The sequence below is a fragment of the Triticum aestivum genome, chromosome 4B (genome assembly GCF_018294505.1).
Source record: "Triticum aestivum cultivar Chinese Spring chromosome 4B, IWGSC CS RefSeq v2.1, whole genome shotgun sequence".
In the NCBI taxonomy this organism is placed as follows: Eukaryota; Viridiplantae; Streptophyta; class Magnoliopsida; order Poales; family Poaceae; genus Triticum; species Triticum aestivum.
In genome coordinates this window covers 50,979,753-51,051,841 of record NC_057804.1, presented here as the reverse complement: position 1 = coordinate 51,051,841, position 72,089 = coordinate 50,979,753, and positions in this window count along the sequence as shown.

The following is a 72,089-nucleotide window of genomic DNA, read 5'->3' as shown; positions in this document are numbered from 1 at the left end:
TAAGCAGGATCATGAAACCTCAGCTCCGATCAATGTGGGAGGAAAATATTGAGGATTTAGTTCGGGAAAAGCTTCCAAACTCTATGGTCTAGATGAACCCAAATTTTCACTCCCGTTGCGACCGTTTATAATCTGAAAGTGGCCCATCGTCGGCTTCTACCCCCTTGTAGATGCTACGCAGGGTGTTTCCGGAATAATAAAACAACCCTTAGACGACATCTCGGTGCACGAAGGCGGTTGTATTGGCGGAAACGAGGCAATCAGATATGCGGGCTTTATAACTTTCACTTAGTCATAGGAGCTTAAAGTTGGGAGGCCAGCAAGTAGCCCCCCGCTTAGTGTTCGGCGACAACCGAGGTCAAGCCGTAAACACTTCGGCCAATGTGATGAACGGCCCGTCATTTAATATAGTCATCGGATCGCTGACCGGTTTATGCTTTATTGTGACAGTCAGTTTTCGGCTTTCTCCACCGAGGTGCTTAACCATGCGAGATGGAAGCACAATCGCAGTGGTTCTCCTTTTGCACACCTAACCGAACAGAGCGGAATGTAGGAGGCAAGCACAGGAGCCGGGCAACCCAACTATCGGCCGAAGACACAATTTGAAACCGATGCATATATAGCAATATCCGAGATTTTTTGTCGAATCTCTAAAGGTGTCCGGCGTTGCACTGCGAGACTTATGCGGAAAACACACAAATAGTTGAAAAGTGCCATAGGATTGGAAAACCAAAAAACGTCAGTAAAAGCTCGATGTCCGGACTAGATCAAGTGTTCGGTGCCAATCCGAAAGTTGAAAAAAAAATTGTGCTTCTGTTGTGCTTTAAGATGACACATCCTATCTCAAGACTTCAAGCGGGTCAGCCTACGGCTTCAACCTCCTATCCCGAAGGTGGATGAGAGGGAAATCGGGCTATTGACCACACACTTGCGTCGAAAAAAGGAGTGATAGAAAAAGACTTCGCAACAACTAGGAAGAAGAACACTTATTATGAAACAGCTCACATAAATTTAAGAGCCCCCAAGTGACTTGGGTAAAAAGAATTTTATGTATAATGATTGTATGTACCAAAGTACTCATATCATATATGTGTTCACCCGAACTTTAGACGCATCTTAACCGACCGCCAGCTTCTCCCTCTTCGGTCGAGGACCGAAAAGTGTTGTATACTCCACTTGTCGAGAATATCGACGGTGTTTCTGATAACCAGGCAATAAGGTCATAAGGTTGTAACAGACAAAGCGCGCTCAGGGAACTTATGCTATATTACTGATAAAGTGTAAGAAGCATATTCGAAGAAAATAGTACCCAACCGATACCTTTCTTCGGTGCTCATTGTTAATATGAGACTTGTGCAATAGATTTTTTGTACTCATGAGTTCCGTTGTGTGCCGACCATAATTGAATAACAATAAGCGCGCTAGCTTTCGGCTTCACCCAGTCTGAGGTCCGGCTCGGATGAACCGATCGTGATAATCGCAGAGGTGCTCCCTTTACTCCCTAGCCGAACAATCGGGAATGTAGGGGTAAGCACAGGAGCTAGGCAACCCAGCTTGCAAGTCGCTTAAGTCAACATGGTGCATATTGTGGCATAATACACGAACAAGGAATGAAGCCGTACAAGTATAATCATATGCAAGATAAAAAGCTCCATCAAGGGAGCCCCCAAATAAACAGGGTATTGGAATATGTGTGTCACAAACAAAGTTTGGACAGGGGAGTTTTTCACAAACAACTTTTTGCCAAAAAAGTATAATGCTTGTTCAAAACGAACAAAATTTAAGACTGAAAGTTTTTGAGCATGAAAGCAACTTAGATGGTTGATATGTTCGGCATTGATGACGCGGTCCGAGCTTGATGTGGGACAGGGTTCCAGCCCCCAGGCTGGTCCCAAGGTGGCCGAGCAGAGAGTCCGGCGGTCCGAGAAGATTAAGCCCCCAGTCCAGCCGTGGCAATGGAGCAGGTCGGCGCGCCAAGGCGACAACACGGCTCAGTCTGAGTCGATTGGCTGCACAGGTAAAATAGTGCAAACCAAAAGAAATGACAAATAAAGATAATAATGTATATAAAAAAATTCTTCTACTTATTTAATATAAGTGAAGTAAATAATGAAAGAGATATGGCCTGAGCGTCGAGGTCAATGTCGATGCAGGGCGTGATGTGGTAAAGGCGTGGCGCAGTGAAGGCGTGACAAAGCCCAAATTCGCGGGTCGGTCCGAGTTCCGGATACGGCGTTCGCCGAACTATGCACGGAAACTGACCGAACCACCAGGCGACCGTCGTTAATGCGGCCACCATTTGGTAGACCTGTGTATAGATGATGGAACAAAGCAGAGTAATAATTCCTTGGGAAAAATAAACCGAAACAAGCAAAAACTGCTGGGATTAATAGCACCTGGTTTATTTGTTGTAGCGGTTCGAAGAAAAGTTACTCGCAAAATTGGGACTCGATCCGCACACCCATTGCATGATGGGTGATGAAGCGAAGGCATGACGATGCTGGCAAAGGCTGGCTTGCCGAGGCAAAGCCCGTGGTCCAGCTAATGTGATGAAGCTGGTCGGCCGGTGACGCTGGAGTCTCCGAGGTAAGTTGATGAAGGGATGATGAAGCCCCCAGTCCAGGCGAGGAGACGAAGCAGATCGGTGAGGCGATGTGTCAGCCGAGGTGTTGAAGTAGTTCAGCATGCTGAAAATCGGCTCGATGAAGCAACAGTTTGGCCATGCCGATGCAGGTCATAGCTTGTGACGTGATTAATGCTGGCTTGATGAAGTGACTGTGCGGTTATGCCGGTGTGCCCGCTCCGTGTAATCCGTGGGGCAGCGATGTTGGTGACGATTTATCCTTTGCGATGCCGAACTATTGTTCGGCTAGCCGAGATGATTATCCGAAGAAATTGAGCTCGGCTCAACAAAGCGATGACGTGTCTAACGTAGGTCGGCCGCAGTGGAGCGATGTTGTCGGGCTGGTTTGATACCCCCGCGACGGTGAAGATCGTATTGTAAAAATACTTTTAATATTAATGGGATGTGTTTGAGAATAAAACACAATACCCCATACAAAAACTTCCTTCAAAAAGAATGTCCGAAATCCCGTTCATAAGGAAGATGAACTCGGGTCGGATTCGTTCTCGCGCAGAAAACAGATCCGAAAAGTGATGCACTAATCGGAAGTTTCCCGGAGTTTGGACGGTCCGATCGAGCTGAATTTTTGGGAGGTGGTACATATGGGAATTCCGCAGCCGATAAATGGTTGGATCTTCCAAAGGACGTCCAAGCTAGATGCTGGACACCCCGCTCCAAACTTGTCCGGATTGTCGTCCAGATTCAACAGGGCTCTAGTATATCAGAGATTGCCGGAGATTCCTCCATCGGAACTCGACGGAATTTTTGCAGGGTTGTTGTAGACTTAATTCCGCATAATTCCACCTAAGCAATCGTTTAGGCGACACTCGAAAAGGCGGTGGTGGCGGATACGAGTTTGCTGTCCAGAAAAATAGCACGGTAGCCCGAGGGCAATGTTGACGTTGAGCCCCCGAGCTCCATGGATGACTCCTCCATGATCTTGATAGAGATCGGAGTTGATGTTGGTGAAGGCCCTTGTCCGAACATGACGATCGGAGGTAGGGAGTAGTTCTCGGTCAAGCCAAGGTGGCCAGTCGAGCTGGTGACGAATAAACCGACGTTGTAGTTGACCTGCAGTCGAGCCATTAATCCTTTCGCCGATCACACAGCGGAACTCTCAATGAAAGCACCAATGTCGGTGTCAAAACTGGCGGATCTTGGGTAGGGGGTCCCAAGCAGTACGTGTTAGGATCAATGGTAACATGAACACGGGATTTTACCCAGCTTCGGGCTCTCTTGATGAGATAATACCCTGCATGCTGCTTGATTGACTATAATGAATATAGGGGTTACAAGAGTTGATCTACCTCGAGATCATATGTTGTGGTCTAAACCCTAGAGGTATGATGAGTAATATATAATCATCTATCGACTAGCCTAGCCTCGGTTTATATAATGTACCATAGGCCTAGGATAACAAGAGTCCTAGCTAAATACGCCGGTTGGGGAGGAGTCCTTGTCTTGATCACCAAGTCTTATGGAATCTTCCTTGTATGCGGCAACTATCCAAACTGGCCCATGAGTATACAGCCATGGGGGTCCTCGTCCCAATATAACTGATCGGGGGATGACGTGGCGAGTACCCCCTAGTCCAGGACACCGTCAGACTCCAACTAGAATTAGGAATCCTAGTTGGACTCCCCCTATAGGTGCGCCCCTCCTAGGTCGGCCTCCTCCTCCTCCCTCCTTTATATACGTGGCCAGGGGGCACCCCATAGACACAAGTTGACAATTGTTTTAGCCGTGTGCAGTGCCCCTTCCACAGTTACACACGTCAGTCATATCGTCGTAGTGCTTAGGCGAAGCCCTGTGCCGGTAACTTCATCATCACCGTTGCCACGCCATCGTGCTGATGGAACTACCGCTCGGTCTCAACTGGATCAAGAGTATGAGGGACGTCATCGAGCTGAATGTGTGTCGACCGCGGAGGTGCTGTACGTTCGGTGCTTGGATCGATAGGATCGCGAAGAAGTTCGACTACATCAACCGTGTTATTGAAACCCTTCTGCTTTTGGTCTATGAGGGTACGTGGACACACTCTCCCCTCTCGTTGCTATGCATCACCTAGATAGATATTTCGTGATCGTAGGATTTTTTTTTTGAAATTACCGTGTTCCCCATCAACAGGTTCCTTCCCTTAAGCGTGCGACCCCTTAGGTTCAAGTTGGCTTGGTCGTAGGTCGGATCACCTCCGACCTGCTCGGCTGGTAGCGGCTTCTAGCAAGGCATGCCGACCACCAAGCATACTTTGAAGCCGGTTTGGAGAACCTGTACATCACACTTCTATTCCCTTTGTCACACGATATATGTTGTCGGGCTCAAGGCGAGTCTGTCATCCTTGTGCTAGCCCGACCTCTTTCTCGTTCCAGTGATGCCGACCACAAACCAGATTATCTTATAATCCTCATCGCATGGCCATGCTTATCCTGGGCGGATCACATGAGGGGCCTAGAGTATATCTCTCCTGATCGGAGGGGCAAATCCCATCTTGCTCGACCATGTCTCGCAGCATGGGCCTAGACAAGCCCAAAACCTACCTTTGTAACTTCCCAGTCATGGAGTAGTGTTTGGTTGGCCCAAAGCAAGTCTGTCACCATCCCGAGTACATGCGCCAGCTCAGGTGTTAGGACATAGAACGTATGCTGTACTAGAGACTCATAGATGACATATCGCCGCGTCTCATAGTTGGGTCTGTCCGATTCGAACCTTATCTCAACTCGGATCTGACTATGTCTAATTCGACCAGATCCTTCCGAGTCCATATTATCCGGTTAGCATCCAATGCTCCATGGCTAGTGAGACCAAGCCATCGACCGTGTCATATGCTAGTCTAGTCGGTTGCGCGTCCACACAACCCTTTCGACTAGGGACCTTTTAGGATAGTCATCATACAATGCATAGTCCCACAAACAATTTACGTATTTGCTGATACACATCATTGATAATGTCCAAGGACTATCTTTATTTATAAACACATAGGAAATATCATCATACATGATTGCCTCTAGGGCATATCTCCAACAGTTAGACCATGCGCTATTCGCTTACTCGGTCATGGGCCTAACTCCAGGACCATCTACTCAAAGGCCTATATAAGGAGGCGTTGGCCTGTGGAGTGAACCCTAACTCACTCACTCCCTCCTGCACAACCCTAGATGTAATCTACTGTTTCTCTCTCTGTGCTACTTCCAGCGATCTGATCTCGACGACTGTGTGCACGGTTGGTCGGGAGAGCAGGTGCCTCTGGAACCCTGTCGTTCGAGATCCTACCCTGGAGATCGGCAATAAGATTTTTGGGGAGCATATCGACACGAGTGCTCCTGATCCATCCTCGTCTCCGTCCTCCTCTGCTTCCAGTACTACCCCTGCATCAACACCATGGCCGTCACTGCCACCAAGAAGAAGTCCACGGACAATGCCGAGGCTGCTGATGCTGTCGCCACGTTGGCCTGGCCAACCGGAGGTTTTCATCTATTCATCCCTCATTTACTCATTCATGTGTTAACCATATATGTTGTGTTCATAGATGCTTCGATTCTATGTATTGTACATGCTCACATGCTTAGGTGTGTGTATGAGTTGCATACCGTATTTGTGATACTTATTGTTTACTCATGGATTAGTCTAGTAAAAATGCGCTAAAATTTTCAACAACCGAAAAAGCTTATTTTAGGCACTTTTTGATTCAACACTTTGTCTCCACACTAAAATCAGAAAAGTTTTCCGGAAAGCATTTTTAAGTGTTGGCAGACGAGGATCACCTTGTGGGTCACAACTATGAACATATTCCGGGTCAGTGTTGTGGATCCCATAGGAAGGATTGCTCCTGAATAGGAGAAGGCGTTTAGGGAGACCACCACTATCTTTGTGGGAGCAGTTCTTACTGTGATTGGAGACAAGTTGGTTGACGCATATCTCCATATGTGTGTTGCCAAAAACTTGTGGGATGCGCTTGAAGCTAAGTTCAGCGCAACCAATGCTGGAAGCAAACTGTATGCTATCACGCAGCTCCATGATTATAGGATGGTCAATAACCGTCCTATTCTGGACTAGGATCATGAGATACAATGCATCGCTAAGGAGCTGGAGCTCCTGAAGTGTGAATTACCAGACAAATTTGTCACAGGTTACATTATTGCAAAACTCCCTCCTGGATGGAGGAACTTTTCTACTTCTCTCAAACACTTGAGACGTGAATTATCAGTTGGGGATGTCATCGGTCATCTAAGTGTTGAGCAGAACTCGAAAGCAAAGGACTTGCATGTGAAAGGATCGGAGGGCTCTTCAAGTACCAATGTGGTGCAGAAGAATTTCCACATGTTCAAGGGAGAGAACATTGTCCAGCAGAATACTACATTGAAGAAGAAAGACAAAAAGAGAGATGGTTGCTTTACTTATGGTTCAAAGCAACATTGGGCAAACAAGTGCCCAAACAAGTACAAAAGGCCACGACAGGACTCCAAGTCTATCAATGTGACTATGAGCCACAATGATGGGGGATCTCGGTATGGTGGATTGACACATATGCAAATATTCATGTGTCTGCTGATATGTCTTTGTTCTCTAATTACCAGGTCACACGAGATTTCTCCGTCCTGATGGGGAATGGCTCGCATGCTTATTGTTCATGGTGGTTGCACGATAAATATTAAGTTTACTTTGGGAAAGATGTTGCAACCAAAGAACATGCAACATGTCCCCGCCATCAAGAACAATCTCGTTAGTGGCTCCCTTCTTGTAAATCAGGGTTTAACTTAGTATTCAAGTCCAATAAAGTAGTCGTATCTCAATATGGACTATTTGTTGGAAAAGGGTATGATTGCGCTGGCTTGTTCCGCCTTTCCCTAGTAGATTTCTGTAAGAAAGTCGTGAACCAAATGAAGGAAATATGCCCTAGAGGCAATAATAAAGTTGTTATTTTATATTTCCATATTCATGATAAAGGTTTATTATTCATGCTAGAATTGTATTGATCGGAAACTTAAGTACATGTGTGAATACATAAACAAATATCGTGTCCCTAGTAAGCCTCTACTAGACTAGCTCGTTGATGATAGATGGTTAAGGTTTCCTAACCATAGACATGTGTTTTCAATTGATAACGGGATCACATCATTAGGATAATGATGTGATGGACAAAACCCATCCACTAGCTTAGCATAATGATCGTGCAGTTTATTGCTATTGCTTTCTTCATGTCAAATACATATTCCTTCGACTATGAGATTATGCAACTCCCGAATACCGAAGAAATGCCCACTACTAGGGAAAACCTTATACACAGAATCTTAGCAGCAGCGCGGCACAAAAAGAAGCACTACTGCTAATTAGCAGTAGCGCAGGTTTTTAACCCTCCTACTACTAAGTTGATAGTAGTAGCGCGGGTTTTTAACCCTCGCTACTACTAAGCGGTCTCTACCGTGCCCACCGACACATGCCATAGTAGTAGCGAGGGGTATAAACCCGCGCTACTACAAAGTTGATAGTAGTAGCGCGGTTTTATACCCCTCGCTACTACTAAGTACGAGGTAGGTGAAGTCGCCATATCCTCGGCCGAATCCCCATCTCCTCCCCCAAATCCCTCCTCTCTTCCACCACTCTCCCCTCTCACTTTCCATACGCTCTCACATGGACCTCTTGCCCATGCACCATCCTCCTCCATGGTGCCGAAAGAGGCTGCCGCCTCACGCCACCGGCGTCTAGGAGCTCTCCGGTCTTCCACCGACGTCTAGGAGGACGCCGCCCCGCGCCACCACACTGAAGCACCTCGCCACCGGTGACTAGCTCCGTTGCTCCCTACATCACCTTCCTCTCTCCCTCGGTTTTCCTTTTCTCTCTCTCCCTCTGGTTTGACTCACCCTCCCATGTCCATGCCCGTGCAGGTCGTCGCCATGGATGACCCAGAGTTATCTGGCATGGTCGGGAAGAGGAGGCCCACGTTGCGGCCTGGCTCTGCCATAGAAACGGGCCCTCTCCAACAGCCACTGCTGGATCTGGTCTTCCGCTGTCCGTTCATGCCTCCGGCGACGCCAATCATCGCTAGATCTTACCATTGCTGCCATTGACAGCACGCACGGGATCAAGATTTTTTTTGTTTTTAAAAGTAATAGCAGTAGCGCGGGGTATAAGACCCGCTACAGCTAATTTGCAGTAGCGCTATTTGCAACGCACGCTACAGCTAACCATGTATAGCAGTAGCGTGTGTCAACACGCGCTACTGCTACAAGTTAGCTATGGCATCGTATCAGTGGCGCGGCCACCTGCGCTACTAATACACCCAAAACCCGCGCTGCTGCTAGGCTTTTCCCTAGTAGTGGCCTTGTGTGCTATCAAACGTCACAACGTAACTGGGTGATCATAAACATGCTCTACAGGTATCCTCGAAGGTGTTTGTTGAGTTGGCATAGATCAAGATTAGGATTTGTCACTCCGAGTATCGAAGAGGTATTTCTGGGCCCTCTCGGTAATACACATCATAAGAAGCCTTGCAAGCAAATAACTAATGAGTTTGTTACGAGATGATGTATTACGGAATGAGTAAAGAGACTTGCCGATAAGGAGATTGAACTAGGTATAGAGATACCGATGATTGAATCTCGGGCAAGTAACATTCCCATGGACAAAGGGAATTATGTATGTTGTCATAATGGTTCGACTGATAAATATCTACGTAGAATATGTGGGAACCAATATGGGCATCTAGGTTCTGCTATTGTTTATTGATTAGAGAGTTGTCTCGGTCATGTCTACATAGTTCTCGAACCCGTAGAGTCTGCACGCTTAACATTTGTTGATGATATAGTGTTATATGAGTTATATGATTCGGTGACCGGATGTTGTTAGGAGTCCTGGATGAGATCAAGGACATGACGAGGAGTCTCAAAATGGTCAAGAGGTAAAGACTGATATATATGACGATGGTATTCGGACACCAGAATAGTGTCGGAGTGCACTGGGTACTCATGGGTCGCCGGAAGGGGTTTCGAGCACCCCCGGCAAGTGTATGGGCCTTATGGGCCAAAGGGGGGACAGACCAGCCCACAAGGGGGCCGGTGCGTGCCTTCCCTTGGCTGGCTGGCCCTAGGGGAAGGAAAGGGGAGGGGTGGCCCCTCCTGCCCTTCCCTCCTCAGGAGAGAAAGGAAAGGGGGGCACCTCCTCCTTCATTCCTCCCGCACTCCAAATAAGGAAGGGGGCGCCACTTTGGGGAACACCCCAAATAGGTTTTGGCCTACTTGGGGGCGCCTCCTGGCTGCTCCCTCCACCCCCACCTATATATATGTGGGAGGGGGTGCCTAGCACAAAAAACATTGTCTTAGCCATGTGTGGCGCCCCCCTCCATTGTTTACACCCCGGTCGTATTTTCGTAGTGCTTAGGTGAAGCCCTGCGGAGATAACTTCACCATCACCATCACCTCATACGTCCCCAATGTATCTACTTTTCCTAACCCTTTTCCCTTGTTTTGGACTCTAATTTGCATGATTTGAATGGAACTAACCCGGACTGACGTTTTTTTCAGCAGAATTGCCATGGAGTTATTTTTGTGCAGAAATAAAAGTTCTTGGAATGACCTAAAACTTCACAAAGTCACTTTTTGGAATTAATAAAAAACAGTATCAAAAAAATAAACAGAAGGGAGCCCACACCCTGGCCATAAGGGTGGGGGCAAGCCCCCCTAGGGCACGCCCCTGCCTCGTGGGCCCCTTGGAGCTCCACCAACCTCAACTCCAACTCTATATATTCATGTTCCGGGAGAGAAAAATCAGAGAGAAGGATTCGTCATGTTTTATGATACAGAGCCACCGCCAAACCCTGTTCTTCCTCGTGAGGGCTAATCTGGAGTTCCTTCGGGGCTCCGGAGAGGGGAATCCGTCGCCATCTTCATCATCAACCATCCTCAATCACCAATTTCATGATGCTCACCGCCATGCATGAGTAATCCGATCGTAGGTTTGCAGGACGGTTATGGGTTGGATGAGATTTACCATGTAACCGAGTTAGTTTTGTTAGGGTTGATCCCTAGTATCCATTATGTTCTATGATTGATGTTGTTATGACTTTGCCATGCTTAACGCTTGTCACTATGGCCCGAGTGCCATGCTTTCAGATCTGGACCTATTATGTTTTCATGAATATATGAGTGTTCTTGATCCTATCTTGCAAGTTATAGTCACCTACTACGTGTTATGATCCGGCAACCCCGAAGTGACAATAATCAGGACCACTCCCGGTGATGACTGTAGTTTGAGTAGTTCATGTATTCACTAAGTGCTAATGCTTTGGTCTGGTACTCTATTAAAAGGATGCCTTAATATCCCTTAGTTTCCAATAGGACCCTGCTGCCACGGGAGGGTAGGACAAAAGTTTTCATGCAAGTTCTTTTCCATAAGAACGCATGACTATATTCGGAATACATGCCTACATTATATTGATGAACTGGAGCTAGTTATGTGTCACCCTATGTTATAACTGTTGCACGATGAATGCCATCCAACATAATTATCCATCACTGATCCATTTCCCATGAGCTAGTTTCATATTGATCCTTGTTTAGTTACTTCTCCGTTGCCACTGTTATGATTGCTACAAAATTGCTACTGTTACTTTTGCCACCGTTACCATTACTTCCATACTACTTTGCTACTAAATACTTTGCTGCAGATATTAAGTCTTTCAGGTGTGGTTGAATTGACAACTCAGCTTCTAATACTTGATAATATTCTTTAGCTCCCCTTGTGTCGAATCAATAAATTTGGGTTGAATACTCTACCCTCGAAAACTGTTGCGATCCCCTATACTTGTGGGTTATCAAGACCTTTTTTTGGCGTCGTTGCCGGGGATTATAGCTCTTTTCTCTGAGTGACCTTGGATTTATATCTGTTGATCACTATTAGGAATTTGAAAGATTAGAGAACCAAGATTTTTCCCTCAACTACGAGGGGAGGCAAGGAACTACCATCTAGCTCCGCACTTGATTCACCTTCTGTTTTGAGTAAACTTGCGACACCTACACATGCTATTGATTCTGATATGTCGCATGTTATTGATGATGCCACTTCAACTATGCATGATGCTTATGAGGATACTACTTCTCTGCTTGATAATAATGTGCCATTAGGTGAATTTCTTGATGAACAACTTGCTAGGATTAGAGAGAATGAAATTACTAAAACTGGTGATATTAATGGAAGTGATGATGAAGATTCTCCCCCTAGATATGTATTGCCTGTTTTACCTGAGGGTTATGTTATGGATGAAGAAACTTCTGGAGACTTCTATGCTTGCAATGATAGATATGATCTTAACACTATTAAAAAAAAATCTTCCGATTCAGCGATTAATCTTCCGATTTATCGCTACTCAAGGGGGTGACCGATAAGATTATGCCTTATCATCACCGTTTATCTTTTGGGCCAATTTATTACTTTGACAAGCGATTTATCGGGAATCTAACGATAGATCAGACCTATTCGTAGCACTATGTTTGCAAAAACTATGTTTATTTGTGTATTGTGGACCTTGTTACACAATATGAACTGTTGTTCTATTTTGTTTGTCATTATACGAGGATTCATATTCTAGGAATCAAGGTAACACTTGTGTCCAATATTGTTTTGGTGTTGAATATAGCGTATTTTAGTGTTGGGGACATGGGATTTGCAAAAAATATCCGATTAATAGCCAACTGATAAAATCGATTAATCATCCGATTTCTGATTAGTCTCTAATCCCCAGCCAACTGAAACGATAATGGTAAGCGATATCCTCAACATTGGATCTTAAGAATCTGTTAGCTAAGCTGAAACAAAAGTCTTTGAATGCTAGAATGAAGTATGACCCTGCTTTTGCTACTTCAACTATTTGTGTTACTGATAAGGATTATGAATTCTCTATCGATCCCGAGTTAATTACTTTGGTTGAATTTGATCCTTTCTATGGCTATGAATCAGAAACTGTTGTGGCACATCTTGCTAAATTGAATGATATAGCCACCCTAGTTACTCAAGAGGAAAAAAATTGCTATTACTATATTCTTAAATTGTTTCCTTTCTCGTTAAAGGGTCATGCTAAAATATGGTTTAATTCTCTTGCTCCTGGTTGTGTGCGTAGTCTCCAGGATATGATTTACTACTTCTCTGCAAAATATTTTCCCGCTCATAAGAAACAAGTTGCCTTACGGGAAATATTTAATTTTGTGCAAATTGAAGAAGAGAGTCTCCCACAAGCTTGGGGGAGGCTTCTCCATTTACTTAATGCTTTGCCTGATCATCCTCTCAAGAAAAATGAAATACTTGATATCTTTTATAATGGACTAACCGGTGCTTCCAGAGACCACCTGGATAGTTGTGCTGGTTGTGTTTTCAAGGAAGGAACTATTGAGCAAGCTGAATTGCTATTGAATAATATATTGAGTAATGATAATGATTGGACACTTCCTGAGCCAACTCCTAAGCCAACTCCGAATAAAAGGGGTATTCTATTTCGCAGTCCTGAAGATATGCAAGAAGCAAAGAAATCTATGAAAGAAAAAGGTATTAAAGCTGAAGATGTTAAGAATTTACCACCTATTGAAGAAATACATGGCCTTGATAACCAGACACAGGTAGTAAAGGTAAATTCTCTCTAAAGATTTGATAAGGGTGAAATTCTGTCTACTAAGTATGCTAGTCAATGCTTGGCCGAGTTTGATAATTTTATTGTTAAACAAGAAGACTTCAATGCTTATGTTGGTAGACAATTGAAACGTAATGCTTATATGGTTGAAACTTGAGTGATTATATGTTTAGAGTTAAAAGTGATCTTAAGCGTATTAGTAAACATGCTTCCATGGTTACCACTCAAGTAGAACAAGTACTTAAGGCACAAGATGATTTGATCAATGAGTTAAATAATAAGAACAATGATAATGCTGTTAGAGTTATGACTAGAGGTGGAAAAATGACCCAGGAACATTTGTATCCTAAGGGCCATCCTAAGAGAGTTGAGCAAGATTCTCAGAGAATTAATATTGATACAACTAGTCCTTCTAATAAAAAGAAAAATAATAAAGATAGGACTTTGCATGCTTCTAGTGAACTTGTTATTGACACACCTCAGAATCTCAATGATATTTCTATTTTTGATGTTGAAACACAATCTGGTGATGAACATGAACCTAGTGATATTGTTAATAATGATGTTCATGTTGATGCTCAACCTAGTAATGATAATGATGTAGAGACTGAACCTGCTATTGATCTTGATAACCCACAATGAAAGAATCAACATTATGATAATAGAGACTTCGTTGCTAAGAAGTATGGTAAAGAAAAATAACAATGGGTTCAGAAACCCATGCCTTTTTCTCCTAAGCCATCCAAGAAAAAGGATGATGAGGATTTTGAGAGCTTTGCTGAAATGATTAGACCTATCTTTTTGCGTATGTGTTTGACTGATATGCTTAAAATGCCTCCTTATGCTAAGTATATGAAAGATATTGTTACAAATAAAAGAAAGATACCGGAAGCTGAAATTTCCACCATGCTTGATAATTATACGTTTAAGGGTGGAATACCAAAGAAACTAGGAGATCTAGGAGTACCAACTATACCATGCTCCATTAAAACAAACTATGTTAAAACTGCCTTATGTGATCTTGGAGCCGGTGTTAGTGTTATGCCTTTCTCCTTGTACCATAGACTGGATTTGAATAAGTTGACACCTACTGAAATCTCTTTGCAAATGGCTAATAAATCAACTGCTATACCCATCGGTATTTGTGAGGATGTGCCTGTTGTGGTTGCAAACGTTACTATTTTAACGAACTTTGTTATTCTTGATATTCCCGAGGACGACAATATGTTGATCATCCTTGGCAGACCCTCTCTGAATACTACAGGGTCTATTATTGATTGCAAAAAAGGCAATGCCACTTTTCATGTTAATGGTAATGAGCATAGGTACACTTTCCGAAGGAACAACCTCAAGTTCATAGTATCAACTCTATTGGAAAATTTCCAACTATTACTATTTGAGGTTTTGAATCCCCTCTTCCTACTGTCAAAAAGAAATATGACATTCTTATTGTTGGGGACATGCATATCCCCGTTGAGGTAACATAGTGTTATTCAAAAATCCTCCGGTTTCATGTTATTCGGAATAAGTATGTTAACAAGACTTGATCAACCTTGTTAGGGGATTCCTTTTGATGAGCATGAGATGGATGAAGTTAGAAAGCACAACCTTCTGTATCCCCCTTTTACTTTCTATTACTTAGAATAAATAAAGCAAAATTAGTATTTTCTGTCTATTTCTGAATTATCCATGCAATAGAAAATACCCCGAAAATAAAAGTTGTCCAAATGCCCTAAAAATTGAGTATGAATTTTTGTAGAATATTTGAGATATTCTGGCACTTAGAACACACCTGGGGACCCACCAGTTAGCCACGAGGGTGGAGGGCGCGCCCCCTACCTCGTGGGCCCCACATGACCCCCTCCACTTATTCCAGCATCCACACACTTCGTCTTCCTCTAGAAAAAATCATCCCATATCTCAAACTCGTGTTCTTGCTCGTTTTTCTGCCATTTTTGATCTCCTTGCTCAAAGTCCATTCACAAAACTGCTTTGGGGGATTGTTCTTCGGTATGTGACTCCTCTAATGGTCCAATTAGTTTTTGTTCCAGTGGTTTATTTATTGCAAATTTTTGCTGCTGAGGTGACCCTGTTCCTGAGCTTGCATGTCAAATTTATATGGTCCAAAGTAGTTTTAATGCATGATATAGCCTCTAGGCACTTGTGGGAGTATTTGCTATCAATCTTGTTGAGTTTGGTTCACGTTTATCTTGGGTCACTAAAAATTTCAAAAAAAAATCAAAGGAAGAAAATGTTGAAGAGATTGTTGAGAGGCTCCTCGAGCTGAAGTTCGAAGGAAAAGCAGAACGAAGAGAATAAAAAGCCCAAGTACAACCTTCCCCGCACCACGGAGGTTTGGCCATGTGAATGGCCTTGGGATGCATTCTTGAGGGCCGCAGGAATTTATGAAGACTTTTATTACTTGGCTGAGAATGCAGGCATCACTGAATTCATCCATGATAAGTGCGATCAATACCTCCTACTCACTAATACTTTCATGCAAAATTTTAATTTCCATGCTAGGAGATCACCACCTTTGGTAGATTTTTATTTATATGATGAGTTCAAGGAGGTGTCACTTTATGATTTTTGTATGGTTTGCAAGTTTTCCTTTGAGGGCAGCGTCGAGGAACCACATCCTAGTGATGTGGCAGAATTTATTGATAAAATTTCTGCAGGGGGAAATAGAAATGTGTCAGATGCAAGAACTACTAGTATACATTTTCATGTTCTACGTTACTATGCAATATTTGCTATAGATTTTTAATTGGTCGCAGGAACAGTGGGGGCCTCAGTGCTCCTGATCTTGCCATTTTGCGCCATCCCTTTACTTCGTGATAGAACTTTCAGTTTAGGCGCTACGGTTGCTAAATGGTTGAGTCTAAACCATACAAAGGGCCCCATTTTTGGAGGTATCTTTGCTTCTCGTCTTGCTAAATATTTTGGGATACCTATTAGACATTATGAGAAAGAAGAAAAGGTGTTGCCCACTATTTTCTTGGACTATAAAAGTATGGTAGCACATGATTTTATTGGTGATGATAAGGACAAGAGACTTATTTATAACTTGGTACTTAGTAAAAGTACTTGTCAGATTATTACCTTGCCCGCACCTTCTTTGTTTAACATACATTCAGGCACATACCTCATCCTGCCCGATGACATTTATGCATACTGGGAGCGAACACGGTCCCCAGAGCCTAAGCCTGAGCCATCTCCTGATCCATATCAGAAGTCTATTTATCAATGGGATTCGTGGGAGCTTGCTAACCAGTGGCACCCCGAGGATCCTCCTCAGTACACCAGAGAGGACTACTTTGATCCATGGGCATAGACCAACTTAGGCCAAAAGCCTAAGCTTGGGGGAGTACGTATTTCTCACCGATATTACATTCATGTTCACATAGTCATTCTAGTTTTCGGTGTTCATACTTTTTCATTGTACTATCCATGCTAGTTTATTTTATTTTCCTGCTTTCTTCTTGTGTGTTTTTGAAAAACTTTGAGAACAAACAAAAAAATAGTTGTAGCTTTTAGCTAGTTTACTTTCCATGCTCGTAGTAGTAGTACTAAATAAGAAAACCCAAAAAGATTTCCCATTCTTCTTTTTATTGTTGGGAGCTTTCCCATGTAAATAGCTTTTCTCATTCTTTGAAATTCTTTTCTTTTATTTGGGGGTCGAGAGGAGAAGACCACGATGAAAATGATGAGTGGCTCTCATATGCATTATTGTTTATTTAACAAAGAACCCACATTACCTTGTCTTCTCCCTTGAAATAAATGTTTGTAGATTCCATCTTAGTCCAATGCACGTGCACTATTATTATTATTCACACTGTTCGTTCGTGCAAGTGAAAGGCAATAATGACGATATATGATGCAATGATTGAGATCAGGAAAAGCTAGAATGAACTTGACTTATCTTGTTTTGTAAATATGATTAGTTCATCGTTCCTGATTCAGCCTATTATGACTGAAACATGTTTTCAATGACAATTAGGGATTATAGTTACTCATGCCATGCTTAATTAGCTAGGAGTTTATAATGGTTTACCTTGAGTGCCAACATGCTATTAAAATGGTTGTGATGTAGTATGATAGGGTGGTATCCCCTTTCAATGATTCGAGTGGCTTGACTTGGCACATGTTCACGCATGTAGTTAAAACAAAATCAACATAGCCTCCACGATATTTATGTTCATGGTGATTTATATCCTACTCATGCTTGCACTCATTGTTGGTTAATCTTAATGCATGTTTATGACTGTGTCGCTCTTTAGTTGGTCACTTCCCAGTCTCTTTCTAGCCTTCACCTGTACTAAGCGGGAATACTGCTTGTGCATCCACTTCCATAAACCCCAAAGTTGTTCCATATGAGTCCACCATACCTACCTATTGCGGTATTTACATGTCGTTCCAAGTAAATTTTCATGTGCCAAACTCTAAACCTTCAAATGAAATTATGTTTTGTATGCTCGAATAGCTCATGTATCAACTAGGGTTGTCTATATATTCCATGCTAGGTGGATTATTCTCACGATGAGTGGACATCGCTCATCACTCACGAGAAAATGGTCAGTAACCGGGATGCCCAGTCCCATGCTCAAATAAAAATAATTGCAAACAAAACTCCCCTGGGATTGTTGTTAGTTGTACGGTACCTGTTGCTTCAGACTAGCCGTGGAATGTGCTTGTTGGTGGTGGGGGAGTATAAACTTTACAATTCTATTTGGGAACCGCCTATAATGTATGTAGCATGGAAGATATCGAGATCTCTTGGTTGTTATGTTGACAATGAAAGTATGCTGCTCAAAATATTATTTATCTCTGTTTCAAAACTTGAGCTCTGGCACCTCTGCAAATCCCTGCTTCCCTCTGCGAAGGGCCTATCTATTTACTCTTATGCTGAGTCATCATCCTCTTATAAAAAGCACCAGTTGGAGAGCATCACTTTCATTTGTATGCATTGTTATTAATTGATATTGAGTATGACTGTGACTAGATCTTTTTCACCATGGATTACAATGTCTAGTCATTCCTTGATCTTCAGGGGTGCTCTGCATTTATGTTTTGCGGTCTCAAAAAGGGCTAGCAAGATACCATCTTGTTATATCATATCATGATTGTTTTGAGAAAGTGTTGTCATCCGAGATTTATTTTATTACTCGAGTTGATTATGCCATTGATATGAGTAAATGTGAGACCTAAATGTTATTGTGAATATGGTTAGTTCATAATCTTTGCTGAAAACTTGGATGCTAGCTTTACATATTTGCAACAACAAGATCAAACAGAGTTTGTAAAAGTTTTTGTTTATCACTTTCAGTTTGTCAACTGAATTGCTTGAGGACAAGCAAAGGTTTAAGCTTGGGGGAGTTGGAACATCTCCAATGTATCTACTTCTCCAAACCATTTTCCCATTGTTTTGGACTCTAATTTGCATGATTGCAATGGAACTAACCCGGACTGAAACTGTTTTCAGCAGAATTGCCTTTTTGTTATTTTTGTGCAGAAATAAAAGTTCTTAGAATGACCTGAAACTTCACGGAGTCACTTTTTGGAATTAATAAAAAATACCGGGGAAATAATAAATAGAAGGAGGCCCACACCTTGGCCACGAGTGTGGGGGCGCGCCCCCTGCCTCGTGGGCCCCCTGGAGCTCCACCGACCTCAACCCCACCTCTATATATTCACGTTTGGGGATAAACAAATCAGAGAGAATGATTCATCATGTTTTATGATACGAAGCCGCCGCCAAGCCCTGTTCTTCCTCGGGGGGGGGGGGAGGGGCTGGTCTGGAGTCCGTTCAGGGCTCTAGAGAGGGGAATCCGTGCCATCGTCATCATCGACCATCCTCCATCACCAATTTCATGATGCTCCCCGCCGTGCGTGAGTAATCCCATCGTAGGCTTGCTGGACGGTGATGGGTTGGATGAGATTTACCATGTAATCGAGTTTGTTTTGTTAGGGTTTGATCCCTAGTATCCATTATGTTCTAAGATCTATGTTGCTATGACTTTGCCATGCTTAATGCTTGTTACTAGGGCCCAAGTGCCATAATTTCAGATCTGAACCTATTATGTTTTCATGAATATATGAGTGTTCTTGATCCTATCTTGCAAGTTATAGTCACCTACTATGTGTTATGATCCGGCAACCCTGAAGTGACAGTAATTGGGACCACTCTCGGTGATGATCGTAGTTTGAGGAGTTCATGTATTCACTAAGTGCTAATGCTTTGGTCCGGTACTCTATTAAAAGGAGGCCTTAATATCCCTTAGTTTCCAATAGGAACCCACTGCCACGGGAGGGTAGGACAAAAGATGTCATGCAAGTTCTTTTCCATAAGCACATATGACTATATTTGGAATAAATGCCTACATTATATTGATGAACTGGAGCTAGTTCTGTGTCCCCCTATGTTATAACTGTTGCATGATGAATGCCATCCGACGTAATTATCCATCACTGATCCATTGCCTACGAGCTCATTTCATATTGATGCTTGCTTAGTTACTTCTCCGTTGCCACTGTTACGATGGCTACAAAACTGCTACTGTTACTTTTGCCACCGTTATCGTTACTTCCATACTACTTTTCTACTAAATACTTTGTTGTAGATATTAAATCTTTCAGGTGTGTTTGAATTGACAACTCAGCTGCTAATACTTGAGAATATTCTTTGGCTCTCCTTGTGTCGAATCAATAAATTTGGATTGAATACTCTACCCTCAAAAACTGTTGTGATCCCCTATACTTGTGGGTTATCATCACCATACAGTCATGTTGACGGAACTCATCCACTACCTCGCCGTCTTGCTAGATCAAGAAGGCGTGGACGTCACCGAGTTGAATGTGTGCTGAGTGCGGAGGTGTCGTACGTTTGGTGTTCGATCGGTTGGATCGCAAAGAAAGTTCGACTACATCAACCGTGTTGTCAAACTCTTCTGCTTACGGTCTATGAGGGTACTTAGACACACTCTCCCCCTTGTTGCTATGCATCTCCTTTATAGATTTTGCGTGTGTGTAGAATTTTTTTTGTTTTCCATGCAATGTTTCCCAACACCAAATTAATTCTAGCGTGAACGAATCTGAGGTTTGGCATTCATGTTTTTGGCACATTAATTTTGGTTGTATGATGCGGCTAGCTAAGATGGATTTAATCCCGAGTTTCACTTTAGCCAAAGGCTCTAAGTGCCATTCATGTGTCCAAGCAGAGCAACCTCGTAATCCTCACAAGCCTGCGAAGGGGAGACACCTGGCACCACTATAGCTCATACTTTTAGGTATGTGAGAGATGAATGGTGTGTTGACTATAGGTGGAAATAAATATTTCATGACATTGATTGATGATTCCACTAGATTCTGCTATGTGTATTTATTAAATGCTAAGGATGAGGCTCTACACTACTTCAAAATCTATAAGGCGGAAGTTGAGAACCAACTTGAAAATAAAATAAAACGAGTTTGGTCTGATCATGGTGGAGAGTACTTTTCTAATGAGTTTGATTTATTCTATGTGGAACCTGGTATTATTCGTGAGAGGACCTCCCTATTCACCCCAGTTAAACGGGGTTGCCGAACAAAAAAAACATACACTAATAGATTTGGTTACCGCCATGTTAGATACATCGGATTTATCCAAGACATGGTGGGGGAGGCTATATTGACATCATGTCATGTCCTGAGTAAAGTACCCACGAAGGATAATGAGACTACTCCGTATGAGCAATGGGAAAAGAAAAGAACTACACTGTCTTACTTGCGCACTTGTGTTGTTTGGCGAAAGTCAATGTGTCAATTGCCAAAAAGTGCAAGTTGGGACCAAAGACTATGGACTGCGTTTTTCTGGGCCATGCAAAGCATAGTGTTGGCCATAGATTTCTAGTGGTGAAATCTGATGTACACGACGTGAAGGTCGGTACGATCATGGAGTCTAAAGATACTACATTCTTTGAGGATATTTTCCTCATGAGAGATATATAAGCACTTCTAGACTGGAATCTGATGAGACTCCTGAACTTGCCATTCCGATGGAATACTATGAGTACAAAAGTGATGAAAGTTTCACGGAGGATGATGAGGAAGCTCCTGTTTGGAGCAAGAGATAGAGGAATGCAAAGTCCTTGGTGATGATTTCCTTGTGTACATTGTGAATAACGACACTTTCGGTTCCATCTCGGAAGCTTATGCATCACCGGATGCTGACTACTGGCAGGATGTGGTCCATAGCAAGATGGGTTCCATCTTGGCTAACAGGACATGGGAAATCACGTATCGTCCTTATGGTTTCCAACCATTGGGACGTAAGTGGGTGTTCAAAAAGGACCTTAGGCCTATGGTACTGTTCAGAAGTACAAGGCTAGGCTTGTGGCCAAGGGTTATAACCAGACAGGAGAAGAAGATTTCTTAAATACTTTTTTTTCGAAATAAAACGAAACTTTATTCATTAGAAATAACAAGTACATCGTTTGTGAGGATGAGTACAATTTCATTGATAGGCTCCTCAAACCAATCTGAAGTTGAAGAAAATCTAGCTAATCTAGCAAGTTCATGTGCTACTCTATTTGCCTCTCTATTACAATGTTCGAATCTAGTCATGATAAAATCACATGCGTAGTGGAAGCAGTCATCGAAAATTGCCGCTGCCGCACCCGTTGACTGTCCTCCATCCTGCATGGTCTCAATCACCTCTAGATTATCTGAGTTGATGATTAGGCGATTGCACCCTGCCCTTTGCTCTTTCATCAGATGGACGTTATGACGACTTTTCTTAATAGAGAGCTAGACGAGGAAATTTACATCCAACTGACAAATGTGTATACTATCACTATGGTGTGGGCGAAGGACTTATATTGTGTATGTATGTCAATTCATATTGATATTTAGGACCCACCTCAAAGTCATTGAGAAGGTCAAGGCTTTTCTATCTCATAACTTTGAGATGTGAAATACCTGGGTGTGGCTGATTTTATCTTGAACATCAAGCTACTGAGAGATAATGAGGGTGGAATTACACTTTTGCAATCCCACTATATGTTGAGAAGAAGTTGAGCCGTTTTGGATATTCGGACTACAAACCTTCTATAACACCATATGATCCTAGCACAGATTAGAAAATTCGGAGGCACGACTGTAGATCAGTTGAGATATTCTAAAGTGATTGGTTCACTCATGTACCTAGCTTGTACTACTTGGCCTGACATATCATTTGCTATGTGCAAACTAAGTCGGTTTTTTCCAATCTGAGAGGTGTGCACTTGCATGCGGTTGAGCGAGTCATACGTTATTTGCAAGGTACTATGAACTATGGAATTCACTATTCTAGGTACTCCACGGTACTTGAGGGTATAGTGATTCAAATTGTATATCTGATACTGATGAGATGAAAGCCACAAGTGGATATGTGTTTACACTTGGTGGTGGTGTTGTTGTTTCCTAGATGTATTGCAAGTAGAAAATCTTAACGAGATCGACTATGGAAGTAGAACTCAGAACATTAGACACATCATGCGTCGAAGAAGAATGGATTTGAGTGCTTCGAATGGATTTTCCAGTGGTTGATAAGCCAGTCATGGCTATCTTTATGATCTATGACAATCAAACAATGATTGCCAAGGCTAAACGTTCAAAGGACAACATGCGATCTACAAAGCACATAAGAAAAGGATTAAAATCCCTCAAACATTGTAGAAACTCCAAAGTAATAGCGTTGGTGTAACACCCCTGTATTTTGAGCTACAGTAACCCCTGAGATTAAGCTAAATCATTTTGCTAAATATTGCTTGATTACATTTGATTCCATATCTATTTTAAATTCCATTTCAATTCAAACTCAAACTATATGTGAATTTCAGGAATTCACAAACATGAAAAATATAATGTTCATCATGTGGAAAATAATCCATAACTAATTATGGTGGTGAACCAACATTTTTCTAAAGTGTTTAAATGCCCTAAACTAATTAAAACAATGGCTGAAACACTTATTTAAATGTTTTTTAATTTATAAATATTCTAAACTAATTTATTTAAATGCTAAACTAATTGTGGCAATGGACTAATTTAATATACTGATTTAGGTGCAAGTTTTATATTATTATAAAACTATTTTTTGTTGTAAAAAGAAAGGAAAATAGAAAAGAAAAAAAGAAAAACAAAAAATAATAAGAAAAAGAAAAGGGGCACTATGCACTGGGCCAGCTGACCCATCCCCATGCCTTCTCATTCCTTCCCCTGTTCACCACCTCGATGGACGACGCACCCGCGTCCATGGCACGGATGGCCATGCATCGGCCATCCGCGGCAAACTCGTCCCCCCATCGACCTACAAGGGCATCCTTACCCGAACGAATCCTAGCTACCCCGCACACTCCCACTCACCCCAGATCCCCATCCCCCCTCCTCGCCTGACGCGCTCGTCACTGTCATCGCACCACCACCGCGGCCACCGCTGTCCCCGAGCGCCTCCGACGTGTCTAGCCGCATCGCTAGCCTCTGCTACGTCCTCCCCGGCCAGACGCTCGAGCCGGGGACCGCCTACATGTAACATACCAAAATTCTAAATTTTGGAATGTTATATTAAATAAATAGTTTTGATTGATTGCTTGATTGTGGTGTGGTTGTTTGTGTGAAATTTAGTGGAATTTGATTTTTTTTTGAAAAGTTAAATGAGAGGGGATAAAAGGACTTCCCCAAACTTTCATTTTTGCATTTATGATCTCCATGAATTCATATTCTTTTCAAATACAAAACCCTAGCGAGAAGATGACATGACTTCTTACATTTAAAATGAAAAGGGCCTTTGAAAATATTTGAATTTCACTTGGAAATATTTCAAATTCAAAAACTTTATGCAACTCAATGATTTTCATGAGAGAAGATAAAATGACTTCTTCAAATCATATGAAATATGAGTTGGAAGTTTCAAAGTATCAAATTTAAAGTCCCTTTGATATCATTTTCAATTTGGAGTTATTTCGGCTTTATTCAAATTATTTTTCTCCAAAAATGAAATATATGGAAAATAGGGTTAAATGATTCCCTAAATTAGAAAATTGGAGAAAAATAAATTTGAAACCATTTTGGTATTTTAGAAATGATTTTTATTGGGTCTTATTGCAACCATAGCACTGTTCAGTTTATTTGAATTTTTGTGGAACTTATTTGCCGCTAAATATATGTTAGAGTTTTATAAAATAGTTTTTTGAAAATCTTGATATCTAATATGCCTATATAAAATTTTATTTTATTTTCATTATTTAAGTTTCTTTCTGTTTTATTAAAAAAATGCGCGTACGCCATAACTATATGTCGCCCACATGCGCATCATATTGGCAGCGGCGCCCCATTTTTTTTCCTACATGGGCTAGGCCGAGCCAGCAATTTCCTTCTCAGTTTTTTTTTCTTTTCTTTTTCCTTCGGTCGAAAAACATACTGCAGCGTGCGCATGGCCGGCCCGTGGTGCTTTTTAGCCCATACGATTCCCTCCTTTTTTATTTTGCCCATCTACATTTAATCTCACATTGCCTAGTTTTTGACCCATAAACTTCTCTTACACCAATAAATATATACCCATAGAGCCTCCAAAAATCATCCACTCCGGGTTAAATCAATATCTTGGTTTGACTATCTGAAAAATATATTTCTCCTCTCCGGCGGGAATCCTTAAAGACGCCTCCTCTCTCTGTAGTTGTCTTTTCTCTACCTTATAAAGGTATCTTTTTCGTTTTTTTATATACTCTGTACCTTGTTATGTAGATATTTTTCTTCCATAAAACAGCTTGACCCTGATTTTTTAAATAGGCATAACATTTTACTCGTTCATCCAAATTAGACGAAACCGATGCCAATATTTTCGTCTTGATTCCACCTATCTAGTGAATCTATCAAATAAACTTTTTGTAACTTTCAAATTTCGAAATTTATTCAGATTCATATTCAAATTTTTTTGATCATATCTTTTTATCCGTACCTCCGTTTTTGATGAAACCAACGCCTAAATCTTCGTAATGATCCCCTCTGTCTAGTAGACCAATTTGAACATGTTTTTGACAATTTAAAATTTGAGTTTAGTTCAAATTAGTATTCGATCTTGTTTCATCTGTTTCTTGAGTTTCGTAACTCCGTTTGAGTTGATTCTTTTTGCAAATCGTAGATAATCACATGTACTTACTGTTAAGATCTAATCCATATAAATATAATGTTGTTAAAATTTTGTTTTCTGTTTAGATTCATTATTTGCTCGTTTTCGAGTTCTATTTGGATCTTTCCTCGATTTCCCTTTGCACCTTTTGCTTGAGTGCTTATGTATGTAATTGCTTGCTCATGATAGATTAAACGGAGTGTGACGAGTAGAACTATCAGGAATTATGAGTGCGGAGGATCTTCATCAATAGTACAAGGCAAGTTCACACTTTGATCATATTCTTCTTATACCTAGTTTTTACTTGCATTTGTCTCACCCCTCAAAGATTGCATGAGTAGGATTGGGAATATGTGGGTATTGCTATGTAGTTCATGAGGTAAGAACCTATGGTCCTTGAAACACATCGGATTTATACCTTATTCTCACAAATTCCTTAGCCATGCTTGTAGACGGGGATTGGTATGTGTGATTCATGCAAGTTGCGAGAGATAATAATTTTGGACAACATAAGGTGGCAACTTTAACACACATCTGGGTGGAATGGTTCGGGCACCCTGGAGAACCCAGTGGCATGTGCCCGGGCACCTGGAGAACCCAGTGCTTGCCCAAGGGATTCCCGGTGTACCCGTGTGATTACCCTACGGAATGCCACCCATGCTCAAAGGGATCATATGATATTTCATGTCTAGAACTTCCGTGTGCAGCCACAAGCCATTATGGGCTCTGGCATAGTTAAGTAAGTTGTATGAGATCTCAAAGAGCTGGACTAGCAGATGTAGGGGGATTGTAGGTGTACCAGTCTACCCGGAGTAGACCGTAAATGCTTCAGAAAGACTGTGTATCGGTCATCCCGTTCTCAAACACCAGGCAGTGCGAGGATTTCAAGGGAGGTGATCGAGTCTTGTGGGGAAAAGTGCGCAAACCTTTGCAGAGTGTATAAACTAATCATGGTTAGTCGTGTTCCCGGTTATGGACATCTTGATTATCTGGTATTTGAATTATTATTATTGATCTCATCGCTCTTTAATTTAATTGAATTGAGTTTAATGATGATACTTTTAATTGGGATTTGAGTTGGGGTTACCTTCTCAAATATTGGAGCAACTTGGGAGTAGTTTAAATAAAATTTATTCCTTTGTTGTAGGGAAAAATTGGCTTTATGCAACATTAAACTTAGAGCCTCCACCAGCCAAATATGCATGTAATGATAGCTATTGTTCATCATTATTCTGTGGTGTGAATTTGCAAGTACATTTAATGTACTGGCCCTTTGTGGCTGCAACATCTCATGTTGCAGGAATCTTGCGACGAGTAAGTGATACGTTAGGGTTACGATGTCTACACTCAACTTTGTCGTTGGTGTTGTTGGGACTCCACAACTTTGTTGTTACTTCCGCTATATGGATTGAGGTAATAGTATTTATGTTACTTTTACATGTGATTGCACTCTATTTTAAATACTGGAATACTATGTGTGTCAGCATACTGATCTAGGGATGGCACTCAATCACAGAGACTTGATCCATTTGGGTCGGATCGCTATAAGATGGTATTAGAGCACATGTTGACTGTAGGACGTGACCCCTAGAAACTGGCAATCCCTTAGGAAAGGATTTCTCTAAAACTTTATTTTCAAAAGAGATCCCTTAAGTCTCTTCTTTTCTAAAGCTTTACCAAATACTTTCCTCTCATCTCAAATAGTTAGACTATACCCCTTTCCCCTTTTGACCACACGAAGATTCGACTGATAAGACCACTCCAAGAAGGACAAGAATTCAGACAACTAAGACCACTTCAGAATGAAGAGGATATTACCGTGCATTATAATAATGGAAACTACAACTATTGAAGACTCCGAAGACTAGGAGAATTTGAAGACTCTGAAGAATTTTCCATATTGGTATGACCTTGGAAGGTTACCCTTATGTAACTTGTCAGACTATTGAAGCTGTCAATACCCGAGATGAAGGTGTGTCGCATAGAGACCAAAACATGGAGCGTTAAAACTCAAAAGTCTTATCAAGAAAACCCTAAGGCAGGAGATATTAACTATGGAATGATAGCTCATGGCAATGACATGGGCAGAAACACGACTACCCATGATGTTATCACCAACTTATGCTATTGTCACCGTGCTGATTTGAGCATGCATTTCTTCTGAAGGATTGGATGAAAAAAGGGCTAATGGAGCACCTATCAGCAAAAGATGAAGTTTTAACCTTGGCTGGTGTATCAGCAGGATCTGGAGTATTACCTTAAGAATTTTAATATGGACCTTCAGGAAGCCTTATTCGACAAGGAATCATTTCATAAAGAGCTCAGAACCCAGAAGCTGAAAGTAGCCAAGCTGGAAGAGCAAAACCTCAAGATACTCCGAAGATTTGAAGAGTTGGACGACTTTCAAGATTTATGGACCTTTAGAAGACCAAACCCTGTTATATACATATGTTAGATGTGACGATTGTGAGCTGTCATTTGTTTGATGTTTTTCCGATAGCCACAAAAATAAAATACGTCTCTTCAAAACTATTGTGTGTATTGTGTGTATCCCTCCCCATCTCTCCTGTATCTCATCCTAAAACCCTTGACCCCAAAAGATGATGAATAAAGATAGATGTGTATTACCGAGATTGATGACTCAATTGGAGATGGATCGATGGATTCAAAAAATGGAAGATCACATGAAGAATAACACTATAGCGGGAAAGGATATGCCCAGCATGCTCTTCAGTGTTTTGAAAGAGGTGCTGCTACTTGGTGGAGGTGTACCAAACCATCAATGGATGGCAAAGAGTAACCACTTGGGAAGAATTTAACTTGACTCTTCTAAGGTCTCGGCTTGTGTCCCAGAAGATGAGGCCTTATGGAAATGATATGAAGAAACCTTGTGCATTCAAGCTTTGTGGAGCAATAGGACACAACCATAAAGAACACAAGGATGAATGCCCTCATTGTGAAGAAAGTCATCCAACAGAAGAAGGAAGCAATGAAAGGAGCCCTCGTGGAAATTTTAGAAGAACCCATGATGAAGGAAGAGGTGGAGGACAACCCCGAAGAAGACCCAGTTAAACCCTGTAGCAAGTCTTGCTATTCATGTGGAGAAGTAGGACACATCTCCAAGAATTGTCTGAAGGGGGGGATCTAGTAGCATTCCTTACAGTGGAAGTAGAGTATGACCCACAGGAAATAGAAGCCCTGATTGGCATGGAAAAGTCCAGAAAGAGAAATAGATTCGATTCAGGAACAACCAAATCTCTACAAAGAAGGACCTGAGGCATATCACATGTTTCAGGTGCAAGGGTTTCGGGCACTACTTCAGTGGTTTCCCAAAAAGGAAGCCGAGGAAACAAGGAGGCTATGTATTCACAAGGAAACCTCGAGACTTGTAAGAAGTAATATGTTTCCACTGTAATGAAGCAGGGCCCTTTGCCAGAGATTGTCCCAATGAGGATATTCGTGTTAAATAGTTGAGTCTCCAAGGAATATAGTAGTAGTAGTGGGAACAATTCTTTTATATTGAGGTGTTGAGTTGAGGCATGTAATGGAAATGAAAGAGATTGCAATAAATTCATGAAATCAATACAGTTCATGTGTCATACGTGGAATTTTACGAGTTGTTACTCTATGAAGAAAGATTTTGACCATTTTTGAGGATATGAGAAATATGGTCTATGGATGAGTTTGTGCATTTCAAGGGTGGTAGTAACTGTGAGGACCCTTGACCCTTGGAAAATAAAATGATATTCCACAAAGTGGACTTCAGACAAAATAAATACGAGTTTTATCTTGACATGTGGGATACCCTAAGAATATGAAGGGATGAAGTACTATTTGATATAAAGTAGGTATAATGTCGGTAATATGGAGCAATTGTAACCCCAAGATGAGTTGAAGCTATAAAAGTGATGAGGTGAGCCCATAACCCACAGGCCCTAGGACCTGCCAAGAAGCAAGCACACTCTTGCTGAAGGAAAGACCCTGGAAGAAGTTACGACTTTATCAACAGACGATCTTATAGGAGTTTACGCAAAACCTGAGAGTTGTGAAGAAATGATAGATGTTCGTTTGGCTTGCAGAATCAATGAATTTATCCAAACTTGGTTCATCGACAAGAGAAATTCTGCAATGCTTGTGTGGATGACCGAGTGTTAGAATACGAGATTCGCTAAACCATATACAAGGTAATGATTTGGGTGCGGGATGGATTGATCACCATACCGACTTACTCTTATTATTCGCCTTGCTATGTGGGATGGTAAATCTAAGTGACTTACCAATAGTAGAGAGACGACGATCAAAACCTCGTTTAAACCTTAGAATGGTATAACAATTTTTCCCTTGTACAAGGCAGCTGTTGCCAACCGTAGGTCATACTGTGAGGTTCAACCTAGACCCATTTCCTACAGGAGAAACCATAAATTGTTGACCACCATGAGATATCGATAGTTGTTTAGTATTGGCGCCAAAATCGTCAGCTAAGAAGACCCAGTCACAGGAGGACTGTACCCAGATAAAACAAGATAGAAGAATTGAGGAAAAGGTTATGCCACTATCGGAAGAGCCAGAGAAGGAATTATCCTGAAGATCTAAGAAGATTGACACTACCAACAATAAGGATGAAGCATATGAGTTTTGGTGGAACCGTAACAATGCTTCTAAGGGCAGTAGCACCCCAGACCCCCTGAGATGATCAATGGATTTTGAGAAGACCCCTAACCTAACCTATTTCTTGCTAGCCTCTCCGAATCTCGAGGGCGAGATTCATTTTAAGAGTGGTAGGTTTGTAACATCCCAAAATTCTAAATTTTGGAATGTTATATGAAATAAATAGTTTTGATTGATTGTTTGATTGTGGTGTGGTTGTTTGTGTGAAATTGAGTGGAATTTGATATATTTTTTGAAAAGTTAAATGAGAGGGAATACAAGGACTTTCCCAAACTTTCATTTTTGCATTTATGATCTCCATGAATTAAAATTCTTTTCAAATACAAAACCCTAGAGAGAAGATGACATGACTTCTTCCATTTAAAATGAAAAGAGTTTTTGAAAATATTTGAATTTCATTTGGAAATATTTCAAATTCAGAAACTTTATGCAACTCAATGATTTTCACAAGAGAAGATAAAATGACTTTTTCAAATCATATGAAATATGAGTTGGAATTTTCAAACAATCAAATTTAAAGTCCCTTTGATATTATTTTCAATTTGGAGTTATTTGGGCTTTATTCAAATTATTTTTTCCAAAAATAATATATCTGAAAAATAGCATTAAATGATTCCCTACATTAGTAAATTGGAGAGAAATAAATTTGAAACCATTTTGGTATTTTAGAAATGATTTTTATTGGGTTTTATTGCAACCATAGCACTGTTCAGTTTATTTGAATTTTTGTGGAACTTATTTGCCGCTAAAAATATGCTCATGTTTTAGAAAATATTTTTCTGAAAATTGTGATATATAATATGCCTATATAAAAATTTATTTTATTTTCGTTATTTAATTTTCTTTTATGTTTTATTTAAAAAATGCGCGTACATCGTAACTGTATGTCGCCCACATGTGCATCATATTGGCAGAGGCGCCCAATTTTTTTCCTGCATGGGCCAGGCCAGCCAGCAATTTCCTTCTCAATATGTTTTCTTTTTCTTTTTCCTTTGGCCAAAAAAAATATTGCAGCGTGCGCACGGCCGGCCCGTGGTGCTTTTTAGCCCATGCCGATCCCCTTCCTATTTATTTTGTCCGTCTACATTTAGTCCCATATTGCCTAGTTTTTGACCCATAAACCTCTCTTACATCAATAAATATAGACCCATAAAGCCTCAAAAATCATCTACTGCGGGTTAAATCAATATTTTGGTTTGACTAGCTGAAAAATATATTCCTACTCTCCCGCGGGAATTCTAAATGTCGTCTCCTCTCTCTGAAGTCGTCTTTTCTCTATCTTATAAAGGTATCTTTCTTCGTTTTTTCATACTCCGTATCTTATTATGTGGATATTTTTCTTCTATAAAACAACTTGGTTCTGATTTTTTAAATAGGCATAATTTTTTACTCGTTCATCCAAATTAGACGAAACCAACACCAATATTTTCGTCTTGATTCCAGCTATATAGTGAATCTATCAAATAAACTTTTTGCAACGTTCAAATTTCGAAATTTGTTCAGATTCATATTCAAATTTCTTTCAATCGTATCTTTTTATCCGTACCTCCATTTCCGATGAAACAAACGCCTAAATCTTCGTACCGACCCCCTTTGTCTAGTAAACCAACTTGAACATGTTTTCACAATTTAAAATTTGAGTTTAGTTCAGATTAGTATTCGATCTTGTTTCGTCTGTTTCTTGAGTTTCGTAACTCCGTTTGAGTTGATACTTTTTTCAAATCGTAGCTAATCACATGTACCTACTGTTAAGATCTAATCCACATAAATATAATGCTGTTAAAAATTTGTTTTCTGTTTAGATTCGTTATTTGCTTGTTTTCGAGTTTTATTTGGACCTTTCCTCGATTTCCCTTTGCACCTTTTGCTTGAGTGCTTATGTATGTAATTTCTTGCTCACGATAGATTGAACGGAGTGTGACGAGTAGAACTATCAGGAATTATGAGTGCGAAGGATCTTCATCAATAGTACAAGGCAAGTTCACACTTTGATCATATTCTTTTTATAACCAGTTTTATTTGCATTAGTCTCACCCCTCAAAGATTGCATGAGTAGGATTGGGAATATGTGGGTATTGCTATGTAGTTCATGAGGTAGGAACCTATGATCCTTGAAACACCCCGAGTTTATACATTATGCTCATATATTGCTTAGTCATGCTTGTAGACGGGGATTGGTATGTGTGATTCATGCAAGTTGCGGGAGATAATAATTTTGGACAACATAAGGTGGCAACTTTAACACACATCTGGGTGGAATGGTTGGGGCACCCTGGAGAACCCAGTGGCTTGACCGGGCACCTGGAGAACCCAGTGCTTGCCCAAGGGAATCCCAAAGTACCTGTGTGATTACCGTATGGAATGTCACCCATACTCAAAGGGATCATATGATATTTCATGTCTAGAAACTTCCGTGTGCAGCCACAAGCCATTATGGGCTCTGGCATAGTTAAGTAAGTTGTATGAGCTCTCGAAGGGGTGGACTAGCAGATGTAGGGGGATTGTAGGTGTACCAGTCTACCTGGAGTAGAGAGTAAATACTTCAGAAAGACTGTGTCTCGGTCATCCCGTTCTCAAACACCAGGCAGTGCGAGGACTTCAAGGGAGGCGATCGAGTCTTGTGGGAAAAAGTGCGCAAACCTCTACAGAGTGTATAAACTAATCATGGTTAGCCGTGTCCCCGGTTATGGACATCTTGAGTATCTGGTATTTGAATTATTATTATTGATCTCATCACTCTTTAATTTAATTGAATTAGGTTTAATGATGATACTTTTAATTGGGATTTGAGTTGGGGTTACCTTCTCAAATATTAGAGCAACTTGGGAGTAGTTTAAATAAAATTTATTCCTTTGTTGTAGGGAAAAATGGATTTATGCAAAATTAAACTTAGAGCCTCCACCAGTCAAATATGCATGTAGTGATAGCTATTGTTCATCATTATTCTGTGGTGTGAATTCGCCAGTACATTCAATGTACTGACCCTTTGTGGCTGCAGCATCTCATGTTGCAGGAATCTTGCGACGAGTAAGTGATACGTTAGGGTTACGATGTCTACACTCAACTTTGCCGTTGGTGTTGTTGGGACTCCACAACTTTGTTGTTACTGCCGCTATATGGACTGAGTTAATAGTATTTACGTTACTTTTACATGTGATTGCACTCTGTTATAAATCCTCGAGTATTGTGTGTGTTAGCATACCGATCGAGGGATGACACTCAATCGCAAAGACTTGATACATTTGGGTCGTGTCGCTACACTAAGATGCCGCCCCGACCCTTTTTCCTCCTCGGGACCTCGCCGTCGTCTCCTCCAACTCCGGCGCAGCTGTTGCTCCCGTTGTTCGACGGGCCTTCGTGTGCCCTCCCGGTGAGCCCCTGTCTCCTCCCCCCTTTCCTCTCATTGCCACTCGCGCCCGTTATCACCGGGTCCACCATAGCCGTAGCTAGCCGCCGCCCCACTCTGTAGTTGATGTGGCCACGCTCGCCGTCGAGCTCAACAAAGCACGGCACCATGCTTAGCACATTCTTCGCAGCCCAACGCCATCGTCTGCTTGCCGTGTCGTGCCCCGCATCGCCTGAACTCTGCCACTGCCTGCCGTCACCGTCCCGGCCAAGTCCGGCCGCCCCAACCCGAGCCACCGCCACCAATCGACGCGACGCTCTGCGCCCGTCTGAACACGCCCCCGCGCGCGCCAACCGGCCCCTTGCACATTTTCCGACAAGGGCCCGAGCCCTCCGCTATAGGAGAGGCTCGCCAGGGCCTCTCCAGCACTCTGCCAATGTGGCCGACCACTGGGGCCCACCTGGGTCACTGCTAGTGCCCCCTGGCCTTGGTTGACCACGTTGATCGTGGTCAACGTGCTGACTGGGAAGCACTGTGCCACTGACATGTGGGCCCGCGCTTAATTAAAATAATTTAATTTTAAAGTTAATCTATTAATTAGATTAGTCATTGACAGATGGGGTCCACCTGCTAATTAACCTAACTAGTTAGATTTAACCCTTTGTTAGCCCCACTGTCAATGACATGTGGGACCCAGTTGTTAGGTTTGACCTAAACCAGCTGGGTTGACTGCTGATGTCACCCTAACATCATGCTGACGTAATAAATCTATTTTTCAAATTAATTTAAATAATAATAATTTTAAAAAATGTTTAAATCTTTGAAAAATCATATAAATTAATATATAAGTCAGATGAAAATAATTTATATAAGAAATTTTCACAGAAAAATACAAGGAATCAGAATATACAATCCGTCCATCCGTCACATGCTTCTAGCATGAAGAACCTGGACCCCCCCAGATTCATCAGTCCGAAAAATACCAAACTCTGGGAAAACATTCCCATATGTTTTCTCTCTTCTCTTGCAACTTGTAGTACTGTGTTAGGTCACCCCTGGCATTGCATATTGCCATGTCATGCATCGTGATGCACTTTTCTGTTTTATATTTATTGTTTCTTCCCCCTCTTCTCTTCGATAGACATCGAGACTAACACTGCTCCTGACGTCGACCTCACCCTTGATGACCAGTCCTTTGCAGCAGAGCTTTCAGGCAAGCAAACCCCCTTGATCATTCCAATATCACCTATTCCCTTCTCTCTTATGCTTGCATTAGAATTGCTACTGCCTTTGAATGATCCTATTCTGATGCATATCCTAATTTTGTAACTCAATTGTTACCTTACCTGCTTATCCTAAACTGCTTAGTATGGGTTGGTTAGTGATCCGCCAGTGACCCCTCATCTTGTCCCAGTTGCCCCGGCTTAACGACCAATGACTCAATCAACATGATCGATGTCCAGGGCCCAACACAGCACATCACACCCCCTTAGTTGTATGACACTGCAGGGTTACTATCAAGTGCCAAGGGTGATACCTCGTATAGCACTTCTGATGAGATCGTTGTAGTGTAGTTAATCGATCATGGTCTACGGAGGGTGATTCCTCCTTCACCACTATCCGATAATGACTCTGTCATGCAACCCAACAAGAGTGAACAATTGATACATATCCAAAGTATCTATAATTTTTTATTGTTCCATGTTGTTATGTTATCATTCTTGGATGTTTTACAATCATTTTTTAACAACTTTATATCAATTTTTGGAACTAACCTATTGACATAGTGCCAGTGCCAGTTGCTATTTTTTTCTTGTTTTTACTTCGCAGAATATCCCTATCAAACGGAGTCCAAACGTAGTGAAACTTCCTAGAGATTTTTTTGGACCAGAAGACAACTTGGGAGACAAGGAAGCACCTAGGGGAGGCCTGTGGGGCCTGATGTCTACTACGCAACCTTCTTCTCGTAGAAGTTGTTGGGCCTCCAAGTGCCGAGGTCTGTAGGACAGCAGCAAATTTCCCTCAAGTGGATGACCTAAGGTTTATCAATCCATGGGAGGCATAGGATGAAGATGGTCTCTCTCAAACAACCCTGCAACCAAATAACAAAGAGTCTCTTGTGTCCCCAACACACCAAATACAATGGTAAATTGTATAGGTGCACTAGTTCGGCGAAGAGATGGTGACATGAGTGCGGTATGGATGGTAGATATAGGTTTTTGTAATCTAAAAATATAAAAACAGCAAGGTAGCAACTAACAAAAGTGAGCAAAAATGGTATTGCAATGCTTCGAAACAAGGCCTAGGGTTCATACTTCCACTAGTGCAAGTTCTCTCAACAATGATAACATAATTAGATCATATAACAATCCCTCAACATGCAACAAAGAGTCACTGCAATGTCACTATTAGCGGAGAACAAACAAAGAGATTATTGTAGGGTACGAAACCACCTCAAAGTTATTCTTTTCGATCAATCCATTGGGCTATTCCTATAAGTGTCACAAACAACCTTAGAGTTCGTAGTAAAATAACACCTTAAGACACACATCAACCCAAACCCTAATGTCATCTAGATACTCCAATGTCACCTCAAGTATCCGCGGGTTTGATTATACGATATGCATCACACAATCTCAGATCCATCTATGCAAACCAACACAAAGAACTTCATAGAGTGCCCCAAAGTTTCTACCGGAGAGTCAAGACGAAAACGTGTGCCAACCCCTATGCATAAGTTCACAAGGTCACTGAACCCGCAAATTGATCACCAAAACATACATCAAGTGGATTACGTGAATATCCCATTGTCACCATAGATAAGCACATGCAAGACATACATCAAGTGTTCTCAAATCCTTAGAGACTCAATCCGATAAGATAACTTCAAAGGGAAAACATAAACCATTGCAAGAAAGTAGAGGGGAGAAGCATCATAAGATCCAACTATAATAGCAAAGCTCGCGGTACATCAAGATTGTGCCAAATCAAGAACACGAGAGAGAGAGAGAGAGAGCGAGCGAGAGAGAGAGAGAGAGAGAGAGAGAGAGAGATCAAACACATAGCTACTGGTACATACCCTAAACCCCGAGGATGAACTACTCCCTCCTCATCATGGAGAGCATCGGATGATGAGATAGCCACCGGTGATGGATCCCCCGTTTGGCAGGGTGCCAAAACAGGGTCCCGATTGGTTTTTGGTGGCTATAGAGGCTTGCGGCGGCGAAACTCCTGATCTAGGTTCTGTTCTGGAAGTTTGGGGATATATAAGAGGTGTTGGCGTCGGGAACAAGTCAGAGGGGTCCACGAGGTAGCCACAATGTAGGGGGGCGCGCCCTCCACCCTTGTGGTGACCTAGGGACTCTTCTGGTCCATCTCTGATGCTCCGTGGGCTTCTTCTAGTCCAAAAATAATCTCCGTAAATTTTCAGGTCAATTGGACTTCGTTTGATATTCCTTTCCCGTGATACTCAAAAGCAAGGAAAAAACAGAAACTGGCACTGGGCTCTAGGTTAATAGGTTAGTCCCAAAAATCATATAAAATAGCATATAAATGCATATAAAACATCCAAGATGGATAATATAATAGCATGGATACTTCATAAATTATAGATACGTTGGAGACATATCAGCATCCCTAAGCTTAATTCCTACTCATCCTCGAGTAGGTAAATGATAAAAGAAATAATTTATGAAGTGTGAATGCTAGCAAGTGCACAAGTTTGATCTATGATAATTTCAATCACTTTTTCTAGCATCATTATATATCATAATAGTAGCTCATATCATAAAGCTTCTCATGATCAATTAACAAGCTATTCACAAGTTAAAGCATAGACCATAAACTTTCTTGAAAACTAACAAACTATGTTCTCAGTCATCAAACAATTGCAATTCATCTTATTTTCAGGAAGGGTCTATTTCAGACCTTTGATTTAGAAAATCCCACATACTCAACTATCATATAGCCTTCCATGATTGCTACCACTCAAAGCATATTTTCAGAACAAATAGCATCCATCGAACACAGATAAAGATAGGGGCTTAATGTTTGGCCTCCCAACTTACTTATCACATAGATAGTTTCAACACTAATAATTCATGATCAAATATATTTGAATGGCCATATATGCTTAGATATTTCTCCATCACATGATGCTTGCCAACTAAAAAGTAGGTTGGAATGAGAAGGAACACTACTGACTCTTGTATAAAAGTAAAAGGTGGGCCTTCGTAGAGGGAAGTAGGGATTTGCAGAGGTGCCAGAGATCGAAGCTTTTAAAACAGAGATGAAAATAATTTTGAGAGGTATGCTTTCATTGTCAACATAAAAAGCAAGAGTTCCCAATATCTTCCATACTAGATAAATTATATGAGGTTCCCAAACAGAAAGGTAAAGTTTTTACTCCCCCTCCACCAACAATCACATTCCATGGCTGGTCCGAAACAACGAGTACAATCCAACTATCAACAATCCTGGTGGATTTTTTTAATTTATTTACGATTTTCTTCTTGATCTTTTGATCATAGGACTGGGCATCCTAATTACCATCCATTTTCTCATGAATGATGAGCGGAGTCCACTCATCATGAGAATAACCCACCTAGCATGGAAGATACTGACAACCCCTTGTCGCCACATGAGCGATTCGGGCATACAAAACAGATTATTATTTGAAGGTTTAGAGTTTGGCACATGCAAATTTACCGGAACGGCAGGTAAATACCGCATATAGGTAGATATGGTGGACACTCATGGCAGAAACTTGGTTCCAGGATTTTGGATGCACAAGCAGTATTCCCGCTTAGTATAGAATTTTGGCTAGCAAAGGATTCTAAATAGAAAGCACCACATGTTGGAGTATCTATAACAATATAACTTCTATACAAATATACCCAAGCATAAATCATTAAGTTGTCTTTCTTGTCCAACTTCAACAAATTTGATCAAGTTTGAAAATAATTAATGGGGCTCACAATCATAGAAGATGTACAAGATAGTATATTTATATGTGAAATCTATCTTCCTTCAATATTCTTTCATGAATTGTTCAAGTGACCAATACAATGTTTGCTAACTTTCAATAAATTTACCGCGTCTACTTCTTATATGTGAAGTCATTACTCCCATGGTGTAATCATATGAAACACATATAAATTCAGATTTATGATATTCAATTCATTCAACCATTTACTCATAGGATATAAGTGAAGCACGAGAGTAAATGACAACCTACTCCAAAGAGATATAAGTGAATATCAATGAGTAGTTGAATAATTATGTAACTATATGGAGACTCTCTCTCATTTAAAATTTCAGATCTTAAGTACTTTATTCAAATAGAAAGCAAAACAAAATGAAATGATATTCCAAGGATAGCACATATCATGTGAAGGAGCAAAAACTTAGGCTCAACCGAGGCTAACCGATGATTGTTGATGAAGAAAGGTGGGATGCCAACCAGGGCATCCCCAAGCTTAGATGCTTGAGACTTTTTAAAATATTAATTAGGGTAGCCTTGGTCATACACAAGCTTGAGCTTTTGTGTCTCTTAATTCCTTTCACATCATAGTTTCTCAAAATTTGAAAAACTTCATCCACACAAAACTCAACAAGAACTCGTGCGATAAGTTAGTATAAATCCATGCAAAACCTTATCATTCTCTATGTATAAAATCACTAAAATTATTATTTGATATTGCCTACTAAATGCCTCTGCATATTTAACACTACTATCCTCAAATAGAATCATTAAATAAGCAAACATATGCAAACAATGCAAACATAACAACAATCTGTCTAAACAGAATAGTCTGTAAAGAATGCAAGACGGATCATACTTATTTAACTCAAAAAATTCTGAAACTTTACCATACTGTATAGAATTTATCATAGCTTATTCTGCAAAAAAGTTAAACATTTTATCACATTCTGACTTTTCTAGGGAATTTTTTCAACAGCGACAAACTTTCTGTTTTGAAACAGCAACTCATATACTTGCACATGGTGAAGGCTATCCTTGACACTTTTATTAAAATAAAAGATACAAAACCTTATTATAAATAACAGTAAGCAAATCTAAAAAAAGAAAATGACGCTCCAAGCAAAACACATATCATGTGGTGAATAAAAATATAGCCTCGAGTAAATTTACCGATGAACGAAGACGAAAGAGGGGATGTCATCCGGGGCATCCCCAAGCTTAGGCTCTTGGTTGTCCTTGAATATTACCTTGGGGTGCCTTGGGCATCCCCAAGCTTAGGCTCTTGCCACCCCTTATTCCGTAGTCCATCGGAACTTCACCCAAAACTTGAAAACTACACAACACAAAACTCAACAGAAAATCTCATAAGCTCCGTTAGTATAAGAAAAAAAATCAACACTTTTGGTACTTTTGTGAACTCATTCTTTATTTATATTGGTGTAATATATACTGTATTCCAACTTCTCTATGGTTTATAACCTCTGATACTACTCATAGATTCATCAAAATAAGCAAACAACACATAAAAAACAGAATTCGTCAAAAACAGAACAGTCTGTAGTAATCTGTAACTCTCGAATACTTATGTAACTCCAAAAATCCTCAGAAATTACGAAGTCCTAAGCAATTTGTTTATTAATCTTTTGAAAAAAGAATAAACTTAAAAGCATGCTTCTGTGAATTATTAAAATTGTTTTCGTGAGTGCAAAAGTTTCTGTTTTTCAGCAAGATCAAATCAACTATTACCGCAAGCCATCCCAAAGGTCTTACTTGACACTTTATTGAAAAAAGGCTATAAAACATGATTACTCAAGTAGCTTAATCATGTGAACACACCAAAACAATAGGTATAAATGTTGGGTTGTCTCCCAACAAGCACTTTTCTTTATTGCCTTTCTAGCTAGGCATGATGATTTCAATGATGCTCACACAAAAGATAAGAATTGAAACACAAAGAGAGCATCATGAAGAATATGACTAGCACATTTAAGTCTAACCCACTTCCTATGCATAGGGATTTTGTGAGCAAACAATTTGTGGGAATGAGAATCAACTAGCACAGGATGGTAAAACAAGAAATTCTTCAATATTTTCAACACATAGAGAGGAAACTTGATATTATTGCAATTCCTACAAGCATATATTCCTCCCTCATAATAATTTTCAGTAGCATCATGAATGAATTCAAAATATAACCATCACATAAAGCAATATTTTCATGATGCACAAGCATAGAAATTATATTACTCTCCACATAAGCAAAATTCTTCTCATGAATAGTAGTGGGAGCAAACTCAACAAAATAACTATCATGTGAGGCATAATCCAATTGAAAATTAAAATCATGATGACATGTTTTATGATTATCATTATTCTTTATAGCATACATGTCATCAGAATGATCATCATAGATAGCAACTTTGTTCTCATAATCAAATGGAACCTCTTTCAAAATAGTGGATTCATCACTAAATAAAGTCATGACCTCTCCAAATCCACTTTCATAATTATCACAATAAGATTCAACACCCTCCAAAATAGTGGGATCATTACTTCCTAAAGTTGACACTCTTCCAAACCCACTTTCATCAATATAATCATCATAAATAGGAGGCATGCTTTCATCATAATAAATATTCTCATCAAAACTTGGGGGACTAAAAATATCAGATTCATCAAACATAGCATCCCCAAGCTTGTAGCTTTGCATATCATTAGCATCATGGATATTCAAGGAATTCATACTAACCAGATTGCAATCATTCTCATCATACAAAGATTTTATGCCAAACATTGTACAGACTTCTTCTTCTAACACTTGAGCACAATTTTCCTTTCCATCATTTTCGCGAAAGACATTAAAAAGATGAAGCATATGAGGCAACCTCAATTCCATTTTTTGTAGTTTTATTTTATAGATTAAACTAGTGATAAAACAAGAAACTAAAAGATTCGATCGCAACATCTAAAGATATACCTTCAAGCACTCACCTCCCCGGCAATGGCGCCAGAAAAGATCTTGATATCTACTATGCAACCTTCTTCTTCTAGATGTTGTTGGGCCTCCAAGTGCATAGGTTTGTAGGACAGTAGCAAATTTCCCTGAAGTGGATGACCTAAGATTTACCAATCCATGGGAGGCATAGGATGAAGATGGTCTCTCTCAAACAACCCTGCAACCAAATAACAAATAGTCTCTTGTGTCCCCAACACACCCAATACAATGGTAAATTGTATAGGTGCACTAGTTCGGCGAAGAGATGGTGACACGAGTGCAATATGGATGGTAGATATATGTTTTCGTAATCTGAAAATATAAAAATATAAAGGTGATGACCCACAAGTATAGGGGATCTATCATAGTCCTTTCGATAAGTAAGAGTGTCGAACCCAACGAGGAGCAGAAGGAAATGACAAGCGGTTTTCAGCCAGGTATTCTCTGCAAGCATTGAAATTATTGGTAACAAATAGTTTTGTGATAAGGTAATTCGTAATGGGTAACAAGTAACAAAGGTAACTAAGGTGCAGCAAGGTGTCCCAATCCTTTTTTTAGCAAAGGACAAGCCTGGACAAACTCTTATATAAAGCAAAGCGCTCCCGAGGACACATGGGAATTTCTATCAAGCTAGTTTTCATCATGTTCATATGATTCTCTTCATTACTTTGATAATTTGATATGTGGGTGGACAGGTGCTTGGGTACTGCCCTTCCTTGGACAAGCATCCCACTTATTATTAACCCCCCTCGCAAGCATCTACAACTATGAAAGAAGAATTAAGGTAAACCTAACCATAGCATGAAACATATGGATCCAAATCAGCCCCTTACGAAGCAACGCATAAACTAGGATTTAAGCTTATGTCACCCTAGCAACCCATCATCTACTTATTACTTCTCAATGCCTTCCACTAGGCCCAAACAATGGTGAAGTGTCATGTGATGATCCACAAGTGTAGGGGATCTATCGTAGTCCTTTCGATAAGTAAGAGTGTCGAACCCAACGAGGAGCAGAAGGAAATGATAAGCGGTTTTCAGTAAGGTTTTCTGCAAGCACTGAAATTGTAGGTGATAGATAGTTTTGTGATAAGATAAATAGTAACGAGTAACAAGTAAACAAAGTAAATAAAGTGCAGCAAGGTGGCTCCCGAGGACACATGGGAATTATCGTCAAGCTAGTTTTCATCACGCTCATATGATTCGCGTTCGGTACTTTGATAATTTGATATGTGGGTGGACCGGTGCTTGGGTACTGCCCTTACTTGGAAAAGCATCCCACTTATGATTAACCCCTAGTGCAAGCATCCGCAACTACAACAAAAGTAGTAAGGTAAACCTAACCATAGCATGAAACATATGGATCCAAATCAGCCCCTAACGAAGCAACGCATAAACTAGGGTTTAAGCTTCTGTCACTCTAGCAGCCCATCATCTACTTATTACTTCCCTATGCCCTCCTCTAGGCCCAATAATGGTGAAGTTTCATGTAGTCGACGTTCACATGACACCACTAGAGGAGAAGACAACATACATCTCATCAAAATATCGAATGAATACCAAATTCACATGACTACTAATAGCAAGACTTCACCCATGTCCTCAGGAACAAACGTAACTACTCACAAAGCATATTCATGTTCATAATCAGAGGTGTAATAATATGAATTAAGGATCTGAACATATGATGTTCCACCAAGTAAACCAATAAGTATCAACTACAAGGAGTAATCAACACTACTAGCAACCCACCGGTACCAATTTGTGGTTTTGGATACAAGATTGGATACAAGAGATGAACTAGGGTTTGAGAGGAGATGGTGCTGGTGAATATGTTGATGGAGATTGACCCTCTCCCGATGAGAGGATCGTTGGTGATGACGTTGGTGATAATTTCCCCCTCCCGGAGGGAAGTGTCCCCGGCAGAACAGCTCTGCCAGAGCCCTAGATTGGTTCCGCCAAGGTTCCACCTCGTGGCGGCGGAGTTTCGTCCCGTAAGTTTGCCCACTATTTTTTCCAGGGTGAAAGCGATGATATAGCAGAAGATGGACACCAGAGGCCCACCAGGGGGCCCAGGAGATAGGGGCGCGCCCTATAGGGGGGGCGCGCCCCCTGTCTCCTGGATAGGGTGTGGGCCCCCTGGTGTATTTCTTTCGCTCAGAAATTCTTATTAATTCAAAAAATATGTTTCGTGGAGATTCAAGACTTTTGGGGCTGTGTAGAATATGTTTCCAACGTTTGCTCCTTTTCCAGCCAGAATTCCAGCTGCCGGCATTCCCCCTCTTCATGGTAAACCTTGTAAAATAAGAGAGAATAGCCATAAGTAATGAGATATAATGTGTAATAACAGCCCATAATGCAATAGATATTGATATAAAAGCATGATGCAAAATGGACGTATCAACTCCCCCAAGCTTAGACCTTGCTTGTCCTCAAGCGGAAGCCGATATCGAAAATATGTCCACATGTTTAGAGATAGAGGTGTCGATAAAAATAAAATACGGACATGAGGGCATCATGATCATTCTTATAATAGCAACATGTATAGATTCCATTATGTAATTTCTTATGCTCAAGTAACAATCAATTCACAATATCAAGTATGGTTCACAAAATTCATTAAGAACTAACAAACTATAATCTCAGTCATTGAAGCAATCACAATTTATCATAACATCAGAAAGAGTCAACAGTAGAGCTTTTCAGCAAGTCCACATACTCAACTATCATATAGTCTTCTACAATTGCTAACACTCACGCAATACTTGTGGTTATGGAGTTTCAGACGGACACTGAGAAAGATAGGGGCTTATTGTGTTGCCTCCCAACGTATTCACCTTTAGGTGATGTCAACAACAATAGCCAATGTAACGAACATCCAATTGGATATGTATATCACGATCTTTCAAACATGAGGAGCTTGCCAAAGGATAAAATGAAAAAAGGGAAAGGTGAAGATCACCTTTACTCAAGCGTAAAATAAAAGCATAAAGTAAGAACATGAAGTAAAAGATAGGCCCTTCGCAGAGGGAAGCAGAGGTTGTCATGCGCTTTTAGGGTTGGATACACAAACCTTAGTATGGACCTTTATTATGCACTTTATATGTCACTTGTGTATGGACCTTCATTATGTAGTCTGTCGCTTTTATTGCTTCCATAACAAGATCGTATAAAGCTTATTTTCTCCACACTAATAAGTCATGCATATTTAAGGAGCAATTTTTATTGCTTGCACCGATCACAACTTACTTGAAGGGTCTTACTCAATCCATAGGTAGATATGGTGGACTCTCATGGCAAAACTGGGTTTAAGGGTATTTTGGAAGCACAAGTAGTATCTCTACTTGGTGCTAAGAATTTGGCTAGCATGAGGGGGAAAGGAAAGCTCAACACATTCAGAAGGTCAATGACAACATACTTTAACTAAGATGTGAGAAAACATAAACCATTACGTTGTCTTCCTTGTCCATCGTAAACTCTTTTAGCATGTCATACTTAATGAGTGCTCACATTCATAAAAGATGTCCAAGATAGTGTATTTATATGTGAACCTCTCTTCCCTTATTACTTCCTATTAATTGCAATGATGACCAAAACTACGTTTATCAACTCTCAATAACCTTTATGCCTCATACTTTCTATGTGCGAAGTTATTACAATCCATAAGATCAATATGAACTCTTTTATTCTTTTTATTCTTTCTATTTTTCTCAAAATCATGGCAACAGCAAAGCCCTAGACTCAACACTAATCTTTATTATAGATAGCTCACGGACTCGATCACAAAAAGAGATCACTAAGCAAAATTCGAAACTACCTGATATCAAAACTTCAATCTACTAGATCAAGATACTACTAAAAGGATCGAACTAAATAAAATAGTAAGGGTAGGAGTGTGATGGTGATATGATACCGGGGCACCTCCCCCAAGCTTGGCAATTGCCAAGGGGGAGTGCCCATACCCATGTGATTATGTCCTCGTAGGTGATGGCAGTGGTGATGATGATGGTGGATAATCGCACATCGAGCGTGAAAGCTCCTCCAACTTGCGGATAATGCCCTTGAGTCCGGCGCTATGCTCCTTCAATAAAATATTCTTCTGTGTGAGATACTTATTTTGTATGCGAGCTAACTCAATCATCTGGAAAGCTTCAATCTCAGTTGGATTAAAAAGGTTAGGTAGGGGTTGAGGGATGTCTTCTTCTTTCACTGCCGGGGCTTGAACCTCCATGGCCTTCTTGATCTCTTCATCCTTGTTGATCTCTTTCGGTTCTTCTCTTTTCAGCTCTATCTTCAATAGCCAAGCATCCTTATCTTCATTGTTGAAGGAGGGTGACGCCATGGTGCTCTAGATCTGTAATAGAAAACAGCTTGAAACGAAAGCAGAGGATATTTGCGTGATACGGTGGTCAAAACCTTTGGGTGTATATATAATGAATTTCTATCGACCAAAATACGTAATGTGCAAGAAAACGAAGTCCGGGAGGCACACGAGGTGCCCATGAGACAGGGCTCGCGTCCAGTAAGGGGGGCGTGCCGTCCACTCTCGTGGGGGCCTCGTGTCCCTTTCGGACTACTTCTTTCTTCCTAAAATTCTTAAATAATCCAAAACTGATAAAAATTGCCATTGGAGTTGTTTGGGAGTCGGTTTACTTACCGTACCACATACCTATTCCTTTTCGGAGTCTGGAACATTCTGGAAAGTGTCCCTTATGTATTCCTCTAGGGTTACGGTTTTAATAATATTAGTTTCAACATTAATAGGATTACCTGAAATGTAATGTTTAATTCTTTGACCGTTTACCACCCTCGTACTTGTGCCTTCGAAGTTGTTGATCTTTATCGCACCAGAATGATAGACCTCCTCGATAATGTAAGGACCTTCCCATTTTGAGAGAAGTTTTCCTGCAAAAAATCTTAAGCAAGAGTTGAATAATAATACATAGTCTCCTACATTAAACTCACGCTTTTGTATCCTCTTATCATGCCAGCGTTTGATTTTTTCTTTGAATAGCTTGGCATTCTCATAAGCTTGGGTTCTCCATTCATCAAGTGAGCTAATATCAAACAACCTCTTCTCACCGGCAAGTTTGAAGTCATAATTGAGCTCTTTAATAGCCCAATATGCTTTATGTTCAAGTTCAAGAGGCAAATGACATGCTTTTCCATAAACCATCTTATAGGGAGACATACCCATAGGATTTTTGTATGTAGTTCTATAGGCCCATAATGCATCATCAAGTTTTTTGGACCAATTCTTTCTAGATCTATTCACAGTCTTTGCAAAATTAATTTGAGCTCTCTATTGCTCAACTCTACTTGTCCACTAGACTGCGGATGATAAGGAGATGCGATTCTATGATTGACATCATACTTAGCAAGCATCTTACGGAAAGCACCATGAATAAAATGTGAACCACCATCAGTCATAAGATATCTAGGGACTCCAAACCTCGGAAAAATAACTTCTTTAAGCATTTTAATAGAAGTGTTATGATCAGCACTACTAGTTGGAATAGCTTCTACCCACTTAGTAACATAATCAACAGCAACTAAAATATGTGTATAACCATTAGAGGCAGGAAAATGTCCCATATAATCAAAGCCCCAAACATCAAACGGTTCAATAACAAGAGAATAATTCATAGGCATTTCTTGACGTCTACTAATATTACCAATTCTTTGGCATTCATCACAAGATAAGACAAACTTACGAGCATCTTTGAAGAGAGTAGGCCAATAAAAACCAGATTGTAGTACCTTGTGTGCAGTTCTATCTCCAGCGTGGTGTCCTCCATATGATTCAGAGTGACACTTGTGTAGGATCTGTTCCTGTTCATGCTCAGGTACACAACGTCTAATAACACCATCTACTCCTTCTTTATAAAGGTGTGGGTCATCCCAGAAGTAATGTCTTAAATCATAAAAGAACTTTTTCTTTTGCTGGTATGTGAAACTAGGCGGTATAAATTTAGCAACAATGTAATTAGCATAATCAGCATACCAAGGAGTAGTACGAGAAGCATTAATGACTGCTAATTGTTCATCAGGAAAGCTATCATTAATAGGCAGTGGGTCATCAAGAACATTCTCTAACCTAGACAAGTTATCTGCAACGGGGTTCTCAGCTCCCTTTCTATCAATAATGTGCAAATCAAACTCTTGGAGCAGGAGAACCCATCTAATGAGTCTAGGCTTAGCATCTTTCTTTTCCATAAGATATTTAATAGCAGCATGATCAGTGTGAATAGTAACTTTGGAATCAACAATATAAGGTCTAAACTTATCACATGCAAACACAACTGCTAAGAATTCTTTTCCAGTGGTAGCATAATTTCTTTGGGCTGTATCAAGAGTCTTACTAGCATACTGGATAACATTCAATTTCTTATCGACTCTTTGCCCTAGAACAGCACCTACAGCATAATCACTAGCATCACACATAATTTCAAAAGGTAAATTCCAATCAGGTGGCTGAACAATAGGTGCAGTGATCAAAGCTTTCTTAAGTGTTTCAAATGCTTCTACACAATCATCATCAAAGACAAAAGGAATATCTTTTTGCAATAAATTAGTCAGAGGCCTAGAGATCTTAGAAAAGTCCTTAATGAACCTCCTATAAAAACCGGCATGACCAAGGAAACTTCTTATACCTTTTATGTCCTTGGGACATGGCATCTTTTCAATAGCATCAACTTTAGCTTTATCAACTTCAATACCTCTCTCGAAATCTTATGCCCCAAGACAATGCCTTCATTAACCATAAGTGACACTTTTCCCAATTCAGGACGAGACTAGTGTCTTCGCATCTCTGCAAAACTCGATCAAGGTTGCTCAAACAATTATCAAAGGAGGATCCATAAACAGAGAAATCATCCATGAATACCTCGCAAATCTTTTCACAAAAATCAGAGAATATAGCCATCATGCATCTTTGAAAGGTAGCAGGTGCATTACATAAACCAAAAGGCATACGTCTATAAGCGAAAGTACCGAAAGGGCAAGTAAAAGTAGTTTTTGCTTGATCTCCCGCTGAGACAGGTATTTGAGAGAAACCAGAATAACCATCTAGAAAGCAGAAATGTGTGTGTTTGGACAGTCTTTCTAGCATTTGATCAATAAAAGGTAAAGGGTAATGATCTTTCTTAGTAGCTTTATTTAGTTTACGAAAATCAATTACCATCCTATAACCTGTAATAATTCTTTGCGGGATCAATTCATCTTTATCATTAGGAACAACAGTAATACCTCCCTTTTTAGGGACACAATGGACAGGGCTTACCCAATCACTATCAGCAACGGGATAAATTATACCTGCCTCAAGGAGCTTTAGTATCTCCTTTCTTACCACTTCTTTCATTTTAGGATTTAGTCGTCGTTGAGGATCTCTAACTGGTTTAGCATCGTCCTCCAATTTAATTTTGTGTTGGCATAACGTGGGACTAACGCCCTTAAGATCATCCAGAGTATATCCAATAGCAGCTCGATGCTTCTTCAGAGTTTTCAATAATCTTTCTTCTTCTTGCTCTGAAAGGTTAGCACTAATAATAACAGGATATATTTTCTTTTCATCGAGATAAGCATACTTAAGATTATCAGGTAGAGGTTTGAGTTCAACACGGGATCACCCTTGGGTGGTGGGGGATCCCCAAGAATTTCAACGGGAAGGTTATGTTTCAAAATAGGTTCCTGTTTAAGGAATAATTCATATATTTCCCTTCTTTCTTTCATAAACATATCATTTTCATGGTCTAGCAGATATTGTTCTAACGGATCAGTAGGAGGCACGGCAATAGAAGCAAGACCAATTATTTCATCTTTACTAGATAATTCCTTATCACGGGGTTGTCTATGAAATTTAGCAAAATTAAACTCATGAGTCATATCATCTAAGCCAATCGTAACAACATCCTTTTTGAAATTAATCATAGCTTTAACAGTGTTCAAGAAGGGTCTACCGAATATAATGGGACAAAAGGCATCTTGTGGAGAACCAAGAACAAGAAAATCAACAGGGTATTTAACCTTCCCACACAAAACTTCAACATCTCTAACAATCCCAACAGGTTTAATGGTATCCCTATTAGCAAGCTTAATAGTAACATCAATATCTTCTAATTCAACGGGTGCAATGTTGTGCATAATTTCTTTATATAAATCATAAGGTATAGAGCTAGCACTAGCACCCATATCACATAAGCCATGATAACAATGTTCTCCTATTTTAACAGAAATAATAGGCATGCCTACGACAGGTCTACGTGTCTTAGTATCTGGCCTAGCTATATTAGCAGTCTCACCACAGAAATAAATAACATGCCCATCTAAATCATCATCCAAGAGATCTTTAACTATAGCAATACTAGGTTCAACATTAATTTGCTCAGGAGGTGTATAAGTCCTAGTATTACTCTTACGAACAATAGTCGAAGTTTTAGCATGATCCTTTATCCTAACAGGAAAAAAGGTGGTTTCTCAACATAAGTAGTAGGAACAATAGGATCACTATAAGTGATAGTCTTTTCTTCAACTGTAATAGGTGCAACTACTTTAACTTCAACAGGAGGATTATATTTAAACCACTTCTCTTTAGGGAGATCAACGTGAGTAGCAAAAGATTCACAGAAAGAAGCTACTATCTCAGAGTCAAGTCCATACTTAGCGCTAAATCCACGAAAAACATCGGTATCCATAAAAGATTTAACACAATCGAACTTAGGTGTCATACCTGACTCCTTACCATCATCGGAACCCCAATCTTCATAGTTGCATTTAATTCTTTCCAATAAGTCCCATTTGAAATCAATAGTCTTCAGCATATAAGAACCAGCACAGGAAGTATCGAGCAGGTTGCGATTATCAAGAGAAAGCCGAGCATAAAATTTTGAATAATCATTTCCCGAGAGAGCTCATGATTGGGGCATGAATATAACATTGACTTAAGCCTCCCCCAAGCTTGAGCGATGCTTTCTCCTTCGCGAGGCCAGAAATTATATATGTAATTACGATCACGATGAACAAGATGCATAGGATAGAACTTCTGGTGAAATTCCAACTTCAATCGCTTATAATTCCAAGATCTCGTATCATCACATAGCCTATACCATGTCAATGCATCTCCCTTCAAAGATAAAGGGAAGACCTTCCTTTTGACAACATCATCGGGAATACCTGCAAGCTTAAATAATCCACAAACTTCATCCACAAAGATAAGGTGTAAATCGGGATGCAATGTTCCATCTCCTGCAAATGGATTAGCTAGCAGTTTCTCTATCATACCCGAAGGAATCTCAAAATAAATATTTTCATAAAGTTCAGTAGGTTGAGGAGCAACTCTTTGCTCTTCTGGTTGGGGCGAAGATGCCCCAAACAAGCCCCTCAAAGGATTAGTTTCCATAGTGACAAGTAACAGAAAATTTCAGCACACTATATAAATGTTTCCTTACCAAGTTCCACTCACCAAAAGCGCTACACTCCCCGGCAACGGCGCCAGAAAAGAGTCTTGATGACCCACAAGTGTAGGGGATCTATCGTAGTCCTTTCGATAAGTAAGAGTGTCGAACCCAACGAGGAGCAGAAGGAAATGATAAGCGGTTTTCAGTAAGGTTTTCTGCAAGCACTGAAATTGTAGGTGATAGATAGTTTTGTGATAAGATAAATAGTAACGAGTAACAAGTAAACAAAGTAAATAAAGTGCAGCAAGGTGGCCCAATCCTTTATGTAGCAAAGGATAAGCCTGGACAATTTCTAATAATGATAAAGGAGCTCCCGAGGACACATGGGAATTATCGTCAAGCTAGTTTTCATCACGCTCATATGATTCGCGTTCGGTACTTTGATAATTTGATATGTGGGTGGACCGGTGCTTGGGTACTGCCCTTACTTGGACAAGCATCCCACTTATGATTAACCCCTATTGCAAGCATCCGCAACTACAACAAAAGTATTAAGGTAAACCTAACCATAGCATGAAACATGTGGATCCAAATCAGCCCCTAATGAAGCAACGCATAAACTAGGGTTTAAGCTTCTGTCACTCTAGCAACCCATCATCTACTTATTACTTCTCTATGCCCTCCTCTAGGCCCAATAATGGTGAAGTTTCATGAAGTCGACGTTCACATGACACCACTAGAGGAGAAGACAACATACATCTCATCACAATATCGAATGAATACCAAATTCACATGACTACTAATAGCAAGACTTCACCCATGTCCTCAAGAACAAATGTAACTACTCACAAAGCATATTCATGTTCATAATCAGAGGTGTAATAATATGCAATAAGGATCTGAACATATGATGTTCCACCAAGTAAACCAATAAGTATCAACTACAAGGAGTAATCAACAATACTAGCAACCCACATGTACCAATTTTTGGTTTTGGATACAAGATTGGATACAAGAGATGAACTAGGGTTGAGAGCAGATGGTGCTGGTGAAGATGTTGATGGAGATTGACCCTCTCCCGATGAGAGGATCGTTGGTATGACGTTGGTGATGATTTCCCCCTCCCAGATGGAAGTGTCCCCGGCAGAACAGCTCTGTCAGAGCCCTAGATTGGTTCCGCCAAGGTTCCGCCTTGTGGCGGCGGAGTTTCGTCCTGTAAGCTTGTCCACGATTTTTTCTAGGGTGAAAGCGATGATATAGCAGAAGATGGGCATCGGAGGCCCACCAGGGGGCCCAGGAGATAGGGGGCGCCCTATAGGGGGGGGGCACCCCCTGTCTCCTGGACAGGGTGTGGGCCCCCTGGTGTATTTCTTTTGCTCAGAAATTCTTATTAATTCCAAAAAGTTGTTTCGTTGAGATTCAGGACTTTTGGGGCTATGCAGAATAGGTTTCCAATGTTTGCTCCTTTTCCAGCCAGAATTCCAGCTATCGGCATTCCCCCTCTTCATGGTAAACCTTGTAAAATAAGAGAGAATAGCCATAAGTAATGAGATATAATGTGTAATAACGGCCCATAATGCAATAAATATTGATATAAAAGCATGATGCAAAATGGACGTATCATCATGTAGTCAACGTTCACATAACACCACTAGAGGAGAGACAACATACATCTCATCAAAATATCGAACGAATACCAAATTCACATGATTACTCATAACAAGACTTCTCCCGTGTCCTCAGGAACAAATGTAACTACTCACAAATCATATTCATGTTCATAATCATAGGGGTATTAATATGCATAAAGGATCTGAACATATGATCTTCCACCGAATAAACCAACTAGCATCAACTACAAGGAATAATCAACACTACTAGCAACCCACAGGTACCAATCTGAGGTTTTGAGACAAAGATCGGATATAAGAGATGAACTAGGGTTTGAGAGGAGATGGTGCTAGTGAAGATGTTGGTGGAGATTGACCCCCTCTCGATGAGAGATCGATGGTGATGACGATGTCGATGATTTCCCCCTCCCGAAGGGATGTTTCCCCAGCAGAACAGCTTCGCCGGAGCCATAGATTGGTTCTGCCCAGATTCCGCCTCGAGACGGTGGCACTTCATCCCGAAAGCTTCCTTATGATTTTTTCCAGGGCAAAAGACACCATATAGCAGAAGATGGGCATCGGGGGCCTGCCAAGTGGCCCACGAGGCAGGGGGCGCGCCCTCCACCCCTGTGGCTGCTGGGTGGCCCCCTCTGGTGCTTTCTTCTCCCAATATTTTTAATATATTCCAAAACTGACTTTCCTGGAGTTTCAGGACTTTTGGAGTTGTGCCGAATACGTCTCTAATATTTGATCCTTTTCCAGCCTAGAATTCCAGCTGCCGTAATTCTCCCTCTTCATGTAAACCATGTAAAATAAGAGAAAAGGCATAAGTATTGTAACATAATGTGTAGTAACAGCCCATAATACAATAAATATTTATATAAAAGCATGATGCAAAATGGACGTACCAACTCCCCCAAGCTTAGACCTCGCTTGTCCTTAAGCGAAAGCCGATACCAAAAAATATGTCCACATGTTTAGAGATAGTTGTTGATAAAATAGAATACGGACATGAGGGTATCATGATCATTCTTAAAACATCAACATATATATTGTCATATGATTCGTTATGCTAAAGTAACAACCTATTCACAGTGTGAAATATGAATCAGAAACTTCATTGAAAACTAGCAAACTATAATCTCAGTCATTGAAGCAATTGCAATTTATCATAACATCGGAAATAGTCAATATAAGAGCTTTTCAGCAAGTCCACATACTCAACTATCATTTAGTCTTTCACAATTGCTAACACTCACGCGATACTTATGGGTATGAAGTTTCAATCGGACACAGAGAAAGATAGGGGCTTATAATTTTGCCTCCCAACCTTTTACCTCAAGGGTAATGTCAACAATAATAATTTATGAAGACCTACATCCAAGTGGATATATATATATATATATATATATATATATATATATATATATATATATATATATATCAGGATCTTTCCAACACATAGTGCTTTCCAAAGGATAAAGTGTCAAAAGGAAAGGTGAAGATCACCATGACTCTTGTATAAGGGTAGAAGGTAAAAGTAAAAGATAGGCCCTTCACAAAGGGAAGCAGAGGTTGTCATGCGCTTTTATGGTTGGATGCACAAAATCTTAATGCAAAAGAACGTCACCTTATATTGCCACTTGTGATAAGGACCTTATTATGCAATCTATTGCTTTTATTTCTTCCATATCACCAGCTCATATAAAGCTTATTTTCTTCACACTAATAGATCATACATATTTAGAGAGCAATTTTTATTGCTTGCACCGATCACAACTTACTAGAAGGATCTTAATCAATCCATAGGTAGGTATGGTGGACTCTCATGGCAAAACTTGGTTTAGGGATGTTTGGAAGCACAAGTAGTATCTCTACTTGGTGCAAAGAATTTGGCTAGCATGAGGGGGGAAGGCAAGCACAACATGTTGGATGATCCATGACAATATACTTTATTTGGATATAATAAAACATATCCCATTATGTTGTCTTCCTTGTCCAACATCAAATTTTTAGCATGTCATATTTTAATGAGTGCTCACAATCATAAAAGATATCCAAGATAGTATATTTATATGTGAAAACCACTCTTTCTTTATTACTTCCTATTAATTGCAATGATGACCAAAACTATGTTTGTCGACTCACAACAACTTTTATTCATCATACTCTTTATATGTGAAGTCATTACTCTCCATAAGATCAATATGATCTTTTTATTTCTTTTTATTCTTTCTTTTATTCCCTCGAGATCATAGCAACATAGCAAAAGTCCTCAACTCAAAACTAATCTTTATTATATATAGCTCATGGACTCGATTACAAAGATAGAGATCAACACAAAACTCAAAACTAGATCAAACTAAAACTTTATTCTACTAGATAAAGATATAACCAAAAGCATCAAACTAAGAAAAACAGTAAAGATAGAAGTGTAATGGTGATACGATACCGGGGCACCTCCCCCAAGCTTGGCAGTTGCCAATGGGAGTGCCCATACCCATGTATTTATGTGTCTTTCTTCGGAGGTGGTGATGATGGATTTGTTGATGATGGGGTGTCGCACATCGAGCGTAGGAGATGCTCAAACTTTCGGATAATGCCCTTGAGTGCGGTGATATGCTCTTGCAACAAAATATTTTCACGTGTGAGATACTTGTTTTGTATGCGAACTAGTTCAATCATCTTGAAAGCTTCAATTTTAGTAGAGGTGAGATGATTTTAGCAAGGTTGAAAGAAGCCTTCTTCTTCTACTGTCAGGACTTGCTCTTCTGCGGCTTCCTTGATCTTGTCACCTTCCTTGATTTCCTCGATTTCTTCTCGCTTCGTCTCTATCTTCATTAGCCAAGCATCGTCGCCCATGTTGTTGGACGAGGGGGACAACATGATGCCTGACCTTGAGAAACTCTGGCAGAAAATAGCTCAAAACAAAAACAGAGGATTTCGCCGTGGTACGATGGTCAAAACCTTCGGGAGATTATATAATGAATTTTTACCAACCAAAAGAAGTATCGTGCAAGAAAACAGAGTCCAGAGGGCACACGAGGTGGCCACGAGGCAGGGGCGCACGCCCAGGGGGGTAGGGCGCACCCTCCACCTTCGTGGATGCCTCATGTCTCCTTCAGACTACTTCTTATTTTCCTAATTTTTTAAATGTTCAAAACAGAGAAAAATTGCTATTTGAGCAGTTTTGGAGTCGGCTTACTTACCGTGCCACATACCTATTCCTTTTCGGAGTCTAAAACATTCTAAAAAGTGTCCCTTATGTACTCCTCTGGGGTTACGGTGTCAACAACATTAGTTTCAACATTTATGGGATTACCTGAGATATAATGTTTGATTCTTTGACCATTCACCACCTTTGGATTTGTGCCTTCAACGTTGTTGATTTTGATGGCACCAGAATGATAGACCTCCTCGATAATGTAAGGACCTTCCCATTTAGAGAGAAGTTTTCTTGCAAAAAATCTTAAATGAGAGTTCTATAGCAAAACATAATCACCTACATTAAACTCATGTTTTTGTATCCTTTTGTCATGCCATCTTTTAACTTTTTCTTTAAACAATTTGGAGTTCTCATAGGCATGGGTTCTCCATTCATCAAGTGAGGTAATGTCAAATAGCCTCTTCTCACCGGCAAGTTTGAAATCATAGTTTAGCTCTTTAATAGCCTAATATGCCTTATGTTCCAGTTCGAGAGGTAAGTGACATGCATTCCCATAAACCATTTTATATGGAAACATACTCATAGGATTTTTATATGCAGTTCTATAGGTCCATAATGCATCATCAAGCTTCTTGGACCAATTCTTTCTAGATCTATTAACAGTCTTTTGCAAGATCAATTTAACCTCTCTATTACTCAATTCTACTTGACCACTAGACTAAGGGTGGTATGGAGATGCAATTCTATGATTAACATCGTACTTAGCAAGAATTTTACGAAAAGCACCATCAATAAAATGTGAACCACCATTAGTCATTAAATATCTAGGAACTCCAAACCTCGGAAAAATAACTTCTTTAAGCATCTTATTGGAAGTGTTATGATCAGCACTACTAGTTGGAATAGCTTCTACCCACATAGTAACATAATCAACAACAACTAAAATATGTGTATACCCATTAGTGGAAGGAAAAGGTCCCATATAATCAAAGCCCCAAACATCAAATGGTTCAATAACAAGTGAAAAGTTCATAGGCATTTCTTGATGTCTACTAATATTACCAATTCTTTGACATTCATCACAAGACAGGAGAAACTTACGGGCATCTTTGAAGAGGGTAGGCCAATAAAAACTGGATTGCAATACCTTATGTGCAGTTCTATCTCCAGCGTGGTGTCCCTCGTAAGCATCGGAGTGACACTTGCATAGGATTTATTCTTGTTTATGCTCAGGTACACAACGTCTAATAACACCATCTACTCCTTCTTTATAAAGGTGCGGGTTATCCCAAAAGTAATGTCTTAAGTCATAGAAAAACTTTTTCTTTTACATGTATGTGAAACTAGGTGGTATAAATTTAGCAACAATGTGATTAGCATAATCAGCATACCATGGAGCAGTATGAGAGGCATTTATGACGGCTAATTGTTCATCGGGAAAGCTATCATCAATAGGTAATGGGTCATCAAGAACATTTTCTAACCTAGACAAGTTGTCTGCAACGGGGTTCTCAGCTCCTTTTCTATCAATAATATGCAAATCAAATTCTTGTAGCAAGAGAACCCATCTAATAAGTCTAGGTTTGGCATCTTTCTTTTCCATAAGATAATTAATAGCAGCATGATCAGTGTGAACAGTTACTTTGGAATCAACAATATAAGGTCTGAACTTATCACAAGCGAACACAACTCCTAAAAAATATTTTTCAGTAGTAGCATAATTTCTCTGGGCACTGTCTAGAGTTTTACTAGCATATTGGATAACATTTAATTTCTTATCAACTCTTTGTCCTAGAACAACACCTACAGCATAATCACTAGCATCACACATAATTTCAAAGGGTAAATTCCAATCAGGTGGCTGAACAATAGGTGCAAAAATCAAGACTTTCTTACGTATTTCAAATGCTTCTACACAATCATCATCAAAGACAGAAGGAACATCTTTATGTAAGAGATTAGTCAGAGGCCTAGAAATTTTAGAGAAGTCTCCTATAAAACCAGCATGACCAAGGAAACTTCTTATACCTTTGATGTCCTTAGGACACGACATCTTTTCAATAGCATCTAATTTAGCTTTATCAACTTTGATACCTCTTTCAGAAATTTTATGCCCCAAGACAATACCTTCATTAACCATAAAGTGGCACTTCTCCCAATTCAAGACAAGATTAGTTTCTTCACATCTCTACAAAACTCGATCAAGGTTTCTTAAGCAATCATCAAAAGAAGTTCCATAAACGGAGAAATCATCCATGAAAACCTCAACAATCTTTTCACAAAAGTCAGATAATATAGCAGCCATACATCTTTGAAAGGTAGCAGGTGCATTGCATAAACCAAAAGGCATGCATCTATAAACAAAGGTACCAAAAGGGCAAGTAAAAGTGGTCTTTTCCTGATCCTCTTTCGACACAGGTATTTGAGAGAAACCAGAATAACCATCTAGAAAGCAAAAAAGTGTATGTTTCGATAGTCTTTCTAGCATTTGATCAATAAAAGGTAGAGGGTAATGATCTTTTCTAGTAGCTTTATTTAATTTGTGGAAATCAATTACCATTCTATAACATGTAACAATTATTTGTGGGATCAATTCATCATTATCATTAGGAACAACAGTAATACCTCCCTTCTTAGGGACACAATGGACATGACTTACCCATTGACTATCAGCAACATGATAAATTATACCTGCCACCAGAAGCTTTAGTATTTTATTTCTTACCACTTCTTTCATCTTAGGATTTAACCATCGTTGATGATCAACAACAGGTTTAGCATCTTTCTCCAATTTTATTTTGTGCTGGCATAGAGTGGGACTAATGCCCTTAAGATCATCAAGAGTATATCCAATAGCAGCATGGTGCTTCTTCAGAGTTTTCAATAATTTCTTTTCTTCATGCTCTGAAAGGTTACCACTAATAATAAAAGGATATATCTTCTTTTCATCAAGATCAGAATATTTCAAAGTATCACGTAATTGTTTAAGATCAAACATGGGATCTCCCTTGGGTGGAGGAGGATCCCCTAGGATTTCAACATGCAAGTTGTGCTTCAAAATAGGTCCCTGTTTGAAGTATACTTCATCTATTTCCCTTCTTTCATTCATAAACATATCATTTTCATGGTCGAGCAAATATTGTTCTAAAGGATCATTAGGAGGCACGGCAATAGAAGCAAGACCAATAATTTAATATTTGCTAGGCAAATCTTTATCACGGGGTTGTCTACGAAATTTAGCAAAGTTAAAATCATGAGACATATCCCCTAAACCAACAGTAACAATATCCTTTTCGCGGTCTATCTTAGAATTAACAGTATTCAAGAAAGGTCTACCAAATATGATGGGACAAAAGTCATCTTGTGGGGAACCAAGAACAAGAAAATCAGTAGGATATTTAATTTTCCCACACAATACTTCAACATCTCTAATAATCCCAACTGGTGAAATAGTATCTCTATTAGCAAGCTTAATAGTAACGTCAATATCTTCTATCCCAGCAGGTGCAATATCACGCATAATTTCTTCGTATAAGGAATGAGGTATTGCACTCGCACTAGCACCCATATCACATAAACCATGATAACAATGATCTCCTATTTTAACAGAAACAACAGGCATGCCAACAACAGGTCTATGTTTATTTTTAGTATCGGGTATAGCAATTCTAGTAGCTTCAGCACAAAGGTAAATAACATGCCCATCAATATTATTGACCAAGATATCTTTAACCATAGCAATACTAGGTGCAACTTTAATTTGCTCAGGGGGTGTAGGTGTTCTAGCATTACTCTTGTGAACCATAGTTGAAGCTTTAGCATGATCTTTTATTATAATAGGGAAAGGTGGTTTCTCAATATAAGCAGTAGGAATAGGATCAACATTATAAGTAATAGTCTTTTCTTCAACTTTAATAGGTTCTACTACTTTTACTTCAATGGGAGGATGATATTTAAACCACTTCTCCTTGGGGAGATCAACATGAGTAGTAAATGATTCACAGAAAGAAGCTATTATCTCAGAGTCAAGTCCATATTTAGTGCTAAATTCACGAAAAGCATCGGTGTCCATAAAAGATTTAACACAATCAAACTTAGGTGTTATACCCGACTCCTTACCTTCATCGAGTTTCCAATCTTTAGAGTTGCGTTTAATTCTTTCCAATAAATCCCATCTGAATTCAATAGTCTTCGTCATAAAAGAACCAGTACAAGAAGTATCGAGCATGGAGAGATTATTGACAGCAAAGCCGAGCATAAAAATTTTGAATAACAATTTCTCTTGAGAGCTCATGATTGGGGCATGAATATAACATTGACTTAAGCCTCCCCCAAGCTTGAGTTATACTTTCTCCTTCACGAGGCCAAAAATTATATATATAATTACGATCACGATGAACAAGATGCATAAGATAAAACTTCTATTGAACTTCCAATTTTAGTCGGTTGTAGTTCCATGATCCAATATCATCACATAGCCTAAACCATGTCAATTCCTTTCCCTTCAAAGATAAAGGGAAGACCTTCTTCTTGATAACATCCTCGGGCATACTTGCAAGATTAAATAATCCACAAACTTCATCCACATAGATTAGGTGCATATCGGGATGTAATGTTCCATCTCCTGTATAGGGATTAGCTAGCAGTTTCTCTATCATACCCGAAGGAATTTCAAAGTAAATATTTTTAGTAGGTTTAGTAGGTTGAGGAGCAACTCTTTGCTCTTCTGGTCGGGGTGAAGATATGTCACATCCCTAGTTCTGGTATGACCTAGACTAGCTAGTCTTGTGTGCATCATGTTTAAATTTGAATTTAAATTAGGGATTTGTGAAACCCTCACAAATCATTTCTGGAAATGACCTAGATAAAAATTGCTCCAAAAAGGTCCAAGAAAGTGTTCATGTTTCTCTCTGAAAATATTGGTCAGAGGTAAAATTCAAACCAATATTTTTAGGAGCTCATAAATATATATTCTGGGCATTTGGAATTAATGCAATAACTATTTGCTTTGGATATATATATGTTATATATTTTATATATGTCCAAAATTTCTGAATTTTGGTGAGGGGCTTTGGAGTAATCCAACTAGTCCCTACAAAATTTTACACAAGAAAATAAATTGATTTAGTATTTTCACTAAATCAGAAACAATGTTAGAGAAAAACAGAAAGAAATAGAAAAGAAGAGGCTCACCTGGCGGCCTAGCACTGTGTAGCCTAGCAGCCCAACAGGCCGGCCCAGGTGACTAGCAGTGCCAATCGTCCCCTTCCTCGCGCCAGGAGGACAGGGGCACGCGCCCGGTGCGTGCGGCCACGCGTCTGGCCACGCCACCTGCATGGCTTCCCTCCCCCTCGACGCCCTGGATGCCTGGACGTCACCACGCGCCACCCCAGACCTCTCTTACTCTCTCTCGTACCCTCCTCCCCTAGATCTCTCTCTCTCTCTCTCTCTCTCTCTCACGGCCGAGCGCTGCCGTCGCCGCAGCTCACCGATGTCACAGACACCGCCTTCCCCTCACCATCTCGTCATGTCTGCAAGCTCCACCTCGACGTCTACTTCATCTCCATCAAGCCACGCGTTGTGGGAGGCCCTAGAGCGCCACCATCACCGTCGTATTCACCTCCGGCCGCCCAAGATCGCCATCATCGCCCCGTCGACCTCAGTGCATCCCCGAGCTCACCGTCAAGCCTACCATGCTCGCTGTGAGCTCCTGCTCCATTTCCCCCTCTCTGTTTCATTGTTCGCGTGTTGTAGCAGTGCTACCACCGGACCGGAGCGGTCATGCTGCCGTGGTTCCTCTCCGTCGTGGCTAGAGCCATCGCGGCTCACAACCGCGCGCGTCACCCTACTCCTGGTGACGCCAGGAGGCCGTAGAGCCCCTCCACTCTCTCTCCCATGCACTGCAGCACCCCACCCGCACCTGGTCGTGCTCCGGCCGCCATCGCGAGCTCTGCTCCGGCGAGCTCCGACCAACCCACGGCCTCCCGCGTGTTCCATTGGATGCGCGCGAGCCTGGGCGTCGAGTAGGTGGTCTCCGCCGCCCAAATGGTCGCCGGAGCGATGATCCCATGCGCCTCCGCCGCGTTCGGCCTCGCCGACGGCTAAACACTGGCAGGTTTGACCGGGTTTGACCCCCCTGTTGACCAGTTTTGACCCGTGTGGGTCAATGATAGGTGGGGCCCGACTTTGACTAATTTTAGTTAGGGTCAGAGTTAGTGTTAATTAACCCTTGTTAGCTAACTGTGTCACTGACGTGTGGACCCTACACGTCAAGTTTCACCTGGTCAGCACAGTTGACTTGCTGACGCAGGCATGTTGGAGTACTGACGCAATTAATCCTTTTCTGGTTTTAAAACAAATCAGGAAAATCCAGCAGTTGTTACAAACTTCAAAAATTCATATAAATTCAACCGTAGCTCAAATTGAAATAATTTATATATGAAAAATTATCAGAATAATTCAATCTATCCATCTGTACTAGTTTCATGCATGACAAACCAACTTATACCTATTGTATAAGAGAAAACACATAAATGGCATTTATAAAGGATTATTTTGGAGTTGCATTTGAACCCTTGGTTCAATGGACTTCATGCAAATGAATGCTAGTTGCATTAGCTCAAACAACATCACATATTCATGCCATGTTCATGCATCATATTTTTGCATATGCTTGTGTATCGATTGTCGACACCATCCCTTATCGGTAGGTCCTGCTCCGGAGAGTGCTCCAGAGTACCTGTTTGTGGAGCAGTGCCCCCTGTTGATCTACCAGGGAAGCAAACCCCCTTGTTCATTCTGATACAATCCTACTCTCTCACTCCTGCTCTCTTTTATTTCATTAGGACAACAACAATTCAACTGCTACTTTATGCTGCGGTAGTTGAACCCATTCCTCTGCATGACCTATCATTGCCACAGTAAATAGTTGAAACCTACTAGCATGTGTAGGAGTTGATTGAGGCCATGTTGTGTTCCTACCATGCCAAGCCTGCTATTGCTTAGAGTGTGTCAAGTCTGATTCATTGGGAATGAATTGGAGTGTTATGCTATGTTCTGATGCTGAGAGCTAACTGTGTGAACATGATTTGGTAAAGGTAACAGTGAGAGGCCATGTAGGAGTACATGGTGGGTTGTCTCACTGGAACCGTCCTTAAGCACTGAGTTCTGTGTATGTTATCCAATGAATAGCTACTACCACGCATTAGAATGCTTAAGCGCCCCTCTCGACTTATTAACCAACTTGATCTCTGTCCAGGAGTTGCAACTAGTTTCTGGTGTTTGTAGGTAGTGTTATTTTTCTACCAAGTGGCACCCGACATGGTGGGCTTAGATAGACTAGGCACACATGGCCTGGTGTACCGAGTGGCACCCGGATGGTGGGCTCGGGAACCCTGCACACATCGTTTGGGGCCGTGATGGAAAGCTCAGACGGACTCCCTTGTGGATAGAACCTAAATAGGAGATAAACCTGGACTAGGGTCTTGTGTGGTTAGTCAGGTCATGGCCGACACCCTCGCCAGGCTTCCACTTGAAGGTTGCCGAGATACAAGACGTGTACATGGCGGTAAGTGGCGAGAGTGTGCGTGAAGAAGTACACCCCTGCATGGTTAACATGATCTATTCGAATACCCAGGTCCGCGTATATGGACTTCTTGGATGCTTACGTGGTATATAGACAACTTGAAGTGGATACTTTAAAATGCTCAAGACAAGTGTGAGTGCTATGGATGGTCTTCTCGTAGGGAGATGGGTATGAATCCATAGTAGTGTATTGTGTGGTGATTAGTGGACTCGTGTGCACTATCTCACCTCAAAGAAGTTACTCGTAGTCGTAGAACAGGATAGCCACTGAGTCAAAGCTGGCTTGCTGCAACTAAACCCCACATTGCCGTGTTGATACAAATGCATGTATGATAGGATCTGATGAAAGCCTTGCTGAGTACCTTTGTACTCACGTTGCTTAATTTATGTTTTTGAGGAGACTTCGTTCTCAGTAGTTTCCACATGGACTTCGACAAGTAGCTTGTACCCCAGCTATGATCTTGATCGGATGTTGTAGATAGTCAGGCTCCTCAGGCTTTTTCATTTGTAGTTGTCTGTACTCAGACATGTTATGCTTTCGCCTGTTGCTTGTATGCTCTGAATGTTGGGTCATGTGACCCCTGTTTGTAATAAATGCTATGATGGCTCTTCTGAGTCTTTATCTATATGAGTCATTGAGTTATGCTATGATTCCATATTATACATCACATACTTGCATGTTATGCGTACGTGTAATGTGTAGTGCTATGTGTGGGATCTGACAATCTAGTCGTTTATTCTTGGTAGCCTCTCTTATGGGAAAATGTCTCCTAGTGCTTCCACTGAGCCATGGTAGCTCGCTACTGCTCTGGAACACTTAGGCTAGTCGGCATGTGTCCTTCTTCATTCTTCTATCTGTCCCTTTAAGGAAATGTCACGCGTTGTTCCTTTAAGTCCTTGTAGCTTGCTACGACTTTGGTTCATACGTTGATGATCGACACGTTCGTTGTTGGGTCACATATGCCTGTTCCTGTAAGTTTGTGCCACCTTGGGTTTACGACTAGCCATGTCGGCTCAGGTTCTCTATCATATGGATGCTAGCGACACAATCATATACGTGAGCCAAAAGGCGCAAACGGTCCCGGGCCAGGTAAGGTGGCACCCGTGGGAATACCGTCCATGAGGCCGCAAAGTGATATGATGTGTTACATGCTAGATCAGTGTGACTTAGGATCGGGGTCCCGACAGCTTTGATATTAGAGCCTGACTACCAGTAGGATTACTAAGCCAAACTAGTCGAAGTTGAGTCTAGAAATTCTTTAGTTATATAAGGGAATTGATTGTGGAAGGGAACATAAGGCTCTTTTTACTCCTTATACCTCATGGCCTTCTGATCTGAGTCATCCTATCTTTCCTACGGGGTTAAGGAACTAGGTTTCTCTTCCGTCTATCAGGATCAGGTGTTACTGCTCCGTAGTCCCATAGGATTGGTTGAGCAGAGTCATATCCCAGTTTTCGAGTACTTCTGGTGTAGCCTGTTTAGTATTATCTCAGAACCTTGAGTGGTGATGTTGAGTTGTTGTACTACCCCATTGTTAGCAGGATGTCTCATTCTGAGCATTTTACTGCTGTTATGCTGCCGGAATTGCCCTAGGAGTTCGAAAGATACTAATTTTCCTTGTCCTACATTCTACAACCTATAGCTGATGTTGATTCCGTCCTTGGTTTCGTTTCTCGGGATGTCATGAGTTAAGCGAAGTTCTGTTGCTCGTAGCCAGAACCACGGAGATGATAGGGATGAGGATCCTCCCGACCAGCCTTTGTTGACAGAGTTAATGTTAGAGATGGAGAGGAACAAGCGTGAGTCTAAGCGCTTGTTGGCACATATCGAGGAGAATACCGCACATCAGTTCAAAGATTCTGCGACCATCCATGACTTCATTGGCTTGCACCCACCTACTTTTCATCATTCCATCGAGCCACTCGATGCAGATGACTTGCTCCGTAGCATCACTCATAAGCTGCATTCCGTGAATGTAGCTGAAGATGAGAAGGTCACCTATGCTACATATCACCTAGAAGGTCTTGCTAGTCTTTGGTGGCAGAACTATGAGTCTATGCTTCCAGCTGGCCAGATACCCACCTGGAGAGATTTCATTGTGGCTTTTCACGAGCATCAAATTCCTCAGGCCCTCATCGACCACAAGAGAAGAGTTCTGTAGTTTCACCAAGAGTAAGTTGGCTGTTAATGCTTATAGTAGAGAGTTTGAGAACCTCACCCGTTATGCTACAGAAGAGGTGTCCATGGACAATAAGAAGCAGGCTAGGTTCCGGAAGGGTCTCAACCCCAAGTTGCATCGTGATCTCCACCTGCATCATTGTGATACATTCCAGGCCCTTGTGAGCAAGGCCATTAATGCAGACAGCTCAGCTCACTTACTAGGAGTCTCGTAAGCAAACCCGTGATTTCAGATCTTCCTCCGGTTCTAGTTCTCAGAAGCGCCGGATTTGGGTTCCAAACTCCGCTCTTCCTTCCGGTTATTCACCGAGGCCATCATACATGGCGCCTCACCCAGCTCAGTCATATGCTCCACCCAGGCCTATTAATAGGCTGTTTGTCAGTGCGGGTCCATGTCCAACTTTAGGGACTTGCTTACATGCGGGAAGACAGGACACTATGCACGTGACTGCTCTTAGGCTAGTTATGCTCCTCCCCAGCTCGAGAAGTCTGTTCTTTGTGGTAAGCCATCAAGAAATATGATTAGTGCCAAGCCAGCTCACACTGAACATGGACGTGTGCATCACATCTCAGCCAAAAATGCTCATGGTGATCCAGATGTCATTCTTGGCACACTCCTTGTCAATTGTCATCCAGCATCGGTTATATTCGATACTGGAGCATCTCATTCTTTCATTTCTGAAGGCTATGCTCATTTGCATGACATGTCATTTTGTGATATGCCAACTCCGCTTGAAATCAAAACCCCAGGGTCTAAATGGCAAACTACCAGAATAAGCTATGGTAATGAAATCCTTGTTGACAGACTTGTATTCCTTGCATCACTTGTAGCCCTCAAGTCCTCAGATATTAACATCATCTTGGGTATGGATTGGATGACAGCTCATCATGCCAAGATTGATTGTTACACCAGGTTTGTTCAGCTTACACACCCATCTGGCAAGATAGTCACTGTCTCCACTAGAGTCGCAAAGCCTCAGCTCTATTCTCTTAATGTCAGCCCTCTCCCAGACCTTGAAGATATCCCGGTAGTCCATGACTTCCCGGATGTCTTCCTAGAGGAACTGCGAGGTGTTCCACCTGACAGAGATGTAGAGTTTCTCATAGATCTTATCCCAAGAACCGCTCCAATCTCTAGGAGACCTTACAAGATGGCACCCTTAGAACTAGCTGAGCTTAAGAAACAACTTTATGAGTCCTTGCAAAAGGGTTTCATCCGTCCTAGTTCTTCTCCTTGGGCTTGCCCCATCCTCTTCGTCAAGAAGAAGGATGGTACAGATCGGATGGTTGTAGATTATCATCATGTTAATTTGGTCATGATAAAGAACAAATATACGCTCCCCAGGATCAACGACATGTATGATCAGCTCGCTGGATCCTCACTCTTTTCCAAAATGGATTTGAGGTTAGTCTACCACCAAATCAAGATCAAAAACGGGGACATTCCTAAGATGGCTTTTGTCACTCGTTATGGCCAGTACGAGTACACTGTCATGTCCTTCGGTCTAACCAATGTTCCAGATACATTCTCCCGCTTGATGAACTCGATCTTCATGGAGTACTTAGATAAGTTTGTCATGGTTTACCTCGATGATATTCTTATTTACTCGAAGAACAAGGAAGAGCATGCCAAACATCTTAGACTTGTTTTAGAAAAACTCAGAGAGCACCGCGTTTATGCTAAGTTCTCCAAGTGTGAATTTTGGTTGCCAGAAGTGACCTATCTAGGCCACGTGATCTCTGGTAAGGGCATTGCTATCAATCCTGAGAGGGTTCAAGCCATTCTTGATTGGACTCCACCTGAAACAGTTAAACAAATTAGGAGCTTCCTTGGTCTAGCCAGTTATTGTCGCCGCTTTGTTGAAAACTTCTCCAAAGTGGACAAACGTCTCACAGAACTTCTCAAGAAAGATAAAAAGTTTGAGTGGTACCCATAAAGTGAGTATAGTTTTCAGGAACTGAAAAGACGCCTGACTTCTGCTCCCATACTTGTGCCACCGGATTTCACAAAGGAGTTTGTTATCTACTGCGACGCCTCCCGGCAGGGACAAGGTTGCATTCTTATGCAGGATAGTCATGTGATTGCCTATGCATCTCGACAGTTGCATCCACATGAGGAGAACTATCCTACACATGATCTAGAGCTTGCAGCTGTAGTCTATGCACTTAAGATCTAGCGACATTACCTTCTTGGTAAACGCTGCGAGATCTACACTGATCATTAGAGTCTCAATTATATTTTCACACAACCAGCTCTGAACCTTAGGCAAAGAAGTTGGTTGGAGGTAATCTCAGACTACGACTTAGGGATTACCTACACCCCAGGCAAAGCCAATGTCATGGCTGATGCACTAAGTAGTAAGTCCCGTTGTAACAATCTCATGTTGCATCAAGGCCAACCACTTCTCCATGAGGAATTCTGCAAGCTTAACCTTCACATTGCTCCTCACGGATTCCTTTCTACCTTGGTGGCGAAACCTACCCTCAAGGATCATATCATTTCTGACTAGAAGTTTGATAGGGGTGTTATCCACACCAAGAGAAACATTAAGAAGGGAGTTGGTGGATGTTTCTCTATGGATGATCGAGGTGTTGTTTTCTTTGGGAACCGCCTGGTGGTCCCCAAGAAGCAGCATCTTCGGCAACTGATCCTTAAGGAGGTGCATGAATCTCCTCTCATGATTCATCCTGGTAGTACTGAGATGTATCAAGACCTATGCCAGAGGTTCTGCTGGAGTAGGATGAAGAGAGAAATCGCTCAGTTTATTGCTAGCTGTGATGTTTGTCATCGCATTAAGGCAGAGCATCAGAGACCTGCTGGCACCCTTCAGCCTTTAGCTATTACTGAGTGGAATGGGATAAAGTTGGTATGGATTTCATGACCGGCTTTCCCAGGACCAAGAAAGGGAATAATGCTATCTTCGTAGTCATTGATCGTCTCTCCAAAGTGGAGCACTTCCTACCTGTTCGAGAGAGTATCACTGCTAGTCAGCTCGCTGACTTATATATTTCTCGAATAGTGTCACTCCATGGCGTTCCACTAGAGATCAATTCAGACCGTGGTAGTCTTTTCACTTCCCATTTCTGGGAGAGTTTCCAAACTGCCATGGGAACCCATCTTTCCTTCAGTACCGCTTTCCACCCTCAGTTGAGTGGTTAGGTGGAAAGGGTCAACCAAATTCTTTAATACATGCTTAGAGTTGCGTTATCTCTTTCAGTATGGATTGGGAGAAATGTCTTCCTTTTGCCGAGTTTGCTTATAACAATAGCTGTCAATCCAGTCTCAAGAAAGCTCCTTTTGAGATTCTCTATGGATGAAGATGTCGAACACCTTTGAACTGGTCAGAAACCAGTGAAAGACAATTCTTTGGACCGGACATGATTCAGGAGGCAGAAGAGCAAGTTCGCATCATTCGTGAGAATTTGGAAACAACCCAGTCTTGTCAAAAAATTTAGTATGACCGTCGTCATAAGGAAATGACTTATGAAGTTGGCGACAAGGCTTACCTCCGGATTACTCCTTTGAAGGGTACCCATCGTTTCGGTATCAAGGGCAAGTTGGCTCCTCGTTACATTGGTCCTTTTCACATTCTCACTAAACGAGGAGAGGTTGCCTACCAGTTGGAACTACCCTCACATCTTTCTTGAGTTCATGATGTCTTTCACGTCTCTCAACTCGGGCGTTGCTTCTCGGATCCCATCCGCGGAGTGGACCACGAAACGATTGATCACCAAGATAACCTCACATATCGAGAGTACCTGGTTCGCATTCTTTATCAAGCAGAACGTGTCACCCGACGATAGAACATCAAGTTTCTCAAGGTTCAGTGGTCTCATCATTTTGAGAGAGAAGCTACTTGGGGCGAGAAGATCGTCTTCGACTGGAGTACCCCACTTTCTTTCCGCCGACCCCTGAATCTCGGGACGAGATTCTTTCAAGTGGGGGTGAGTTGTCACATCCCTAGTTTTGGTATGACCTAGACTAGCTAGTCTTGTGTGCACCATGTTTAAATTCAAGTGAATTTGAATTGGAGATTTGTGAAACCCTCAGAAATCATTTCTGGAAATGACTGAGATAAAAATTGCTCCAAAAAGGTCCAAGAAAATGTGCATGTTTCTCTCTGAAAATATTGGTTAGAGGTAAAATTCAAACCAGTATTTTTAGGAGCTCATAAATATTTATTTTGGGCATTTGGAATTAATGCAATAACTATTTGCTTTGGATATATATATGTTATATATTTTATATATGTCCAAAAATTCTGAATTTTGGTGAGGGGCTTTGAAGCAATCCAACTAGTCCCTACAAAAATTTACAGAAGAAAAAAAATTGATTCAGTATTTTCACTAAATTAGAAATAATGTTAGAAAAAGAAAAACGGAAAGAAATAGAAAAGAAGAGGCTCACCTGGTGGCTTGGCACTGTGCAGGCCAGCAACCCAACAGGCCGGCCCAGCCGACTCGCAGTGCCAATCGTCCCCTTCCTCGCGTCAGGAGGACAGGGGCACGCGCCCGGTGCGCATGGCCACACGTCTGGCCACGCCACCTGCCTGCCTGCCCTCCCCCTCAACACCCTGGATGCCTGGACGTTGCCACGCGCCACCCCGAATCTCTCTCTCTCTCGTTCCTCCCCTTCCCCTGTATCTCTCTCTGTCACGGCCAAGCACTGCCGTCGCCGCAGCTCACCATCGTCGTAGCCACTGCCTCCTCCTCGCCCTCTTGTTGTGTCTGCAAGCTCCACCGTGACATCTACTTCATATCCGTCGAGCCACGCGCCACGGGAGGCCCTGGAGCGCCGCCGTCACTGTCGTATTCACCTCCGGCCGCCTGAGATCGCTACACTGCCCCGTCGACTTCATCGCGTCCCCGAGCTCGCCGTCAAGCCCATCGTGCTCGCTATGAGCTCCTGCTCCATTTCCCCCTCTCCGTTTTGTTGTTCGTGGACCGTAGCCGTGATACCACCGGACCTGAGCAGTCGCGCCGCTGTGGTTCCTCTCCGTCCTGGCCAGAGCCACCGTGGCTCACAACCCCACGCGTCTCCCTGCTCCTGGTGACGCCAGGAGGCCGTAGAGCCCCTTCGCTCTCTCTCCCATGCACCGCAGCACCCCGCCCGCACCTGGTCGGGCTCCGGCCGCCGCGGCGAGCTCCGACCACCCCATGGCCTCCTGCGTGTTCCATTGGATGCGCATGAGCCTGGGCGTCGCGTAGGTGTTCTCCGCCGCCTAAATGGTCACCGAAGCGATGATCTCGTGCGCCTCCGCCGCGTTCGGCCTCGCCGGCGGCTGAACGTCGGCAGGTTTGACCGGGTTTGACCCCCCCTCCGTTGGCCAGTTTTGACCCGTATGGGTCAATGACAGGTGGGGCCTGGCTCTGACTAATTTTAGTTAGGCTCAGAGTTAGTGTTAATTAACCTCTGTTAACTAACTGTGTCACTTGCGTGTGGACCCCACACGTCATGTTTGACCTGGTCAGCGTAGTTGACTTACTGATGTAGGCATGACGCAGTGCTGACGCAATTAACCCTTTTCTGGTTTTAAAGTAAATCAGGAAAATCTAGAAATTGTTACAAAGTTCAAAAGTTCATATAAATTCAACTATAGCTCAGATTGAAATAATTTATATATGAAAAATTATCAAAAAAATTCAATCTATCCATCTTTACTAGTTTCGTGCATGACAAACCAACTTATACCTATTGTATAAGTGAAAACACGTAAATGGCATTTATAAAGGATTATTTTGGAGTTGCATTTGAACCCTTGGTTCAAATGGACTTCATGCAAATGAATGCTAGTTGCATTAGCTCAAACAACATCACATATTCATGCCATTTTCATGCATCATATTGTTACTTATGCTTGTGTGTTGATTGTCGACACCGTTCCTTCTCGGTAGATCCTGCTCCGGAGAGTGCTCTAGAGTACCTGTTTGTGGAGCAGTGCCCCCTGTTGATCTACCAAGCAAGCAAACCCCCCTGTTCATTCTGATACAGTCCTAACCTCTTGCTCCTTATCTCTGTTATTGCATTAGGATAACAACGATTCAACTACTACTTCATGTTGCGGTAGTTGAACCCATTCCTCTGCATGTCCTGTCATTGCCACAGTAAATAGTTGAAACCCACTAGCATGTGTAGGAGTTGATTGAAGCCATGTTGTGTTCCTACCATGCCATGCCTGCTATTGCTTAGAGTGTGTCAGGTCTGATTCATTGGGAATGAATTGGAGTCTTATGCTATGTTCTGATGCTGAGAGCTAAGTGTGTGAACACGATTTGGTAAAGGTAGTGGTGAGAGGCCATGTAGGAGTACATGGTGGGTAGTCTCACTGGAACCGTCCTAAGGACTGAGTTATGTGTATGTTGTCCAATGACTAGCTACTATCAGGCATTGGAATGCTTAAGTTCTCCTCTCGACTTATTAACCAACTTGATCTCTGTCCAGGAGTCGCAACTAGTTTTTGGTGTTTGTAGGTAGTGTTATTTTTTACCAAGTGGCTCCCGACAGGGTGGGCTTGGAACAGACTAGGCACACGTGGCCTGGTGTACCGAGTGGCACCTGGATGGTGGGCTCGGGAACCCTGCACACATTGTTTGGGGCCGTGATGGAAACCTCTGCCGGACTCCCTTGGAGATAGAACCCGAATAGGCGATAAACCTGGACTAGGGTCTTGTGTGGCTAGTCAGGTCGTGGCCGACACCCTCGCCAGGCTTTCGCTTGAAGGTTGCCGAGATACGTGACGTCTACATGGCGGTAAGTGGTGAGAGTGTGTGTGAAGAAGTACA